The sequence below is a fragment of the Boleophthalmus pectinirostris genome, unplaced genomic scaffold, assembly GCF_026225935.1.
Source record: "Boleophthalmus pectinirostris isolate CB_2022bp ecotype Guang Dong unplaced genomic scaffold, ASM2622593v1 HiC_scaffold_18, whole genome shotgun sequence".
NCBI lineage: Eukaryota > Metazoa > Chordata > Actinopteri > Gobiiformes > Gobiidae > Boleophthalmus > Boleophthalmus pectinirostris.
Window position 1 is genome coordinate 22,997,818 of NW_026571133.1, and position 70,543 is coordinate 23,068,360.

General features: G+C 38.6%; 7 protein-coding genes and 3 non-coding genes across 14 annotated transcripts; 8 read left to right on the forward strand and 2 right to left on the reverse strand.

Moving 5' to 3' along the window:
* The first annotated feature begins 314 nt into the window (after positions 1-314).
* il7r (interleukin 7 receptor) lies at positions 315-3,502 on the forward strand. Of its 2 annotated transcripts, none has more exons than XM_020926536.2 (7): positions 315-436; positions 599-725; positions 994-1,142; positions 1,226-1,371; positions 1,477-1,751; positions 2,035-2,107; positions 2,201-3,502. In XM_020926536.2, the coding sequence occupies exons 1-7, from the start codon at positions 364-366 to the stop codon at positions 2,621-2,623; spliced, it is 1,266 nt and encodes a 421-aa protein (XP_020782195.2). In that variant the 5' UTR covers positions 315-363; the 3' UTR covers positions 2,624-3,502. The 2 variants fall into 2 exon arrangements, with proteins under 2 accessions (XP_020782195.2, XP_020782196.2); XM_020926537.2 differs by having other exon boundaries at positions 340-476.
* Positions 3,489-6,666, reverse strand: capslb (calcyphosine-like b). Of its 4 annotated transcripts, XM_055153664.1 has the most exons (6): positions 6,444-6,568; positions 5,727-5,884; positions 5,102-5,279; positions 4,816-5,025; positions 4,517-4,635; positions 3,489-4,237 (listed from the first exon to the last, which is right to left on the reverse strand). In XM_055153664.1, the coding sequence occupies exons 2-5, from the start codon at positions 5,861-5,863 to the stop codon at positions 4,534-4,536; spliced, it is 627 nt and encodes a 208-aa protein (XP_055009639.1). In that variant the 5' UTR covers positions 5,864-5,884; positions 6,444-6,568; the 3' UTR covers positions 3,489-4,237; positions 4,517-4,533. The 4 variants fall into 4 exon arrangements, with proteins under 4 accessions (XP_055009639.1, XP_020782390.1, XP_055009638.1 ...); XM_020926731.2 differs by lacking the exon at positions 4,517-4,635 and having other exon boundaries at positions 6,444-6,666; XM_055153663.1 differs by having other exon boundaries at positions 3,489-4,635.
* A 19-nt stretch (positions 6,667-6,685) lies between these two features.
* Positions 6,686-11,899, reverse strand: lmbrd2b (LMBR1 domain containing 2b). The gene is made up of 18 exons (XM_020926413.2): positions 11,746-11,899; positions 11,008-11,211; positions 10,821-10,933; positions 10,532-10,627; positions 10,285-10,452; positions 9,997-10,207; positions 9,844-9,918; positions 9,662-9,775; positions 9,406-9,589; positions 9,111-9,292; positions 8,894-9,027; positions 8,686-8,791; positions 8,496-8,593; positions 8,325-8,428; positions 8,208-8,254; positions 8,003-8,117; positions 7,801-7,927; positions 6,686-7,712 (listed from the first exon to the last, which is right to left on the reverse strand). The coding sequence occupies exons 2-18, from the start codon at positions 11,179-11,181 to the stop codon at positions 7,649-7,651; spliced, it is 2,112 nt and encodes a 703-aa protein (XP_020782072.1). The 5' UTR covers positions 11,182-11,211; positions 11,746-11,899; the 3' UTR covers positions 6,686-7,648.
* Positions 11,900-17,566: 5,667 nt separating this feature from the next.
* On the forward strand, positions 17,567-21,384 carry ppp1r3b (protein phosphatase 1, regulatory subunit 3B). Its single transcript, XM_020926750.2, has 2 exons — positions 17,567-17,753; positions 19,281-21,384. Exon 2 carries the CDS (start codon positions 19,291-19,293, stop codon positions 20,161-20,163), a length of 873 nt encoding a protein of 290 aa, XP_020782409.1. The 5' UTR covers positions 17,567-17,753; positions 19,281-19,290; the 3' UTR covers positions 20,164-21,384.
* Positions 21,385-21,865: 481 nt separating this feature from the next.
* On the forward strand, positions 21,866-33,132 carry mfhas1 (multifunctional ROCO family signaling regulator 1). The gene is made up of 2 exons (XM_020926398.2): positions 21,866-25,227; positions 32,234-33,132. The coding sequence occupies exons 1-2, from the start codon at positions 22,293-22,295 to the stop codon at positions 32,359-32,361; spliced, it is 3,063 nt and encodes a 1,020-aa protein (XP_020782057.1). The 5' UTR covers positions 21,866-22,292; the 3' UTR covers positions 32,362-33,132.
* Positions 33,133-34,177: 1,045 nt separating this feature from the next.
* rpl17 (ribosomal protein L17) lies at positions 34,178-36,889 on the forward strand. The gene is made up of 7 exons (XM_020926399.2): positions 34,178-34,203; positions 34,618-34,668; positions 34,843-34,883; positions 35,295-35,429; positions 35,605-35,703; positions 36,446-36,637; positions 36,812-36,889. The coding sequence occupies exons 2-7, from the start codon at positions 34,629-34,631 to the stop codon at positions 36,857-36,859; spliced, it is 555 nt and encodes a 184-aa protein (XP_020782058.1). The 5' UTR covers positions 34,178-34,203; positions 34,618-34,628; the 3' UTR covers positions 36,860-36,889.
* On the forward strand, positions 34,711-34,777 carry LOC129409088 (small nucleolar RNA SNORD58). Its single transcript, XR_008632255.1, has one exon. It is a non-coding gene; the product is annotated as a small nucleolar RNA SNORD58 (small nucleolar RNA).
* On the forward strand, positions 35,468-35,535 carry LOC129409087 (small nucleolar RNA SNORD58). The gene has a single exon (XR_008632254.1). It is a non-coding gene; the product is annotated as a small nucleolar RNA SNORD58 (small nucleolar RNA).
* Positions 36,673-36,739, forward strand: LOC129409086 (small nucleolar RNA SNORD58). Its single transcript, XR_008632253.1, has one exon. It is a non-coding gene; the product is annotated as a small nucleolar RNA SNORD58 (small nucleolar RNA).
* A 1,573-nt stretch (positions 36,890-38,462) lies between the features above and the next one.
* Positions 38,463-39,970, forward strand: nkx6.1 (NK6 homeobox 1). Its single transcript, XM_020926761.1, has 3 exons — positions 38,463-39,012; positions 39,194-39,366; positions 39,725-39,970. Exons 1-3 carry the CDS (start codon positions 38,463-38,465, stop codon positions 39,968-39,970), a joined length of 969 nt encoding a protein of 322 aa, XP_020782420.1.
* The last annotated feature ends 30,573 nt before the right edge of the window (positions 39,971-70,543 follow it).

Consider the following 70,543-nt stretch of genomic DNA (forward strand, 5'->3'; position numbering starts at 1 on the left):
AGCAGAAACTTCAATTTTTTGTTTCAACAATTAGGGACCTGTATAACACCCTGTAGATCAACAAAGGGGGAATACCAATACCTTGCACATGAGCAGCATGAGCCTTATTGCATCTGAACACCTCATGTATTTAGGACAAATTATCAGAAATGCAAAGTCTGTACCCCATGCACCCCTCTTCTTGCCAAAACAAAACAATTCAACACAGCACTACCACATAAACTCAGAACATCCTGTGAGTATCTAGCTTCCTGTGTATGTGAATGTGAATCTTGGCTCCACCCATCTTCCCTGTGAATGGTTCAAAATCTGAGAGCGCTGAGGGGCAGACTGTGCACAGGTGAAGCAGAGACACACAGAAACATGCTGCTGCTGTGGACTGTGATACTGTCAGCCAGGACCACGGCCCAGAGTGGAGAGCCAGACTCAGGCATGGGTGAGAACACATACAGTCTTTTGAATCATCAACAAAATCAGTTAAGTGATTTGTGAGTCTTATCCTTGTCTGGGTAAAACATAATGTAATATATTTAACATATGAACAGCACACACAAGTTTAGAGTTGCTCTAAGCCTGTTGTTTGTGTTAATGCCCACAGTGGATTGCTGGTCCCACATCAGTCTGTTTGAAGGGACTAATATAACCTGTCAGCTTGTCTCTACCGGCTTCAATTTGGAGGATGATGAGGATGAAGACTATGACGAGATTCAGAGTATAACTGCTTGGTAAAAACTATTCTAAACAAAATATCACAACATTGTAATGGTACAAATGCAAAAAGAAAAGATAATAGTATTTTTGTAATTATTAAGATAAGTGTATTTCACTTACCTGGCCAGACAGATCCACACATTTCGAATGTAGAAGGAAATAATTGGTCAGATCAAGTATTTCACAAAATGACTGATCATGTGCACTTTGAAAATTAACATATATTGTCACATCATGGTATCTGTATACTATGAATAATTGTATTATTATATATACCCTTAGTAAATTGGGGGAGAACACAAAAAAGTGTGTGGAGGAATTGGGAGACACTCTGAGCTCCAAAGACCTGAATCCTTATTTACCCATCACTCTGACGGTTCTGTTGAAAAGAGGCCACCGCATTGTGACAGAACTTGACCTCAAAAAAATAAGTGTGTTATTTTCCATTTCAGTACTTTATTGAACACTTTATTTCCTATATTTTGTCACTGATATTTTCTCTAATTTTCTGAAGTCAAACCAAAAAGTCCACATATATATAACGTGACCCTGAACCAGGACGAGGCTCTTGTTCAAGTCCAAATCCCGTATCAGAGCGACTACCTGACAGTGGGCGACCTGCGCTTTCAGATTCAGCTCTGGAGTGAAAAGACCAACCTGGTAAAAGTTTCCTCTTATCGTGTTCACAAGTATTAAACGAGTTACCAAAAAATCCCAAAACATTATAGTATTTAAAAAAAAATCAAATGTTTTGGTATTTCTCAGACACGGAACATGTCATCGGCCTCAATGAGCATCGGTTTGGACAATCTGGACGGTGGCACTCAGTATCATGTAAAAGTGCGGGCTGTACCGTGGGATTACTTCCAGGGCAGCTGGAGTGAATGGAGCCATGCCGTCACCTTCACAACGCCCACCGTGGAGACCAGAAACGGTCTGTTTGCAATAGGTGGTACTTCACAAAACCGCTACGTCCATTTGTGGAGCATTATACCTGCTGCTGTAGTGGTAGTGAGCGTGGTGTTCACATGGAAAAATAAGTAAGTTTTATGATAATTTTCACTCAAAATCAATGTTGTTATTTTAAATGTGCAGTAGTACTTGGTAATATTGTTCCCACAAATGTCAAGTTAAATACTTGTATTTAACAGATTTTTTTCCCCCAGAAATTGATGCATCATGATTTTATTTTATTTTGTCTTATTACTTTAAGTGTTATTGACAGAGGATTAGCTGTAGGCCTCTTCAAAGCCCCAAACTGATCATTGACAATTAAAATGATTAATTGATTAATTATGGACTCCTTTTTATATTTTTCTACAGAATACTGACCTACATATGGCCAAGCATACCACATCCAAAAACAACTCTTATGCAAATATGTGGGCCAAATAACGTGCGTATGTTACACACAACCCACAGATTACATTATGAAGGTGATGCTGTTCAGCAATAACAATAACATGATATGTTGGTTTTTTTTTTACAGGGCCTCTTACTGATCTACAAACCAGAGGAATTCAGCTCCCTAAATGTCCACTCCAACATGAGCTCCTCCACAGGACTGGCCTATGGTGAGACAGAGCCTATGTTGTCTGTAGCGGGGACAGAGGAGAGCCCATCCTGTCCCACCCCGAGCACAGATGCGTCTCTGAGCAGCAGCAGCGTCCGCACAGAGGAGCTGGAGCTGCTGAGCCAGAGCAGCTCAGAGGGGGAGCCCGATGTCCCAAAAGAAGCTCTGCCCATTCAGAACACTGTCCAACATGTAGAGGCGCCAGAGACTCCCCCACTCCAGCACAGTAACATACAACATGAAAGGGACGATTCCTATGTCACCATGTCCAGTTTCTACCAGATCAAAACAGTGGGGACAGATAACAAATCATTCGTCACAAATTGGAGTGCAACTTAATCTTTGTTTGGGATGTTTTTTTTTTCTTTTTTCAAAGGGATATAACAGTTAACCATTTTAAATTAATTACAATTTTAAGATAACATTTTTAAACATAATTAGGCATAGTTAAATAAGGGTGATTTAAATAGCATTTCAAATATTTTTTCTCCCCAAAATAAAATATAATAATAATAATAATAAACCAAATTGGGGTCACAATTGAAATCTTTAAGTTTTTTAGACCAATGGTGCATTGTTACATCCCTGTTTTTCATGTACAGTAGAACACACACTCAGGTTTTCAATGCTGCTTCCTCAATCAATGGAAACCTAATTTTCTGTATGTTTCTGTATAAATAGATTCTCTCATTTTATAGAAGTGTGAAGAATCCCTCAGTCGTCCAGGTAGAATCCATGGCGAGGAGAAAATTCAGTTTGTCGACTGGACAAAAAAATTTAGTTTGTTTGAAGACGTTTCGCAGCTCATCCAAGCTGCTTCGCCATTTTATAAAACATTATCAAAATCATTGCACAAAGGTAATGAGCCTAAACATTCAATCATACTGAGCTGCTCCACATCTGCACTTCTGTTGAGAACTTGCATTTGTTTTGTAAAAACCTGTTCATCTGTTCTTGATCTAACACCACATCACTGTCTGTGGCTGAAGAAGGAAAGGTAATGCTTCACCAAGCTGCTTTAACTCACACAACCACCACCTCGGAACTGCTAATAATGAAAAACATGCAGTATACTTTGTAACCCATGCTTTATTTACTTATATTTTGTATTTATATGTAAAGTTTTGTTTGTTATTATACACAGTGATGACAATGGATTTATTATGATGATTTAAAAATATAATTGTAAGAACTTAAATAAAGTATATTGAAAATTGATATTTTCTTTCTTAAAAAAGTGAAAAACTAAGACATTAAGCAAAGTCAATATTTTTTTCTACCTAAAAGTACCTTGTGGTCAATGTACAGGAAATATTTTCTTGTATGCATAATTATCCCGGTTAAATAAAGGTTAAAAAAAAAAAATAATAATAATAATAAAAAAATCCAAAACACCAACTGCTCCAGGCTTAAAAGCCTGCAGGAAATGTCAACACACTGCATTTCTAATACATTATCATTCCATATTTGTCTCATATAGATTGTACGGATCACTGAGCATAGGACATGATAGTAAATGCTGTCACATTATTTGATGGCTGACTTAAGAGGGGATATACATATCTAAGACACTTTGGTAAACCCTAATTGAAAACGTACACTTGTTTTTGTTTAATTCCACAGACACAATGATCTTGGGCTACATACTAGACACAAATGTAATAAAGTATTCTTTAATCCCATGTACATTTGGTAATTGCTCTGTGTAACCCTTAAACCAGCTTTTTAAAAACGTGGTAAACTACAGATAAACTAAGCTATTACTATCTACTTACAGGTTAATATCTCCTTTGAACAGACATTGGCTGTAGATTAACTTTTGTGCTGACATGTTTCTTGACACTGATGAATTCAAAGTCTCCAGGCATTTTTCATCATGAGAATGAAGTAGACGTCACGGTCAATGGAAGCACTCACCCCAGAGTAGTAATTGATGAACTCATCTTTGGTCACCTGCATCAAAACAAACCAGTTTAAAATAGTTTGATCTATTTTACAAAAAAATAAGAATTCAGTCAAGAGATGAATTTTGATGATCATTTTTGAAGAGGTTGCAATGTTATCAGATCAACACCCATCACCAGAGTTTCAGTTGTAAGAGACAACAATCTATTGCTAAAGGAAATATAGCATTTTGTACCATAAGAAAAAGAAAGAGGTCCAAGTCCCAAGCCACCTGACTGTTCAAATCCACCCCCTCAAGCTACTTCCTACTGAGTCAAGTTTGTTTACCGTACTGTGTTGCTAAGTCAAATTTTCCAGGCATTTTTCATCATCACAATAAAGTAGACATCTGTATCAATGGAGGCACTCACACCAGCATAATAATTCATAAACTCTTCCTGGGTTACCTTCATGACAGATACAAAGTTATAGCAGTGACAGACATTTAACATTGTAACAGTGTTCGAATGACAAAGTGTAAATATTTCAAATTCAACAGAAACCACATATTTGACTACTCTGACTACATATACACTGTCATGATGTGGTTATTGTTGTCTTTAGATGTTAATAATCAAATCTTGCACCTTTCCATCCTTCTCATAAGGGGAGTCAAAGCTGTCCAAAAACGTCCGGAAAACCTGATCCTCAGTCCATTCCCCATTCTGATATTTGGGGTGGTACTTGGCGTTGTAAACACCTCTGAGGTCTTCTACTGTTATCACGCCATCTCCGGTCTTATCAAGCTTCCGAAAAGCTTCCATGACCACTTCCTTTCTGGCCTTTGACATTGGTGGCTGTTGGAAAAATAAAAACAACAAAATATTGCATTTAATTTCTGAGGTCATTAATTTTACTATGTAATCTATTTACCCTGAGAGTAATGAGAAATTCATCAAAGTCTATGGTCCCACTGCCATCTCTGTCAAACTGCTGAAAAAGAGCTGTGGCCTCCTCTTTTTCCATCAAGACCCCGTAGTCATTCAAGCCTTTCACAAACTCTTTGAAGTCCAGACTGCGGTTGTTGTTGTCATCCATTATTTTGAAGGTTCTGGTGCAGACAAGAAGTTTAGTCAACCAAGATGTCCCTATACTGACAATGAATGTTGCAATTTGTATAAATTTATATGTGTGAGTGTGTGAGTGATTGGTGGTGACCAAACATGTCACTTTGAGTTGATAGTGTATTACTCAGCCCCTTCCTAGGCCTGGTTTATCTGGGATTTGTGTCATTGTACATCTGATACAATCCTCAACCAGTTTTAAGCAGACACTTATAGTACAAGTCCCTAGTCATTTTCACAGCTTCATAACTGAGGAAAACAACAACTCACAGTCACTTGGGGGATTTGATCATTTAAAGAAAAAAGATTTCACCATAGCTGAGTCTTTGATTGAATTCATATTCTGTTCAAGATCTATACAACCTACAGGGAGGAATATGTGCACAGCAGCCCAATATACAGTGTTGAAATGTAATCGTTATGTAAATCCTTACCTGCCAAGACCTTTGATGCCAGAGGAGCCTCTTGTGAGACACTGCAGCCTTAGTCGCTCCACAGGGTCAGAGCACACAGCCAGCTGCTTTTTGGCGTTTATAGCCATCTCATGATCATGTCTGGAGGTCCCTGCCATATTCAAGTGAGGTTATAATCTCTGTAAAGAAATTACAGATATGAGAATGATAAGACACAGCACACAATGTCAAACACATTCATAATCTATAGGCTGCTACTACTACTACTGATTTTTTATTTGTATATATATATATATTAAATGGATATCTCATAAAGTTAGTATTAGGCAACAAGTCATGTATTCTGCTAAATAAATTGGATTTGGATATGGGTAAATAGGTTATCATACATAAACATAGCTCCTGTAGCTACTGTAACGTGTCCTTTCCCATCACAAAATAGTTAGCCTATCTCTAGGCCTACTGTATAGACTGTTTTTAGATATGGGGGAATAAAGCAGTTAAACAACTTACCTACATATAAATTGAAGAGCATCTAGTGAGGTAACTATGCTCTTGGTTAAGGGAGATGTTTTTTTTTGTTTTTTTCAATAAATGAAATAGAAAGTAAACCGAGGAAAAGCTGTAGTAGGCTACTTGATAATGTTAGCTCAATCATAGTTGTCTCGCAAAGTTTTTTTTTTTTTTTTCCCCTCAAAGCTAACGTACATATACATTTATAGTTACATCGAAGCGTACCAGTTAGATCGTGAGCAAGATTGGTCCTCTGAATCCAGACATACAGCGTAAGTTTCGGTGATGTTTTACTTGGCCTATCAACCCCACGCGGTTACCATGGAGACGCAGTGTTTACTTTGTCCTCATCGGTCATACCATAAACAGCAGCACTTTATAACGACGAAAGGTCTGATACCTATAAGTCTGAAGTGTACTTCAAGCCTATCTTATATTTTTAGAAAATTATACACAATCATGCAAAATCTGTTTGCATTGTATGCTCTTTTATTATCTATTACACAATAGTGGCAGCAGCAGACATCAAACACTAGACCACATGTTATTTGTCCTTTACAGAATATTTAATATTAACAATAAATAATAATTAATCATATTTCCTTTTTAAACACTTCATTTTCACCATTACATGATCAGACTATAAGAAAGAGGTGACAGTGTATAGTGCAAAGATGTTTTGAAAAAGTTACCTAGTCTACAGAACAGTAATTAAGATTTAAATTAACAATTTCAGAGCCATAACTAAACAAAAATATGTAAAATAACCACTGATTCATGTCATATACAAAAGATAAATTGTACATTAACACAGCTATATACAAACAGGAAAGTCCAGTTACATAGATTTTAGTTCTGCACCTTAAATATATACAAATCAGATTCTGAACCAAAACATGTCCACATTTACATACCCTCTATAACATGGGATTAGTGTACTCTAATGTAAGGTTAAAGTCTGTTTTAATGGCACTTTTTGAGTTACTCTTTCCAACAGTGACAAAAACAGCAGTGCGAAACGAATGTCTAAGTTTATTTTCTATTTCTGTAACATATGCTCAATACAATAAGCCAAGTATAAATAAATAATAATACCTCTTTCACTGTTGCTTACTCCCATATGGCCATGTTGCATGTATCAAATTAGTAAAACGTGCATGCAGTTTAAGGTGTTCAAACTGGTATAGAACATTAGATGATCCTGTTCTTGAAAAGCATAATCATGCATATTTTAATAGATGGATTAGTCAGTTATTCAAAGTATACTTTAGCTGTAACTTTCCAATGACTATTCAGGAGTGTAAAGCAGTCATTTGATACAAGTGAACACCTATATTATGTAACCTGAGGTGGGGCACTGAAATACATTCACTTGAATTTCTCCTCTGTCCAGAAAGGCAGATGTGTACAATAATTTATGATTCACCTCCTTAGACATCATCAAAGATCCTGTTACGAGATGAACACATGGACAGATACCGTCCACCCAAGTGCCTAATTACAATAAAAACACACAGATAATTAAATACATTGAACACGTGTGGCTGTTATTGAGAATCTGAGTACAATAAATAAAGATTACCTTCCAGTGTCGGTATCAAGTGGGTCATCTGTTAAAGAATCTGCATTAAAATCTAAAGGCTCTGCATCCTGAAGCAGTTCAACACAGTCCTTCTCTGCCCGATTAGCACCCCGGGAATACTTGGCTTCTATTAACAAAGGTAGGTTTGGCTGCACTCATATGACTAAGGCAATATATATATAGCATATTTAGTCTGACTTACGCCTGTTTGTGCTGGGGTTGACAGTGTCTGAGTAGTTGGTTTCCTTCATTTCATGGCTGCCCATGTTTTTTGCAGTATACTCTTCTCTTGGATTGCCATAACGCTCCTTCCATTCCTTCAAGAAAAAAAACATAAACATTGTTTTGATTAGTCAATATTGGTTACACAATGAGTAAACATGCATGTATTTTTTACTTGAACTTACTCTTCGTCTGTTCTCCCCATCTTCAATTCTTTGTCGTTTTCTTTTCTCTGTATGAAAAAGTAACAGTTTAAAAGATCACTTTTCTTAAAACACTGTTGTAACTGTTGTATGCCTTACCTCTCCTAATAAGCTCTTTACCCTCGTCAATCAAGTCAGATGTCATTTCACAGTCACCCATGAACTGCTGGAAGCCCAGAAGGTTTAGACAACGAGTTCCAAGACTAAAAAAGAAAGTGAAATTTCAGTCATGTTTATATAAATAGTAATTGCAACTTAAGGGCAGTTTACCTGAAGTATGTTGCAATGCACAGGATCAAAATCAACATGGGATAATAGATATAGAAGCCATTTGCAATAAAATTGAGAACATGCATGGATCCCATAATCTATAAAGACAAAAGCAAACATACATAGCTAAGAGACAAAACTATTAACTGTAGTTTTAGCACATTGTATGGCACATGTTGCGGCGTCTTACTGAGGTGTATGCAGTCTGTTCTTTCTGCTGATGCGATATTGCTGAATCCATGTGAATCAATCCAAGAAAATTAAGACACAGAGGAGGAGTTAAACGGCAAAACAACCTGTAATGATAAAATTGAAGGTAGTTGTGTTTTAGATTAACTAACAATTTATATTATTAACACTTTTATTGTATTAACACTTTATTTAACAATGACACTTACATCCCACTAAACTGAAGACTGTAGGCATCAGTCTGATGATGTGGGGCCAGGTAGTAATAATTGAAAACTCGAATACGGAACACAGTGGAGTAAACACAAATGCAGAGGAAGAAAATTGTGAGGAAACATGCCATCTAGTGGACAAGAAACTACATTTTAGTTTAAGAATTTAAAAGGATGCATGGCAACAGCAAAGCTAGTTTGTAGTAATAAATACCTCAATGTACAGGTAATTGTAGTCTCTTTCAGCCAGCTGGATGAAGACAGCAAAGAGAGAAAGGACAGGGCGGGTGCTGAAGAAAGTGCACTCAGACCAAACCACAGCTACACTGAACATAGTCAAGATGACAGACAACAGCCTATAAAACCAGCGCTTCAGAAAACACTCCCAGTACCATTCTGAAAAAAAAAAAAACAAACAAACAAACAAACAAAAAAAAAAACAAATGCACAAAGTAATTCTTAATAATAATTGATTATGGAAAAATGTGAAGTCCTATGACAAAACTTACCGACAGTCGGTGTGTACATGTATCGGCTAAACCATCCAGTTGGCTCTGAAGATGGAAAACTGTGAACAAACTGGTGGGCAGAACTAGTTTCATTCTTGGCCACATCTTCCAAATGAATGGCTTGCTTCAGGAGGATCTGCCACTGCACACGTGTTCTGTTGTGCCTTTGCACAGCATAAATCACCTAGATAAGCAAACATATAAAAATAAAAACTCTATTCCATCACATTATTTAAATCGATCACTGATCTTTTACCTGTTTATGAAGTTTTACAAGACTCTTCTCACTGGGGTACGTGTTCTGTTTGTCATCAAAATCTTCATAGTCATCCATGTTTCTCCCCATTTTCTCCTGATAGTCAACTGGGCACTGCGTCAGACATTACAGTCATCAGACTACAACTGTTAGCAGGTCAGGGGATTGCTAAGCGTACTTACTTTCCTGAGTATTGTGTCAACACACTTTCTCAGTGGATGGTTGTACTTTATAGATTCACTTACTTTTCTCACCTCCTGAAATCAACACAAAGCTGAAATTTTAAGTTTACATTAACAGCAAATATAACACCCACAGCACCACTTGACATGCACCTCCATAACATCTTCAAGGTTTTCCTCTGCATCAGCTTTTTCTGTCATTAGTTTTGATGCCTTAAAATATGTTTTGATGAGCATGTGTCCATGTCTGGATGCATTCCAGTAAGAGCGAGGAATTTCTACCAATCCATATCCAAGCAACAACACCAGAAGAAACAAGCCCCATGTGTTGGCTGCTGTGATACCAATGGTCTGTAGTTCATACCTAAGGAAATCCCAGCGATGTAAAGGTTTTAAATTGTGTTTTAATCAAAATCTCAAGAACTAACATAAGATATTCACCAGGAGAGATGCCACTCTGGGTGAACAGCCACATATATAAGCAGAGAGCCAAATATCAGCAAATATGTCCCATAATAGATTGCATTTTCTATCAGTGCAGTTTTAATTTTTCCAGTGATGGAAAAGCCTCCAGATCGAGCGTATGACTGCATGAAAGGCAGGAGCAACCTAGATGTACAAGCAAATACAAAGAATATTAGATACAACATTCAAATTAAGTAATAATCAGCAGGTTACATTGACTGACCATGTCAAACACTGTGATGTCCAGTACACCACTCTCCAGAACACTGGCATAATCCCATTAGGAATATAACTCCATGGTTTGTAGCATGGTTTCAGACTATAACAGATGAAGGGCAGCAACATCAAACCATATTTTAATGTCAATTATAAGCAAACAGAACAAGTGGTAGGAACTAAAGATCACTCTAGAACAAACCAAACCAAGCTTTCTGAACTGATGAATTTGTTTTTGTCTGGAGTGGCCTTGAATGAGGAGTCATTGCAGATATTTTATTGTACATGACACACACCTCTTTGTAGATGTGACAGATGTGTTTCTTGTTGTGTTAGTGAATGGGAATTGACCAACAGTGGGACCAGAGGCAATCTGATCATGGTCAATAATGCATTGTTTGTAGATTGTCTGAAAAAAATATAAAAGGATGAATAACACTGTGAATACAAATATACTCAGTTGTATCTCGATTTTACACTAACCGTGCTAACGTCCAAAGGTAAGATGAAGACGATTAGGAAACACAGGTACCAGGCAAGAAGTGTGCCAAATAATACCATAGGCTGTTGCTTACGAAAGTCCCCATACCGATGCAGCAGAAACAATGCCAGAAAAAACACCACCACAATTTCAAAGCCCAGGGCTGCTCCACTCATCTTTTTGATAATTAGAAGACTTGTAGTGACCTAGAATAGAGATTAATTAATGATTGACAATGGCATATGATCAATTTGAGATTTGAGTGGTTCCTGTCACATTTGTTTTCTGCTGTCAAAAAGGATGGACCTGTGCAGTTGTGTTTTAAACGTGGGGGATGGGGCGAGCAGTTTCAAGTAATGGTTGAGACAGATTCCAAAATCGATGTTTTATTGCTAATAAAAACAAAATTAACCAAGAGAAGATTGAAGCTGTATGGACTGCGACATGGAATGAAGACTGTTGAATCAGTAAACCATAAAGTAAACATCTCACCCCACACCCATGTCCCTTTAAAACACAAATTATGAAAGCACATAGTGACACCGTCCTTAAGCCATACAGTTGGTTTATTGAAAAAAAAAAAAAAACAAAAAAAAACAAAAAAAACAAAGCACAGATAGGAGCGCTAGGATAAATCCACGTAGCTGTTACACAGCTACAGCTGCTTTATACAATGACACGAGCTAGCTGTTAGCTTGCATATTATAGGTTGAATTTCTTACATTTTGTTAGCTACTCACCTTGTATCGCTTTGAAGCGAGAGTCTGACAAGTCAATTACTCATATTACGATGGGCCTTATTATTATTTATATTTTTAACTATATGAATTGAAGTCTGCTTCGACTGCGTCGCTAACAGCAACGGCACATCCGGGTTTTCCACTCCGTGACGCAAACGTCACGGCTAAGGGTCTAGCACATGCGCAGTAAGAACACATACCCATAGACTGTAGTGGTTGTGGATGAGAAGTTATAATCACTGTTGGGCAAGTTACTTTGAAACTGTAATGCGTTATTTATTACCTATTACTGTAATTTCAAAGTAATTCGTTACATTACAATATTACTGCATTTAAAATGTAAGGCATTACATTACTATTGCATTACTTTAAGTTACTCTCACCAAAATAACTTTTGCGCTGTATATGGACTGAACCAGGACTAAACCAGGTCTAAACCAGGACTAAACCAGAGCTGAACCAGGACTAAACCAGAACTGAACTAGGACTAAACTAGAACTGAACTTGGACTAAAACAGGACTCACTGTAGGGAAGGGCTCGAAGGAGACCGCAGGAGAAAGGAGCGGCTCTGCTCCGCACCTCATGGAGGTAAGAGCGGCTGTCGCCCGATCGCTCTTTATGGACCCTGCTGCTCGGGCTCGCGGCCCTGATTTCAGCAACTATTTGCAGGTACCCGAGCCGGTGCAAGAGTCTGTTACAGCGCGTAACTTCTACCTTCCTTCAGCGTGTCCAGAAGTCCAACTTTTTGTGTGATGGTTTGCATCTTCCTCTGCCTTTTGGGTGCGAGCGCAGGAGCCTTTGTCGGTGCAGAACGTTTCGTCGATGTTGTGGGTTTCGTCGGGGAGAAAACTTGCAACCGTACAGCACTTCAGAATCACACTGCTAGAGATTAAACATGTATTTAAAATTGGCAGCTGAACACATTCTGTACTGTACAGGAGACAGGAGTCCCTTGGCCAGTCAGGACGCAGCGGGAGGAACGCAATACGCATTCATACAATGTAAAAAAAAAAACAGGGCATGCAAAATTGCACAAAAAAAATAAAATAAATAAAAATCTGCGAGACAGCGAAAAGTGAACTGCGATAGAGGGAGGGACGAGTGTAAACCAGGTCTAAACCAGAACTGACCCAGGTCTAAACCAGGTCTAAACAGCGTGGAGTTCTTTGTCAGTCCTTTCGTCCGCGGTTACCTGAAGGTCTACGAGGGCGCATCTCCGGCGTTTCACCGCTGCTGATATCGAGGTGATTTTAGCGAATTTGTATGAAGAAAAACCCACCACTTCAATCCAGGTTAAAAAAAACACTGTAACGCGCGTTACTCACATTTGTACCGAGTAAAATATTACTATTTTTTCCCCTGTAATGCCTTACATTACTGCGTTACAGCAAAAAGTAATGCATTACTGTAATTCGTTACTTTTATAACGCGTTACTCCCAACACTGGTTATAATAGACTGTCTATGGAAATTATAGCAACTTTGGTATTATGAAATTAAGACACATGATCAGAAACTTCATAGGGAAGATTTTTAGACAGAGGAATACTTTATTGATCTCGAAGGAAATTCAAAGTTCCGCAAGCAGCAACAACAAATATTTAAATTAACAATTCATCCTCTTACACTCAGCTATAGGGATTACACTGATAACAGTAGTGGCGTGATGTGATACCATAGACAGTTTATATAACATACAATATATTATTACATTATATTATAATGTATATACAGTGTTATACATTCTATGTGATACCTTGACCTACAGATCTCTGTAGGGGCTGGGCAAGTGTCACTCATCAAGCGGTGGAACAATCATCTCTTTGTTCTGAGTCAATGAAAGATTAGACTACCATATTAAATGAAATGACACACACAGGCCCTTATTTACGGTGGTGTATTATACGGTGGTGTATAGCAATACACCACCGTAAGCAAGAGACGGGTGTCACATAAGACATAATTATATAAATGTAAATGTACAAGTAAAAATAAAATAGAAAGATAAGTAATAAAAATAAAAAGATAAGTAATAAAATAAAATATAAAATCAAAAATAAAATAGCAAGACAAGTAATAAAATATAAAAATAACAGCTTTATACAAGAGGTCATAGAAAGACAGTGCAACAATGATATGATGATTATCAGGACTTAGATTGTCCATTATATAGGGACAAGTTGTTATACAGTTGTAGGGAGTATTATCTGTTACATAAGGGTGAGTTGTTGTACAGTTCTACGGTGTATAGTATGAATGTAGTCCTGTATCTTTCACTGTTTGAGTAAAGCTCTAGATGCCTGTTTGAATGAGCTCCTCTGTGCCTCTATAGTCTGGTGCAGTGGGTGAGCATGAGTGTCCATGATGGAGAGCAGTTTGTCCAGTGTCCTCCTGTCCCTCACTGTGACAAATGTCTCCAGCTCATAGCGATCACATGACTAGCTTTACGGATCAGTTTGTCAATCTGCCAGTGTCCCTTTTACTGGTGCTGCTCCCCCAGCAGACCACAGCGAAGTACAGGGCGCTGGCCACCACAAACTGGTAAAAGATCTCCAGTAACTTGCTGCATACAATGAAAGACCTGAACTTTCTTAGGAAGTAGAGTCTACTCATGCCCTCCTTGTACACAGCATTACAGGTGTCCCTCCAGTCCAGCCTGTTATTCACCTGGACACCAAGGTACTTGTAGCAGTCCACTATTTCCACATCATGGCCCTGGATGGTGACAGGTTCCACTGGTGTCCTCTTCCTCCTGAAGTCAATCACCATTTCCTTGGTCTTGTCAGCGTTCAGGAGCTGATGGTTTGCCTGGGACCACTCCACAAAATTTACAATCAGTGCCCTATACTCCAGCTCCTGTCCATCTTTGATACACCCAATCACTGCAAAGTCATCAGAAAACCTCTGCAGGAGGCCGGACTCGGAGTTGTACTGGAAATCAGAGGTGTACAGAATAAAAAGGCAACAGAAATAGAACTGTGCTCTGGGGGACTCCTACATTACTGACCACAGTATCAGACAGGGTGCTCCCCAGTTGCCTGACAGGTATTCAGTAATCCAAGAGACAATGGAGAAGCTGACACCCATCCTGAGCAGCTTCTCACTCATCAGAAAGGGCTGGATTGTATTAAAGGCACTGGAGAAATCGAAAAACAATATCCTCATAGAGCCCGCAACACCTTCCAGGTGTGAGTGAGCCTGCTACAGAAGATAGATTATTGCATCTTCCATAGCTAAATGGCACTGGTAGGCAAACTCTAGAAGCTGCAATTGTACCCTCTTCACCTCATCCTTGTCACCAAAGTTGAAGGCCTGCTTTTTCTTATTAAGTAGATCCTTCAGCTGCCTGGTGATCTACGGCTTGTTATTGGGGTAAGAGCGGACAGTGCGTGTGTGGACGACAATTATCTAAATAAAAAAATGTAACATTAAAGCCACACCAAATGGTCAACTGGGCTATGAAAATAAATTGTAATATTATTGTTGATTAATTATTAGTATACGTAACATACTAAGCGTCCTTTTTATAATATTTTTTCCAAAGAGACCTATTGCCTATTTCAAAATGTTCCAAAAGAAGCTGTGCCCCCCAAAACATGACAAAATGTGCATGCCAGATTGATTTTTGTTATTAATGTTTCACTCAGTCTTGCTGTAACATTTAACACGAGCCAGTTTGTTTTGAGCATATATAGTCCCAGGGGCAGATCTTATCAGGAAATGTGTAATTAACCTAGTCCTCTTGGACTTTTTCATTGCGGCTTTAACCCCAAATCAACCAAGCCACAGCCAGTTGGAAAGGTGCTTTAAATTTGAGCTGACGCTAACTTGTTGATAAAATGAGGGCAAAACACTGAATATTCAAACTTTGCAGGCACAACTTATTGGCTGTGCACAACCAGACCAGACCAGGCTGGTCTAAAACAAATGTGATCAGTTATGAGACAATTATGAAGTAAGAGGAGGTGGCTATCTAACTGTAAATAATAAAAAATAAATAAGCCTACTGCAGGCAGTTATAGAATGAAACAACTTCAAATTACAACAAAAATTACAGTGTATGTCCAAAGCACAGACAATAGCCTAACTAATCTGGTTTAAAACATAAACTGAACAATGAACAATGAACATATTTCAGTGATCCCTCATTATAAAATTCAGAGGTTTAAACCATGTTTATAACCAAGCTTGGGTGAAAGATTTATTTATGGGACACCCAACACCTGGGGCAGGAACCAAAGTTTTAGTATTCTCTATAATGTATACTTTTAAAGTCTGCAGGCTTAAGATCTATTTGTACTGCACTTAAAAGTTTCTGATCTACTGATGATTTGCTCTGTTCAAGTCAGAGGTGATCAGGCCTATATATACTTTATTTTGTTGGGTAATTAATACTTTGTCTTCACCGCATTTAAAATACAAATTATAGCCTATTACTTTCTAGCCACATGCCTCAAGCGGCTTCAAAGTATAGGCAACATGTTATTTTTGTGAGGGAGTTTTCAGCGTACGATTTCGTCAGGAGTGCATATGACAGATTTACGTATTTTTTTTATAATTATTATTTAGTTTGGAGGGATATTACCTGAGGTAAATATTAATCATAATTTTACATCAGTCAAGTACCAGTTTGTGAAGAAATTTACTAAACAAAAAGTTGAAAAATGCAAGACATAGCTGTAGCTGTGAGTTCTGAACTGAAATCCCTAACGGTCAATTCCACACAAAAGGCAGACAATGTATGCACAGGGAAGATTTTTTTCTGACAGCTTAACAGTGTTGTCATTAGGGGATTGTTGTTTGGCAAATCATAACTATTTTAGAAAATTTAGAAAAGTTTTGGTGCTCACTATAATTATAGTTGCTAGGTAACTCTGGTTATGTCATATTTGCTTGCCAGTATGATTTCTGATTTAAAATAAAATGTTAAACTTCACCAAATCACAAAACAAGAAAACACTAAACAAGCAATTTGGAAAATCTTAAATGTAACCATGTTAACTATGTTAGTAGTCTAACCTGACATATACTCTTTAAAGTATTTTTTTTTAACTCCAAAGTTCCAACAACTGTTAGAGTAAATAAGGGCTGTGATCATAACTGTGAGACTGATGTCAAAACAAACAGATAATATTCCAATCTATCTAACGGCAAAATAAATGGGACAAGAAATACTGATAGGGATGATGTCATGACTTGTTACCCACATAACTGATTTGACTGTGCAATGCACCAAGAGGCCAGACTGGCCTGTGCACAGAGGTGCATCTTGGGTACAAATCATCTTGGTGGGCCTGCACTACGTGTCTAATGAAAAAATGCCCATTTCAGGATTTGTAAAGGGCCCCTCCCTGCACTGGACAAAGACAGGTTGTCAGTACAGTGGATCATTCCGATGAGTGCATTTTACATCATTTTGACAAAACCGCCATGGCTTGAAATTAATATTAGGTCTGTATCACAATGCAATGTGATGTTATTGAGGTTATAGCGGTAGAATTGCTTACATTTCAATTGCGCCATTTCAACAAAAGGGCCAATAAAATTGGACATAGTTTGGACACCCCTGTAATAGAGTAATCTTTAACCAGGTGTATCTGTAGCTTTTACTCAAGTAATGAAATGCAGTACTTTGACCACCTCCGGTGCCAGTCACCTCTATATCTGTCGATCTCTGCATGCCCTGGTTCAGGAGAGCACATTTGGAGAGCAGCGATCACTCCATCAAACATCGCTCTGATTGGTTGCGCACGAGTGTCCACGTGAACCCGGTGTGGCGCTTCAAGCGGCCAAAGAAAAAAAAAACAAAAAAAAAAAAAACACAGTACAAGTGCTTGCAAAGACTGTTCTCGTTTACAATTGGCAGTGTACAGGTGGCTTAAGGGTGCTTATGAATCCTAAACAAAGAGGAGTTACATGCAACTTTAAGCTAAAATGATTGCAAGCTAACCTGCAAACCCCATTCATCAAAAGGCAAAGCTACCCCTTGTTAACCGGAACCGATCAAGGTAACGTAATCTGCATATAGTTGAACTAACAAATCGAAAATATCTCGCTACCTTGCTATAATGGTGTTCAATTAATTTCCCAAACTTTAGATTATACTTGGAAGCTTGCGCGTTAGATCTTCCGCATTCAATTCGACAAAAGGAGCAACCAAGAGTGTCCAAACTTTTTTTTCACGATGGGCCGCGAAGTGCTAGTGCCACAAATAGATGCTTTTAGTAGAGATTTAACAGAACCGCACACCTTTTATTCAGCCTTGAAACTCACACCTAAAACTTGGATGGTGCACGTTTTTTGAACTTTCTATGTATGGTAAGCCAAACTGTTCGCATTTACGTCTATTTTTAACGCGTTAACACTTTATTTGACACGTATTATAAGCTTATTTGACGCTTTAAATTCTAATTTCGTCAAATGTCCATATGATAATGATCCCCCCCCACACTGATTTTCCCAGTCAATTAATTTAAAGGGCTTTCAGCCAATCACTGACCAAGACATAGAGTCCAGAACAGTCCAACACCGATCTCTCTGTGCACGTTCTGTACTCTTTACACTGAGTAAATTGTCATCTATCAAATTTACGTATTTATCTTGTCAGTATGTCGGTCATTACACAACTGATATAATTATCAAATGAGAACATTAAACGATACACGAACTCAGCGGCGGTTGCTTATTTTTATGCTAAAGCATTTTTTCCCACTAGATGGCACAATGAAACGAGGACTGGATAGTGATTATTTTACATGTTGAGCTTTTAGATTTGAATTAACCTGTTTATGTATAAAGGATGTCACAATTGAGCAAATTACATCAAGGTTGCCTATGTTAGGAGCACATTTTTTCCACGGATTTTCATTGGAAGGCCACATTACTGTATCACATGTTCACCCCTGGAGTTCTCCTTGCTGCTGTAGATAGGTCATCACAGATCAGGCAAATGGTAGTGGGACAATGGGAATTTCAATAGACTCCATTGCAGTGAGACACTCCATTGCAGTGAGACAGTGCAAATATGGTCCTTTCCATGTACCACTAATAACAATCATTACTAAAGGAGCCTTTGTAAAACCAGGAGTGCACATTAATAAGTTGTAGTCAAGGCTTTATTGTAAGAATGGCTCTATGGGAGAGAAACATAAATGTGTACAGGAAGATCGGTGTTGGACTGTTCTGGACTCTATGTCTTGGTCAGTTATTGGCTGAAAGCACTTTAAAGTCATTGACCAGGAAAATCAGTGGGAGTAGATCATTATCATACGGACATACGGATGTCAGATAACAATAATTTGATGTGTATGATAAGCTTATTTGATGCGTTAAATTCTTATTAGACACTTATAATATGCATCAAATAAAGTGTTAACATGTTAAAAATAGGCGTAAATGTGAATGTTTTTGGCTTGCCGTAACTATATGCGTTTCCTTCGGACATGCTATAAAATGTCCTAAAGCCTAAATGAACAACAGGCCCTATAAGTAGGCCAAATTTGTTTTTAAACTTAAGTTTGTATTTTCTCTTTTAGTTTGCTGTGCATGTTTCCCCCGAAGTTGACAATGCCAATTGACATGGCACTGCCCCTTTACCTGTCCCAAGAGGAGTTTGGCTACAGGACAACCTCCAAAAACTACCAGCCAGATCAAAACTCATGCCTGACGTTTGAACACTCGCACTGCATTGACCAGATTGAAGCCAATGACAATTCAATCAATGAAACCACAAGAAAAACCAAAAAACAGGTGACATTTGCAGATCACAAAGGACTCTCCTTAACCAGGGTAAAGATATTCTCTGAGTTTAATGATCAGATTGACATTCCTGCAAGTGTGCAAGAGATGTTGAATGCTGCCATCACACAAGCTACTGAAGAGGACCAGTTGGTGCTGGACTTTCCACAGCCTTCATCAGATTACTTGCACTTTCGCCAGTGCCTGGAGAATAACTATGTGTGTCTGGAGCATTGCGTGTTAAAAGAAAAGGTTCTGGCTGGAACAATTAAAGTGAAAAATGTGTCTTTTGAGAAGTCTGTGAATGTGAGGGTGACCTTTGACACATGGAAAAGCCATGCAGATATTGGATGCAAGTACATAAAAGACACATATCCAAGTTCCTACAGTGACACTTTCTCTTTTGAGGTTTCTATTCCTGACAATTTGAGGCTGCATGAACGCATTGAATTTGCCATAAGCTATGAAGTGGCAGGCTGTAAGTATTGGGACAGTAATGAGGGGAAGAACTATCGTATCCTTTGGTCTTCAATGAAGAAACGAGATGAGGACAGTTGCCATAATGAATCTTTAGGGTTTGGGATCCATTTTGACCGCTATGGGAGCCCTACTTGCTCCCATGGAATTTTTCCTGATTGGCCAAGTTATGCAAATTATGAAAACATTGGCCCATACTACTAAATACTCTTTTACAATGAGATGTGACATTTAATTTTTTTTTCCCTATGAAGCATTACCATGTTTCAATTTTTTGAAAATGGAACAATACCTTGTTAAAATGACTGTCAAAAGATACATTGTTGTTTGCACACAGTACCTTTGTGTTTCTGTGCAATACTTTTTTATTATGTGCTGCTACTATTCAATGCAAGGGAAAGCTTTTGGGATACACTCTTTTTCCATAAAGGCACATGTAATATAGATGCACATTGGATATTGTCACATTCTGTGTCATGATGTAATTTTTATTCTAGTTATTGAATGATTTTAATTGTGGTTTATCGAAAAGTAGCCATGCGCTGTATGTCACATTTGTGAGAACTAAAGAGTTACTAAATATAGTTTCCACCTTTTATTCAAGAAAAAAATAGGTGAATTATCAGTTTAAATAAAGTGTGTTTTAACAGTGTTTCACGGTAGCACTGGATAGCAATATGGGTAAAGTATTACTTATATTTAAGTTAAATGTTGCATTTTGTGTTTATGCATTGCACTGTGTTGGGAAATTGGATTTATTTCACTGGTAAGTTACACTGACCTGTAATTTAAGAATAAATTTAATCAGATGCAAAAAAACTAAATTGTTTGTGAAGCAATAGCTCACTGTCTAAAGAGTCTTACAGACATGAAAACATATCATGTTACTCAGTTCAGACTTGTAAAAGACATTTTAATGCAAACCTTTTGTAAGCAACTAAGCGTGGTTCACTGAGATTTTGACCCTGTCCTTCACCCACCTCCCTGAGTTTTGTTTGCTGTCCAGGCACCTCTTGTTTACTTATGCAATGCAGTATTAATGTTTAAGGTCAAATGCTCAAATATTTTTGTTTCAATAGAAGAGACATGTAACTGGTGAAATGGGCTCATGGTATTTGAAAAGGGTATAGTCTAAATGAGTTATATAGAATATAGAATATGGCTTGTATGGTTGTTAAAAATGACATTAACATTCTTTATAATGATTATTAGGGGCATACAGTTTTTGGTCACCGAGATATCACAGTGTTGCTACTAGATCTGTTTAATCATTGTACCACAATTTTATTCAGTTTTCAATTAACATTCTTTTTTCATATTGTCCAGTCCTACTCCTGTGTATTAATGTATTCGCTCTACGAAAATAAAATGTCCTCGCAAGTTAAACGTAATAAAATTGTTTTAGCTCAATAATGGACAAATAAAATACAAGCCAGCTCAATGGATGTGTATGACTCACAAATTTCCAATCTATTCTCCGTATACAAAAGCGCCCTTAAGATGGCGCAAGAGTCCTCTTTTTGGTTAACATAGAATCCAATAGTGTTGTTTTGGATTATAGCGATTTTTTCCCCACGAATCCTATGTGGTGACCGCAGAGGTGACCCAACGCTCACAACGAGTCATTATATTGGCACAAATGTTATTTCCGAAACCCTAGAGTGAATTTAGGGCTTCTGTGCAATCAAATCTAATCGATTATTAGATTTTAATATACTGTTAACCATAAGACTTAATTTATAGTATTAATATATTATTGTAGTATTAGTATTAATAATACTGACAGTGTTATAGTTAAGTAATTTACTCAACCATGGATCTATGCGGACACTGCGCAGTCTGACCATGTGCGGGCAGTCACTTTCCCTTGCCCCCCTGTGGTGGAACTGGTGACTGAGCAGGAAGGAGAAGGAAATACTGGAAGGTGGGCCCAACTGACGCAGTGTGCAGGGAGGGTGTCACTGCTCCTACTCCAACGCTTCACTTCATTCCTAGATGCCGAAAACAACCGAGACACTGCATAGACAAAAGCCATACAGCCAGTGACCCAGAGAGATGAACTATAGAAGGTTACCGGGGCCATTATGAAACGGACAGCGAGCCCAGTGCTACACTCCAGTCGTCGGGGATTACAGCGTGCGCTATAATCACGGTTGGTTTGTTTTCATTGTGTGGTGAATGGCGCAGGAGCAGAGGATGCACGGAGCAACGCTGTGGCCAAGGCCAGCGTTATTATCATTGAAGATGTTTGACTATCTGGCGGCTAGCACTGTCGTTTTCCCGTGCCGTAAAGATTGTTGCTGTTGGATCATCATGCTACACGCGCAATATCGATGAGGACCGTAAATGAAAACAAGGAGGAAACGCCTGGCTGCAACGCCATGGAGGATAAGGAGAATAACCTAAAGACGGCCAGGATATGGAGGGATGCAGCCCTCAGATCCAGGAAACTGCGGAGTAACCTGCGACAGCTCACCCTGTCCTCCAAAAACAACCAGGAGATTATACTGCCAGATGATATTGCCGAAATAGAGGTGCTCAATATCGGTAATAATTTCCTACAGGAACTGCCCGAGGGCCTGGGATCCAGTCTGAACAATCTCCGTGTTCTTGTTCTCAGGAGAAATAGGTTCACGGTTATTCCCGGCGTCATCTTTGAGCTAGGGCAGTTACTTGAACTGGACATGAGCCACAACTGTCTAAAATGTCTCTCTGAGGATCTGGGGAAGTTAAAGGGACTGAAAAAGCTCTGTGTCAGTCATAACAAAATACAATTTTTACCCTCTCAAATTGGTATGCTTAAGTTTTTGGAAGAGCTCGACATCAGCTTTAATGAGCTACGGGATCTACCCAAATCCTTCTCTAACCTCACTAAGCTGAGAACGCTGGATGCTGATCACAACAAGCTAAATCAATTCCCTACTGAGATCCTTGGTCTCTGGGAGTTAGAGGAGCTAGACTTGTCAGGGAATAAATTTGAGAAATTACCAACAGATCTTGTAAAACTAAAGTCCACAAAAATCTTATGGCTCAGTTGCCTTCGTATCAACACATTACCAGACACTTTCTGTCAACTGCACAAGATTGAGAGCTTAATGCTGGACAGTAACCACCTACAAGTGTTGCCTCCTGCCTTCACCAATTTGCAAAGACTGAAAATGCTTAATCTCTCCTCAAACCACTTTGAAAACTTTCCTGAGGTAATTTTAAGTATCAGAGGATTAGAGGAACTTTACCTGAGCAGAAATAAACTGACTTGCATTCCAGAAGATTTAGGGCGACTTGTGAACTTGGCCAATCTGTGGTTGGACAATAACAGCATAACATATCTGCCAGACTCCATTGTAAAACTGTCAAAATTGGAAGAGCTTGTTATACAGGGTAATCAAATAGCCATACTCCCAGATAATTTTGGAAAGCTATCCCAAGTGAACATTTGGAAAGTCAAGGATAACCCTCTTATTCAGCCTCCTTATGAGGTGTGTATGAAAGGAATACCATACATAGCTGCTTATCAAAAAGAACTTGCACAATCCCAGCTTGCTGTGAAGCCAAGACTTAAACTGGTTTTAATGGGGATGAAGAACTCTGGTAAAACTTTACTCGGGCAGAGTTTAGTTTTCAAGTCACAAAATGTGACACATTTCCATGGAAACAAAGGAATTGAAGTCACAAACTGGGTAGCAGATATAGACAGGTGTCTTACATTTTTAGTGTATGATTTGTCAGGGAAGCAAAATTATGACCTCATAAAGTCCTTTTTTCTGTCCCCTGGTGCTCTGTATGTTCTTGTAGTAAATCTCAAAATGTATATGCCCAAGAACTTTTATGCCCATGTTGGGTATTTTCTTCACCTCCTCTGTGCCAAAGTTCCTCATGCCGTGGTGTGTATAGTGGGCACACACACAGACGTGTGCGGACAAATGGAAGTGGAGGAGAAAAGCCTGGACATTCACAGACAGATCGGCCTCCAGGAGCAGGCTGACATAGAGTCTCTGAGAGGCCTCATTCAGCAAGTGGACCTGGCTTTGGAACAGGGCTTTAATGCCCGCTCTTTTAGCCCTCATATCCCTTTTTATGGTGTGTCAGATAGGAACTTGCAGCGCAGGAAATCCCAGCTACAGTACATGCTAAACCACAGACTGCAGATCCTCTCCCCTGTTCTGACTGTTAGCTGTACCTGTGCACAGACCAACATCCAGAGGCTAAGGGACAAGCTCATGTCTGTTGCTGACCACAGAGATATTTTCCCCAATCTCCACCGCGTGCTGCCCAAGTCCTGGCAGATGCTAGAAGAACTGCACTTTAAACCCAAAGATCTGTGGCTTTCCTGGTGGGACTCTGCACGTCTGGGCCTCCAGGCAGGACTAACAGAGGACCGCCTACAGAGCGCTTTGTCCTACCTACATGAGAGTGGGAAAATGTTGTATTTTGAGGACAGTCCTACTCTCAAAGAATATGTTTTTCACAATCTTCCAAGATTTATAGCAATTTTAAATGTGTTTTTCCAGAGAGAGGAATCCACTCTCTTGGACAGACTTCTGTCTGAGGGTGAGAGGGGGGACAAAGGAAGGGTTAGCCTGGTCATTGAGGATGAGAAAGGAGAAAGTCTCAGGGTTACACATCTGCAGCATTTTGTGGAGGGGTTTCTTCAAAATGGCCTTCTGCCCTCTAACGTAATCCGCCTGCTTCTCAGACCACTCATTCAGACCCAGCAGGACCTTCACCTCATCATGCAGCTCCTGGAGAAGATGGGAATCTGCTACTGCATCAACAAAACTCGGAGCAAGCCTCTGAATGGAGCCACAGTGTGGTACAGGTTTCCCAGCTACGTCAACAGTGAGTCCTCCAGCAGCACAGAGGGCGCAGCCAGTGGAGGCTCCTTCTGCCAGTTCTTCTCAGTGGAGCAGCTGAACATTCAGTACTGCTTCCCTGTTTTCTTTCCTCCAGGACTCTTTGATCGCTTCAGTGTGCAGATAAATAGCCATGTCGTCCAAAGGTCAGATGGAAGACATCAAATCTGTGCTTATCGTGGTAAAGTCCCTGTGTTAATAAGCCACCATCCACCAAAAGGAAAAATGACAGAGACATTGTCCATAGTCAGCCATGCTTCCTTGCCTAACATTTGGACTGCGTGGCAAGCCATCATGCCACTGGTGGAAGAGCTGAACATTCTGCTTCAAGAGTGGCCTGCGCTCCACTACTCTGTGCATATCCTGTGTTCAAAGTGCCTCAAGAGGGGGTCATCCAGCCCACATGCCTTTCCAGGTAATAAGTCCAATTTGAGTATTTAAATTAGGTTCTACATGCTACTGCAATTATTTTTGTTGAATGTATTATGTTTGTAGAAGTAAGCCTACATCTTTACCACAGTTAAAACCATATTAATTCCATGCCCTAAAACATAGAGGATGAATTAGCCAAACATCAGCAGTAGCACTGTACTGACTCCACACTTATGGCCTAAATAGAGCTGCTAAAAGATAATGATGCCATAGCAGCAGTACCTGCTTCTGTCACACTATGCACAATATAAAATACATAGTCACAAAAGCATATCTGATTTGTCTCTTAAGATTCAGCAGTGAACAACTGATTATTTCACTCTCTGAATGCACAATTCTAGCACAATGAGTGGGGCCTTTGACAGCGTTAGTAATCTTTCATAAGGCCATTAAGTGAAGCATGCCCTGATTAGTCTGTTCATTGTTCTTGAATAGAGCTTGTGTTCAACACGTTGCTATGGCCTTTTCATAGTTATATAACTGACCAAAAAACAGTTGTTGAAAAATTAATTGTACTGAAAGGCAGACCAAAACTTTCCTCTTATCTGTGTCACACAACTGAATTGTGTAAGTGTATTTAGAAATGGTTGCTAATATAGAATTGAAATATATACAGGATGAGGGTCTAAAATAGCGGTGGTGGTTTCTACTTTCTGTGGATGTTTGTAGGATGTTTTTTTTCTGGGCTGATTACTGCAAAGAATCCCATGGAAAGTTCATTTTCTGTTTGGCCATTGAACCGAAGCAGGAAGTGCTTTGCAGAATTGTCTTGGGAGCTGTAAAAACTGTGTCAGTGGACCAAATGAAATAGCTCAATGGTCCTTGTGTTTTTGTGTTGGTTAGGTGAAGTATAGAGAAGTGAAAATTAAGTAATTATTTAATAGATGGAGATTTAAACAGGAAATAAGTGTTAACTCAAAAAGAAGGTGTTTAAGGGCCTGACTCATCTGTACCAGTGCTCAACAAATTACACTATTTTGCCCTTTCAGACCATTAAGACATAGGCTACACAACATGATGTATTTCTCTGTACTAAGACCCCTTCCCTTGCTTTTTTATGGTTGTGAACCAGGACGCAGTTTCTCCAGTGCCAGGCCTTTTATGGACATGAAATGTTTAGCTGCTCAGGGCTGATGCAGAGTTTAGGCTCCAGAATAAACACACTGTCGTTGGATGAGGAAAAAGACTTTAAAGGAATGTATTTGTTCTTTTTAAATATCGACTTTACGGAGATGTTTTTGATGTACTTCCAATGTTTATGAAATGAAAATTGAAAAGAGCTACTTCTTTTGGTTGTTGCATGCAAGACAAGCATTTATTGGTGACTATGAACTCATGAACCATTATCAATTGTAATGCATAAAGGTAGGTAGTCAATTTAAATAAATATTTGATTAGATACATATAGTAGCATACACATAAACACATTGTACTGATTCAGCTTAGGAGATCTGATTGGAATAGGGCGGTAGCTATCCAAGTTACTGTGTTGAGTTCTCTGGTGTAAAGCAACAATATTGTTGTGTGTATGTATATGTGTGTATATTATATATATATATATATATACATACACACACACACACACATATATATATATATATATATATATATATATATATATATATATATATATATATATATATATATATATATATATATATACATACACACACACATATATATAACACATATATATACACATATATATACACATATACATACATATACATATACATTTGTGGGACATTAGACGGAAACGAATTGGCCATTGGAGACAATAGAGCATATGTGCACTTACACGCACAGTCCTTTTTGAATAAATAAATTGGATGAATTTTATTCATTTTAATCAGATTTTCAGAAGTCCTGTACAGTCAGTTCATACACAGATTTTATTATATGGGCCTTTATGATCCCTATTATCTAGACTAGAGAAACACTGGGAAAGCGTGATACGGAATACATGATTAGAACACTAATGAAGTGGTATCCTTGGCAAAAAGATCAAAGTTCCCTCATAGACAGTTACAGTTTACAGCAGGGATGACTAGGAAACCAGAGTCTGTGTTAGGCTTTCCACCTGTGTTGTACAGGCAGACAGAACCTTACGTCAGAACCACTGCTTTGGGACCACTGTGCCTGTGGCTGCCACTAAATTACCGTATTGTAGATTTGGCCTTTTCTGTTGTATGTGTACTCAAGTGAAAAGCACTTTCACTACTGGTAGTTGCTGTTGAAGTTGCTGTCTACAATGACTCCTTTAATGCCCTGTTACCAGACTAGTGGGGATTTGGCCAAATAAGTTTGTAGGCAAAGGCAGCAGAACCTATTTGTCAGTTACTTGCACAATAATTTGGCAACCGGTGTACAATCGTACTCTGACTCAAGTGTAAATCTGTGTTAATTCTCTCCATGCTATGCTTATCTCTTATTTAGATGCTGTTTGTCTATATGTTATGTCTATATCTTGACAAACATGGAACCAACAGTTTGTCATGTTTCTTTTAAATGATCCTTTGATGATGTCTCATTCATTGAATGCCTATAGTGTTTTTTTGTTTTTGTTTTTTTTTTTACTCAGTGACTGCAAAACCGAATATTATTATGCAAAATCGATTTTTCAGAACTTTCAACCATGTTATAGTTGTTTCCCCCACCATTTACTCACCCGAAGTTGAATGTCGAGTGATTTGTGCATGTTTGAGCAATCTTTAATCACTTATTTTCAAGATGTCATTTTGCCAATCAACCCCGTTTTTACTGCCACCGGCATATGCCTATTGTTCTGTACTACCTTCATACTACCTCCAGTTATATTTTGTTAATCTGTGATATGCGTAGTATTCAGCAGTGTTAACATGTTGCAGCTGGTAATACATTTAATTTAAAATACCTCACAGTACTAGCAGGACCTTTTTTCCTTTTAATTGGTATCATATTTGAACTAATCTATTTATTTGTAGCTTTATTTTCTCAGGTCAAGTCAACCAACAGAAATACCAGAGCCATTTTACTTTGTAAGATATGTAAAAGGCTGCATAGTTATTTTACTGAAAACTGAAGCATTGTGTGGAGTCGTCAAACAGCTGACTTGTCTGCTGTGGTCCTTGTGTCTTTCTTTGAGACACTGTCGTAATGTCAGCAACATAGCAGAGTCACATGTTTGTAATTAATTTCAGGGCATGCTGGCGGCTGCATTGCATTTTTGAGGTGAGCAACATTAAGTCTGCATTTATTTCAACACAAACCAAAGCTGCCATTAAACTTATTCTCACTCTGTTGAAATGAGATTCGGTATTTTAAACTAAATGAAATAAAATACCATATGTCGCGGAATAGCAATATATTTAAATGGAATGATGGAAAATGCAAGAAAAATATCAATATCACCCATGCCTATTAGCAGTTACAAAACAGTTTTTTGTTTTTTTTAATAAAATGTATTTTAAAATGTAAGTAAAAAGTTCTGACAGGAGAGGATTTTAATGAAATAAACTAGATATTCTTAAAACCCATCTATATGCATGTCTGCGTCACAAGTGAGCAGCTTGTTACAACATGCCCGGATGCCCATGTTAGCCTTGTCAACCTTTGTTTCCTAAATCATGTTTTCTGTCCAGTCACGTTTCAGACTGAGACATCTTCTTTGAGATAAGGATATATTGTGGCTACCACTGGAAAATATCATACGTGCAGTTTCTAGATAGTGTGAACCCTTTCAGACCATCCCTATATTTACTTTAAAATCATTAAAATGTTTATATATTAAATTCACTATTAGAACGTATACTGAAAATTCCTGTGATACCTTGGACCATGTTGATAGTGCAGACTGTAATCCTATAGTACAGAATGGCAATCCTGTTACATCACTGGTGGTAAGCTGCAGAATTACCTTAGACATGTGATGGAGACTGTGCATGTTTACACCTGGTGTGCATGTGACTCTGGTCCATCTCTCGCTGAGCTCTGCAGCAGCTTATATTGTGCTGACCAAGACTTTTGATTGTTAGCACAGTAGCACTATAGCCTCCCTCATGGCTTTGTGATTAATGTTGTATTTCCAAATTTGACCACAGCACAGCTGAATTTCAAGTTGCATATACAAATCAATTGTGCACTGTAATAATTATATATCAACAACAATGCATCCTGCCACAATAGATCGAATGGGACCATGACGTGCATTGTGTATGTGTCTCAATGTGACGGGCAGTGCCCTGTTGGTTTTTAAGTAATAAATGTCATTATAATGACATCTTATAAACATGGCTATTGATCAGAAAAGTACCACACTGATATTCACAGTCTCTTTATAGTGGCATCTCACCATAACCTGGCCAACCAGAAGGACTTTCCCGAAGTAGTCCCCAGAGAAATTCAATCTACTACTGCTTTGTGTAATTTTGAGGTGTGATTGTCAGGCGCAGCCATTTGAGCAATATGATGAGAGTATTCTTTTTGACTGGTGAATCCAGTAGCATGACATAAAATGTGGTCTGCTGTATGACGCTACACCAGACTGTATTTCGCTGTATAGAATATGAGGAAGTATTCTTGACTAGCCCAGGGTAGTCTGACCCCAGAGGGATGTAGTGGTAGTTTCAGCTTTGTTAAATGAAACATTTTGAAGACATTTATTTATCATTTGAATAAATAAATATTATTCAAAATAAAATTGTGATGAATTATTTTGCCATATTGCTGAGCCATAATTATAATGCTTCAGTTTACAGTCTCAACACTACTACTACTACTACTACTACTACTACTACTACTACTACTACTACTACTACTACTACTACTACTACTACTACTACTACTACTACTACTACTACTACTACTACTAATAAGAATCATCATCATTAGTAGTAGTAGTAGTATAAAATATAATGGAGGCAGACTATATAGTATAGACTATATACTATATACAATATATAGTATATTGTGTGTGTGTGGTGTGTGTATATGTATGTATGTATGTATGTATGCTATTAGACATATAAAATATGTCTAGTAGCATTAATAGGGTAAAATGTCAAGATTATGAAGTATTTTAAGTAGCTTTAGTTATATCTTCAATTTGTCATTGCAAATGTTCTCTTTCGTGTTATGGTATACACTTTACTACCTCCACAGATCCTGGAACACTTGCTTGAGTGTGGAGGAAAAAGATCACCGTCCAACACTGTCTGAATGGACTTTCAACAGCTCAGTTTTCCTACATTTCTTAACAAACATCCTCCACCCTGCAGGGAGTTTTCAGAGACAGGAAAAGTGCATTTTTATTGAATAAGAGGATGCACATTCCTTTACAGAAAATCTAAGGATGTTGTTTTTCATAGCTCTGAGGGCAGAAATAGAAAGACTTCCAGGGAAACAGGCCAAACTCAGAGGAATGTAAATGATTCTTGTACCTGCTGCTGAAGTTTAAATATGAACGGCTGACAAGAGAGCTGCACATTCCTGCTCCCACTCCTCCCCCTGTGTCCTCAGATTATGTTTTTGTGACTCTTTCAACATGGGGTTCAGGAGGAGGAATTATTAGCTTTGACCTATTTCAGTGACTGCATGACTACTCATCCTCTTCCAGGAATGAAAATCTTATTTTCCCAATGAAAATGACAAAAACCAAAAGCTGTTTGGGCTGTTGAGTAAGTGGGCTGCTCTGAAAGAGTCTTTGTCTGGACTGTATCCAAACAGCCTTAAAGTGAAAGAGTAGAACAAAATCAATATGCCTAATGGTTTAAGTGCTGCTAACACTGTAATGGCAGAGGTGCCAAGAAAACGGCACACTTGATGAACAATTTTAAGACAATTGTAAAATATGTTTAAAAAACACTCTCACATTTATATTGATATGTGGGTAGTTTTTCTTTACTTATAGTGAATATAGGGGTGACATACCATAAGAGATAAAATACGCCTGTGTTTCTATATTGAACCGTTATCCAATTTTCTACAGAGTTTTTGTCTAGCTTTCCTGTAAAATATGTTGTTGCATTAGAGATAATGCACACACTAAGCTGTGCCTTGGATTGTGGAAAGCATATATAGATGTAAAAAAAACTGTAGCAGATAAAGATCTGGGCAACAGAAAGGGGTCAGTTGATGTCTAAAGCTGATTATAAATCTAGATCAGTGGAGGCTGACATGGGCCATTGTTGTATTGCATAAACAGTCTTAGGAAAGTGGTTTTAACAGTAGTTAATTCAGTTATACAACTAAATACATACTGATCTATTGATGCTCTGTGCTTGTAGTTTCTTAGGGCCGAGGCCATTCAGGTTTTGACTTTGGAAAATTGATGAAAGCCAGGGGCTCAGATTTTAATAAAAGTGGCTGTTAGCTTTGAGCACAGTGGGCTAGCTAGTGTGCTGTTGTGCACAGAGCCTATTATGGTTTTGTTTTGGGTTTTTTTTACACAAGAGAAAAAAAGAGCAATTTTTATATCCTCAATATAATAAAGCCTCCTGCTCTCACTTTGGGTCAGACTGTTTTGTGCTGGAGGAAAAGCCTGTGACAGATTTGTGTGCACTGAACAGGAAGTGTCCTAGAATGTGGAGAAGATATTGTATGTCCAGTATATGTGTACACACCGCTGCACTGATGTCTTTATGCCTTTATATAAAACCAATAAACTCATTTACACACTGTGGGCTTACAAATATCCAAGCAACAGTGAAAATCCCCTCGCTTGTGAACCAAATTAGTTTCAAGGCTACAAAGCAGTTGTTTCCTGCTCCTGCACTTTGTTCACTGAGTTAAAGGCTTAGTGTGACAATCAAATTTGATAAATTTAGTTTAACAATATTTGTCTGATATAAGTTGGAATATTCTAAACCATATTATGATTTTACACATAGTTCTACATACAGGTCTCTACTTTCTAAGTGAAAAGGCCAAAGTAGTTTATAAAGTAAAGCTGCCATCTAGTGACACTTTTTGAGAACTGCACCTCAATTATTTTTCTTGTGTATGTATTTCAGGTGAACTTCTTAGCCAGCCTCGGCCGGAGGGACTCACTGAGATCATCTGTCCAAATGGCACCGAGCGTGTGAATGTAGCACTGATCTACCCTCCGACTCCTGCAGTGATCAGCCCCAGTCCCAAATGACAGCAGTGCTCTACCAGTGGCTCCATGGATTTCCCAATCTCCTGAGTCTACCTGTAATTTCCATTGATGCTGGACATGTAAAAGTGCTCACATCTCTTAAATATTTGAGTATTTATACAATAATAAAATATGTGAACAGCAGACTTTGCATGTTGTCATATTCGCTATAATTTTCAATTTGTCCTTTGTCTTGTATCCATTGTATTGAAGGATTATGGAACAGCACAAACATCATACTGGTTACTTCCACACAATTCAAAGGCAGATTGTATTACCAGGGCTGTTTGACTCACTCATTTGTTACTTCTGTTTCATAAATTCAAACCATTACAAGACACCTACATAGTGTCCACTCTGAACATGTCTGTTTACTCTATCTCTCTGTATGGTGTACCACAAAAGACTATGCAGTAAAGGCTAACTGCCAAGGAGTGGTCAGTGGAATTTGTACTGAAACAGTTTCTGACCAAACCACAGAATAATAATCATGTTTTCTGTACAGTAGTTACTTAAATTAAATGTGTCACTGGAATGAAGAGACAGACAGGTTTGTTTATTCCCTCACTGAAAAATATGAACAGAGGGGGAGGGTTATCTTCCTATTAATATATTTTTATTTTCATATGTTGGCCTAGGGTGTGATCATCCTAGTTTTGACATATTATCAGTGCAATGGTGTGCATGACCTGGGTGTAGGGGTGTTGCGATTGTTTGCTGGTTTTAACAGCTCACAAAATAATACCAAAATAAATAAATGGCTTTAATATGAAACTGTCCGTATTTTTATTTTGATATTTATTATACAGCTTTATATAACCTAATCAAATAAGATACTCTGTTATATTCATGGGTTTCAGCTTCCTGCTTTAGGCACATTTTGACCATTAAAATAATGAGGTGTAAAGAAAAATAGAGAATTCCTCACCATGGTAACCTAAAGCAGACATCCAGTTGCAGCAACAATGTCCTGACAGTAATATTCTACTCAAGAACTCATAGGGAGAGCACTTTAAATTGCAATTTTTTTTCAAAAGACGATCAAAAGGCCTATTTTTTCTTAAATGCCTGACTAAGATGACTCTCAGTTCGAACAGAATCTGTTTCTGATCCCTCTGGAGCACAAACAAATGGCTGGACTCTTTGTGAAGCTGAAGCTCTGTAGTTCTGTCCTCTTCTGTCCTCTCTGTACTCTAATTTGAACTGAGCCCAAGCTCTACATAAAGGAAAGTCAGATTTTAAATTCTGCCTACATTTTTGGGGGTAAATATAGAAATATTTATGGCTGGTGTCCCTGGGGATGGTCTAAGAGACAGCAAATTAAGCTTTAGTTTGGTTTTGACAATTCCCATGTCAAAGTTGAATCATATCTCACTAAACATAAGATTTTGGGACCTGTAAATAGGCCAAAAAAAAAAAAAAGTCCAGGTGGAATCCATTTAAAAATCCTATTATTTTTTATTTTTTGTGGGTTTGGCGTACAAACTGGTCCAGATTCTTCTCATAATTGAGCATTTGACTGAAAATAAGTGGTTTTACATGTCCATGGGACTGATAGTTCCCTTTTATCAAAAGCTGGACAAAAATTTATCAATTAAGAAAAAGTACAAGGGCCCTTATCGGCCTCCTCGGAACATGAGCAGGTTTTTAATACGGAAAGTTTGTGGAGCCAACCCCTAACCAATAACAAACACTCCCACCAAGTGTTCAACGTAACACATTGCACTATACGGTCTCTTTTTAAGCAGTGCGTCCACCTCTCCATCAGGAGGCAGTAGTTCCAACAGGAAGCAGAAGAACAGTGGCGCTGCGGCGGAACTTCCTCTTTCTTCTGCGGCCTCAGAGGTATGGGAGCGAGTCTGTATCACTAGAAACCATTATCAGCTGAATCTTAGTAAAACTGTCGCCATCCTGCGTGAATTAATGTTTGTAAAGCATTAGACAATTTAATATTCTTTAAATGTGTTTAAGTAATGCTGTATGGGAAGGCGCAGCCTGTAACAAAGTGACTCTGGAACCGGTTGGTGCAAACGCCTCAGCTCGGCCTTGTTCCCTGATCTAAAACTCGCATACGCGTACAAATAGTATGTTGTGGCGAGCCTCCTGACTTCGTTAGACTCGATGTGATGCTGAAAACTAGAATCTTTAAAACCACACTGCATCGGCATTTGTTTGGGCTTTTGTGAATGCCGTCTAAATGCTAACCTAGCTAGACCTGGCGTGTAATGTTCAGTGTCATAATTTTGCTCTCTTCAACAGACTATCTGAAAATGGTCCGCTACTCACTTGACCCCGAGAACCCGACAAAGTGTGAGTACAGATGTACATGAATTTATCATGTATCATGTTGTGTATCTGTGATGACTACTTAGGACACCTTTAGAACTCTGATGAAAATACAGTAAATGGACTGAGATGCCCTACTGGCAGTAACAACACATTGTATTAAAAGGCACCTTTTTTAATAGCTTCTTTCAATTTCAGCTTGCAAGGCGAGGGGTTCCAATCTGCGGGTTCATTTTAAGGTATGATTGCGTTGTTTTAATCTCTTGCTGTCCCTCTTGCCTAGAGCTGTAAGATGCATTGGAACTGCAATTTAAATGCTTGCATTTGTCAATACTCAAACATTTCCTGTTCAAACAACAAAATACCATGTCTCATAACATTGGTCACTCTAATTGTTGACCTTGTTAAATATGTTCTGAAATACTTCTACTTGTATGAGTTATGTAGTTCATTGTCTCCGATGTTAATGCTCCTGGTTGTTAAAAGTGAACTTTGAACATAATTACAACTGCAAATTAAGTCTAAATTGGATATTTTCTATATACAAAACTTGTAATTGGGTATAGAATGATAAATCAAAACTGGATCTTTACAACCTGTGCTTTACATTTGCCTTATCAGGTTTTTGTAACTCAGTCTTGTGTCCCCAGAACACTCGCGAGACAGCTCAGGCCATCAAGGGCATGCACATCCGCAAGGCCAACAAATATTTGCGTGATGTGGTTGTTAAGCATCAGTGTGTCCCATTCCGTCGCTACAATGGTGGTGTAGGAAGGTGTGCTCAGGTAGGTCTGTGTAAATTTTACTGTGAATAACTAGAATGCTGCTATGATGACCATCTTAGGACACCTTTGGATTAAAGATGAAACTAATCTTTGTTGGCTGAGCAGCTATTTTGATACAGTTTTGAACATTTGTGCAAAACTTTGAATCTTTTTTTTTTTTTATATAAATAAATAGGCCAAGCAGTTTGGTTGGACCCAGGGACGTTGGCCTAAAAAGAGTGCAGAGTTTCTCCTTCACATGCTTAAAAACGCTGAGAGCAATGCTGAACTCAAGGTATGTGTTTTGTGGTGTTTTTTTTTTTTTTTTTTCCCAATTTTGCCATGCACAAGTGATTCCATTTAGCCACTGACGTACGTTGCCAGCTGAATCACCCTGGCAGCTAGTAACTGAATTTGTTAATGCCACACAGTTATTAGGATTGATAACTCCTCTTACAAAGGCGCACTTGCATTGGTTTGCTTGCAAGTGCGTAAGAATCAGAGGAACAAAAAAATGACAGACTTTTAAAAAATACTGTCTGCATGGGCAGATAGTTCATGGGTCACTCGGACATTTATCAAATCAAGATTCATCTTATTTTGGATTCATTTTTATTATAAAGGTGGCTCATATCAATGATTTTGTAAAGTACAGTCATAACACCCAGAGTGGCAAATGCCTTTTAACTGCTTCTTTAGTGACATTTTATGTCTCAATATACAGGTAAGCATTCTGATGTAAACCTCCAGAATTTCTGTACATAAGTTCAGAGAGTGTTTTAAGTGAAAATAACACTATATTTCATTTGAGCGTTTTTAACCCAGCTTTGTTATTGACTTTCCATACAAGAGGAAATGGGTACTTGGATCTGTCAATGTAGCAATGCTTTTGCTTCCAAATAAAACTAGTAGCACTTTGCACTGTCGGGTGCAGCTGCTTTTACAATATAAAATATAAACTTGACTTCATACTTGACCTTTTTATAGTTCATGAACATGATGAAATTGTATGGCATTTGTGACCCCTTTTCCTGCAGGGTCTGGATGTGGATTCTTTGGTCATTGAACACATTCAAGTGAACAAGGCCCCAAAGATGAGGAGACGCACCTACCGTGCCCATGGCCGCATCAACCCTTACATGAGCTCTCCCTGCCACATTGAGATGATACTCACTGAGAAGGAGCAGATCGTCCCCAAACCAGAGGAGGAGGTGGCCCAAAAGAAAAAGGTAAGTGTATTTGTAAAGAAATTTAATAATTCTAGTTGCTATGATGACTTCTTAGGACACCTTTGGATGAACCATGAAAATAAACACTATAAGCTGAGCAACTAAATGTATCTAAAAGGAGATGTCTCAAGTTTTATTACAAGAAATCATTGTGTTTTCCCTTTTTCTTCCTAGGTCTCACAGAAGAAGCTGAAGAAGCAAAAACTGATGGCACGGGAATAGATTTCAATAATAAAATTGAGAAAATACTGATCACTTCTGTCTGTTTATTTTGGTACAAGCATGACACACACCCTCCATATTTAACTTGAGGTTTTTATATTTTTGCAGCCTAAGGCTTTATTGAATGGCTTATCTAGAGTTGTCAGTAGTAGGGGAAAAGTTTTGGCAAATGGCCAGTGCTACAAGTTGAGCTTACTTTTTCAAGTTTATATTTGCCCCAGTAAGACAAATGTACAGATTATTTGAAAACATTTTTAGAACTGCATTTGATACTGAAATTTTTTTCAGTTGATGTTTGACAGTTGCATTCTTTATTTTAGCACTGTTCTTACAGGGTGAAGCGAAAGGGATGCTTGTTTACACATGTACAAGATGTATAAGCCTATACTGGTGAGGGAAGAACCTGAGATGTGGGTAAATAATCTTAAATATCCTGCAAATGTTGTGTAAGCTTCAATTTAATGAAAGTTAAGTGACTCAAACATTGGAAAGACATCCTTTGTCTTGTTCAGTTATTATTCCAACCATAAGGCACTTTCAACCAGCTGACCACTAGATGTCACTGGTGGTTGGGGTAAAAAGTGCCGTGAGAGGCCTTGGATTTGTGTGAGGAGTTATTAAAAAGTTCGTTATTAAAGTCATAAACACTGTGTCTACAATAGGTCCATGCAATACTCTTGATGGCCAGCTTTAAATCTAACTTAAACAGTCTATTAATGACACGCTTGTGTAGATAATATTTAGATGTGCTGAAAGAGTTCTAATGTCCTCCAGTAGATTTTTAGGCCAATATTTGAATCCTACATCAGAGCTGATGTGTATTAAAAGATACAAAAAGAATAAATATACTATACACACTAGGCAAATCAGGCTATAGTATAATTAATGTAAATGACGATGTTGGCTCGTTAATATTGTTTACTTTAAATGTAGCCAAATGCCAAAACATGGCCTACTTTTCTCCTCAAAGTCAAACAAATAGTAGCCAAATAGTATAGTACACATATAGTAACAAATAGCCAAATAGTTTACCTATCAATTTCATTTTGAGTAAAACGGATTGCAGTCACTGGTGGATCGTTTTATTGTACATCTAGCAAATAAGAGCCCAGCTGTTGAGCCAATGAGGGTGCGGCCCTAAATCCACTCGTTATACGTCACAAGCGGGTCACCCAATCCGGACACAAACATCCGCCAGCTCCCCGCTCTCCCCTCTCAAACTTTTGACTTTTCAGCTAATACACACTAGAAATAGATGATAATGTTTTATTATCTCAAACAACTCCTTGAGCACAACAGAGAAAGTGTCTTTTTATTGTTCGCTATTGGGCAAACCTGTCTGAGGTGAAGAAAACACAAGAACTGCGTGGAATATACGGATACAGCAAAACGGTTTTTGTTATTTTTTTCGGTATCTTCAGAGATGTTACATAAATCTTTGCGCGCTTTTTATTTAATTTTATTTTGTACGAATTCGCGTTGTGATGGACATTTAATGTGAGTCTATATTCGTTTTGATTTTTGCGGTGCGCGGGCCGTCTGAAACAGTGAAAGCGCAGAGTGGATCTTTCTGACAGGTTCGTGTCTACATTCACAGTTGGTAATGTTAGCCGTGGGTCCGATGGACGGGTCCCGACAGAGCGCCTTTCTCCTCAGCACCCCTCCTTTGGCCGCTCTGCACAGTATGACCGAGATGAAGACCCCCTTGTACCCGGCGTACCCACTGTCCTCCAGTGGCCCCAACTCTTCCACTTCACCGGCTACCACTTCTCCTAACCCGGGAGGCATGGCCGTATCCTCTCCCGGAATCAAATCCTCAACCGGACTGTCCTCCGGACTGAGCTCCCCGCAACAGTGTTCGTCGGCGACCCCTCACGGGATAAATGATATCTTAAACCGTCCCTCCACGTCTTCTTCCACGGGCTCATCCACTGTGGGCTCCTCAACAGCGGGCATTCTGTCAGGACTGCCCCGATTCAGCAGCTTAAGCCCGCCACCTCCTCCTGGACTATACTTCAGTCCCAGCGCTGCCGCGGTGGCCGTGGCCCGGTACCCCAAACCTCTGGCGGACCTCCCGGGGAGAACGCCTATCTTTTGGCCAGGAGTCATGCAGAGCCCCCACTGGAGGGACGCCAGATTCGCCTGTTCACCCCGTAAGTGTGTAACCAATATGGCCAACTTTATTTTTTAACGAAATTAATTGACCTTTTAGGCCTAAATAAAGATATAATAATAAAAAAAACTGCCTAGATAATTTAAGATGACGTGAGGCCTATAACAGGTGTTTAATCCTATAGCTTATTGATTAAACATGTATTTTGTTCCACGTTTCAGATCAAAATTCGGTGTTACTGGACAAAGATGGCAAAAGAAAACATACGAGGCCAACATTTTCGGGACAACAGATTTTCGCATTGGAAAAGACTTTTGAACAGACCAAATACCTTGCGGGGCCAGAGCGAGCACGGCTCGCATACTCTTTGGGAATGACCGAGAGCCAAGTCAAGGTAAAGTGACTTCTTTTTAAGATAGTAAGATATGGGCTGGATAATAGATTTGAATTACACATAGACTGTTTTACTATAATAAAATAACAACACACTTACAATAATTGCCCACAGAAATGGCAACAAATAGGCCTTCATTTATTTTAATAAAAATATATTTTGCACACTCTCATGTGACTCCACATTATTTAGCTTTTGCCTGGCACTATTATTTTCCAGTACCCTGTATATTACATAATTGCTGATTTAATAACTAGGATGGCAGTCCAGACAAACTGCATGGGTTGTTGAAAACACACTCGGCGTAGGCCTAGTTTTCTGTGCCGGATTTTTCATTGTTCCTTTTTTTGTGTCGCAGGTTTGGTTTCAGAACAGAAGGACGAAATGGAGGAAAAAACATGCTGCGGAGATGGCCACAGCCAAAAAGAAGCAGGACTCAGAGACAGAGAGGCTGAAGGGGACCTCGGACAACGAAGACGACGATGATGACTACAACAGACCACTGGACCCGAACTCAGACGATGAGAAGATTACGCAGCTGCTGAAAAAACACAAACCCTGCTCGTCGCTGTTAATTCACACGTCTGAAAATGACAGCTCCTAATTGACTATTTTGGGCGAAAGACTTCCGAGCGCACGCGGAACCATGCACAGTTCAAGCTGTAGTTTTGCACTGTGACAGACGCCTGTCCTTTAACTTCATAAGAAGAAACAAGAGCTTTTTATGTTAGGACAGCGTTTAAACGCAGTGATGGAGTTTAGATTTGTAAATATAACCGTGAGTTGTATCCCATAAAAATGATCATAATTTTTGTGTTTTGTACAAAGCGCTCTGAGTTAATCAAGTATTCAGACGCAATTTCATGGTAAACAGAGTGGACTATGGCATTTGTCTAGCTGACAAAACCTTTCTTTTTTGAATAACTTCGTGTGGTTCTCTAAAATATGAACAGTGTGATATTCGCTCCTTGTTTCTCCACCATGGCCACACGCGACTCAGATTTTAACCTAATTTCTTTGTTAACAAGGACTGAACTGCACAGCTCTGACAGATAAATGTAATGCACTTTTATTTAATAATAATTATAATAATTAAAAAAAGTAATAAATTGCTGCTGGCGTTGTTGTCATTGGCTTTGAGCAAAACAATAATTTAAGGCCATTTATGACAGATGCATGATGTATTCATTTTATTCTATTGTTTAGGCCTCCTTCAATAAGATAAAGACAACGCTCCTTACGTCGATCCGTTACTTGCAGGTCTTGACAGGACTTTCTATGAGTGTAAGACATGGACCTGTCCGATCTAAAATAACTAACACTAAGTAGAGTCAAATCTAAAGCATGCTTAGGTTCGGGTTCGATTGGCATATTTTACTTAGCACGTGGATCTCTGGATGTCGCGTGTCCCGGAAAATCAATTCAATTCAGTCATTATTTAAAAAACAAACAAAAAACAAACAAAAAATGCAACAACAAACATGAGTCAATCTGAATCTGGTAAATTATTAATTGGGTTAGAAGAATTAGCATGTCTCAAATCGCCGGATATAGCAAAAAGGCCTATTTATATTTATTTTATGTTCCGAGTACATATATTTGGCATAGAATAGAATAATTATTTACTTAGGATTATTTTTGTTAATAATGTAGAGATATTAACCAAATGTCATTTTATTTATAAAAAAAAAAAAAAAAAAAAAAAAAACGAACTCAATTTACGCTCTCTGTGGTCTGGATGTTTTCCTGCTGCGATCTCTTCGGGCCCTTCTGTAAGGTAAAGTTACACCACGCTTTAGTTTTCTGTAGACAAGTCTTAAATGCTTTTTAAATGCTTTGAAGTTCATTGGCACACCATGTGTCGTTCTGAATCGTTCTGAATATAGTAATAAATGGGTTGTTCGTGGCTCTCCGGTAGGCTGTGTTGTAAATGGTCATGCGCACGTCGGAGCCTGCCGGCTGCTGGGGCACAGTGAAGTTATTAACGGTGAAGTGGCACCTCTCTTTTTGTCTCCGGAGACAGTCTTGTATAGGGCTAGTCATTGAAGCTGCAGCCGCTACATTTGAACTCTTTAAAATGTATTCTGTGACTATAAAATATTAGTCAGAGGAGCAATGGCTACATTAGAACAACTATTCAGACATCGCAATCAAGCGAATGTCAAAGCTAAAAATAGCCATAAACCTCGATAATTAGGCACCTGATAATGCGCTTGTGATTAAATCATTTTGTGTATATTTTATCTCCAGATGAAGTTAACAGGCTGTGTGTTGATTCTAGGTGTGAAGGAACATTGCTTTATGTGTTCCAGGTGTAGAACATGGGCCCCAGCCCACAGGGACAGGCTGCAGCATCTGTTGTCTGACTTGCTCTGCCAAGCAGATCGTGCTCGCTATCTCCGCTCCTATTCCTGCCAACCCGGCGTCACTTTCTCCAGAAAGTGGGACTCTGATCTTCCCTGATATTTGTCTGCAGCTGCAGGGTGAGGAAGTGTCCAGGCGGGAGCACAGGTCACTCTGAACAGGTACGGACAAATTATGTCATTTTCATTTAGCAATGGCAAATGGAAGTCAATAGCAATCGAAGGACAATAACATGAAATGCAAAATTGAAATAGCTGGCTCTTGCAGTGTTCTAACGTATCAATACTGAATATCCACCAAAATCAACAATGCATGTCTTTGGTTATAAGGTAGGTATTATATTATGAAGTCTGATTTTTCCTAAAACATGAATTTAGGCTGTTAAATGATTACATTGTTAAATTGCCAAATGCAGATGTTTTGTAAGAGGACAGATTGAGATGATGCAAGCAGGTGAAAATGGTCAAATGAAAAGTTTATTATTGGTTGATGCCTACTTTAAAGGCACACAGTAGGACAGCTTGTTCCTGCCAAACCTGTTGAATCCCTCTAAATTGTGGCCTGTTTGCTGCTGTGACTAACGTGTTAGCGTTAGGCCATCTTTAAAAAGAGTCCATTCATTGACAGACTCTCGGTCGACCATGTAGTACAAGAGATTACACACAAGGACATGTGTCACGGGGGCTATGGCTCCCACAGCAATGAATTGTGGCTCACATTTGCCTGTGGCCTTATCTCACTCACCCTGCTCTGAGTCTTCTGATAAGGAGCGCCTTGGGATCCCCCATTATGAAAAGCTAACAGGCCACACAGTGGCAGCACTCCCCTCACTTGAGCTAAAGGACTGCTATCTACCCTTTTAGCACATATTCATGGTTGAGTGAAAACAGTCTGAGCTCCACTGCCTTGAATCCATAGTGTTCTACATCTGAGAATTTAATTCATTCCAGTGGCATTATTGCGCTGTCCACTGAATGCTGGCCGATAGGACACTGAAAGAAAGTCAATGCTAATTGCTCCGTCTGCTTGAGCAAGTTAATGACAGCCTATGCCAATAATTAAGTGTATGGGATTTTAGTCCAGGTGCTCTTTCAAAGAAGGCCTCATTTGCTGCCGTGATCTTTGAGTGCATACTTAGGAAAGTGACTCAGATGAGATACCATGAGATATAATCTTGAGCCGTGTTATCTGCAGGTCTATGTGTTGGGCACAGCCTGGGTTGTAACCTCATTCAAGTATTTATTCTGAGATAATCTCTTTTAATGATGTTTCACCTCTGTGTGTCACAGGAGCTTCTCCACTTGCATCTTATGAACAGGTGTCTTGTCAGCCAATAGAGGTAAACATATTATATATGCATTATATATATATATATATATATATATATATATATATATATATATATATATATATATATATATATGTGTGTGGTGTATGACTTTCATGATTCCTTTAACTCCCTACACTTCTCTTTTTATGTTAAAATGAGATGTGAATTAGTTTATGTTGTCTTTTCAATATGGCATAGACAACATAAACTAATAACAAAACAACATCAGTGTAATGCTAAACATTTAGAGAAACATTTTGGACAAAATTGCATCTAACAGTGGTAGTAATGGTAGAGTTCATTTTTATTCACGGAAAGAACATGGCCCACAATTTGGAGATCAAATCTGCGCTGTGTTAACCAATGTGCTGCTGAAAAATGAAAGAGAGCTATTTTAACTGCAGTTCTGTGTTTCTGTGGTTGAGGAGTCATTAGTTGATTAGAACATTATTGTTCTTGTTGTATGAGCTACAGTTTAGTAATGTGAAAATGAGCACCTTTTAGACTCTGGTCAAGCCACCCACATCACCCAATTACCACTATTCCAGTCCGTTAGAATGTATCACATGGCAGCAATAATAAAATTTCCACATTTATTCATTTTGTAATACATTTATTTGGCTATGCAAATACTTAAGTGTCAGCCCAATATTGTGCTGTAGATAGGCATTTTAGTAAAATGCATTCTTCTCTAGGTTTTTATTCAGGACTCCTAAAATGCAAACTCTGCACAAGAGTTATAGCAACTATTAGGGTAACATATGGACATCATGCACTCTGAAAATAAAAACCAACAGATAAAGTGGCAGGGTTACAGTGGGTGCAAACACTTAAGAAATGGCAGTAAAGTAATAGATGGTCTCAAGCTGTCGGCAGAAGACCCACTCTGCCCACAGAAATCAAAGCCTGATTATACATTCATTTGGGCTTGCTGTCTCTTTAGTCAGACATTGCGGCTTTTCCAGGACTGACATTATGGCTATCAAAGAGTGGAGTTTACACATAAATACACATGACACTATGAAGGTAATAAATTGCATATGGTGATAATTAAATTAAAACAATCTGGAGGGGTTTATGCATGGACTGGCACAATAGTCTATATATATATAGGATTGTATGAAACTAGTGTGTTAGTTACTGAAATTTACCACTGTTGCATTATATGGCAGTCTGATGTGTCTTAGTGGTTAGGGTTAGTGGAACTTGCAGTCTGAAATTAGTGCAGTTGGTTGTTACTCTGCTATATAAAAACTATGGGTTCAGGCTGGATCATTTTCATCATACTACCTTAAGTTGGTCCCATATTAAAAAGGGTTTGATGGAAGGAAATATTGTAGTCATGTTTAGTCCAGTTCTGCCACCTTCAGTGCCAGGTGTAATGAGTGAGTTAGTGCAGATATCTTACTTCCTGCTGCCTGGGGTGCAGTAGAAACGCCCTAGAGAGATGATGAGCCCCCTCCCTGCCGGTTATCTCTTATTTAACAGTTTATCAAAGTCACGGGCTCCTGCCATGCTTGTGTGAACGGTAGATTTTTCTATTTTATGAACCTATTAATTTCTTGTGGATCATTAGCCTCCACAGATCCCTCTTCTGACAAATGCTGCTGGTAAATTATACACACAATGTGGTTTCTGTGCACTGCGACTGAAGGCATCACCAGATAAACATGGAGGGCCCATCGCATTATCCAAATGTGTGAGAGGGGCTGCTCTGCTCCGCGACAGCATGACACATGAGACCTGCGCTGGGCTTTCACTGTGACTGTTCACTGTGAACACCATTAAACAGACCACATACTAATGACAAATTAAGTACATCTTACGCCCTTCAGGAAATGTGATATCTGGTGTGTTATGTCTAAAGAAGTGCCATTTAGGAACATTTTATAGGTGAAGCTTAGTGTGCATATAGGTGTTTAATTTAAAGCGTCACTTTGAAAATGCTGATTTCAAATGGAATGTAATCAGTACTGGAATTCAGAATGGACCCTTGTTTGTAAGTGCATCTCCTGTTTAAAAACTGTGGCAAAGCCATTTGTTCATCCATACTTATGGGGAGTGTAGGTAAATAAAAAAAATGCATAACACATAATAATTCAGTTATCTAATTCAAATGATATTAGAAAATACATTTAAGAGAAGAAAAGTTAGATTTCAGTCTCTATACTGCTGAACATTCTGTATTCTTTGTGTTCCATTTACCCCAAAAGTTGCTTATAAATTATCTATAAAACCAGGCAAAAGGACACCGAAAGGGAAGCAGGCAGAACAGTGACACCAAACATACTTTTATATTTCAAAATGGTAAACACAAACCGGACAGAAAGCAAAATGTGGTTACATTAAATTAAAGTGGCTGCAGTTAATGGCAGCCCACCCTACCTGCTGTAGATTTAGTATGTGGTATGTTGTCAGTCTACATACATAGTGTATTGACAGAAGTGTCCAGATAACATGTGGCCCTGTTTTAGTGCAGATTACTTCCAAAAGCAGAAACAGGAGCTTGAACTCCAGTCAGCCTCAATTTACACAGTGTTAATATCTCTACAGCTTCTTATGGCCTACTTATGAAGTCAACCTCAGAGAATCTATTGATCTGAACGCCCACTGATTTGATGTGCCAAATCAAGGTGGCCAGAAACGAGTGGGTCTTAAGTGCATGGGGTCTATGTCTCCCTTATTTCCCTTTTGACCAGACGCTTCTTTGGGGTCAAGGGTGAAAGGTCTCCAGCCTACCTAAGGACAATATGCATTACCAATGCACTACAGTTAATTTCATTTCCCCACAATAAAGTTTATGCACAAACATGAAATTCTTTTGAAATGGCATTTGATTTTAGATGACAAAGGAAGCTAATTTAATAAAAGTCTGAATTAAGGGACAAAGTATTTTCTTTGTGTTTTTAATCAATATATAGGACTCATAAAACCCCGGGTCACTGACGGAGAGATCTCCATAATCGATGAGACGCTCTCAAGTTCAGCAGGTTATTGTGCTCATCCTTCTTCTCATTTTTCATAGTTATTTATGATGAGGTTTTCTGTCAGGCAATAAAATACTAGTGCAGGATAAATGTATCTGTCTATGGGTCTAGTCCATCAGGCCACAACAGGGCACCTGGGTTTGGGAGGGAAGAGAGGGGCCAGCAGACTTTGGGCAAATACACACTTTTGGACATGCTGCTTGAGTACAGTTGGGGTTGTTTTACTTAACTGGTTTAAACTGAATAAAAATGTTCAGCATTGTATTTTGATGAATTGCAGATACATAATCCAGGTAAAGAAAATGATAAGAATATCAAACAATTTGGTACAAAGATCTGTTTAGAACTAAATTTTCCTGCTTTGTTTGCCCTGAAAGATTCACACCCCTAGAAACAGACCAAATTTAGTTTAGTTTAATGGATTTTAATACAGTAATAAAACACATTTTAATACCCTAGATTGTGAAAAGGCTCAACAAAAAGTCTTGCATGTGCCTAGTAAAAAATAAAAACCCCTTAAGCCAATTGAACTAATGTGTCTTGTCGGTCAATAAACTAAACAAAAGATTGGCAAATCTGCTCAAGTTAGGACAACAAGGTCATCCAGGAAATCTATACAAGGCCTGAAATCATAAAGAAGAATCCAATATCACCATTGGTCTGGTTTTGGTCTAAGTTACACTTATACACAAAACAATGCCACTTTTCACAAAGCATGTATAAAAATTTTATAAAAGTGAGTATTTCTCTCAGTTGAAAATTTAATTTTATTGTTCTTGTATTTCTATATTATTTTCAATCATCCAAAGCATGAGCTTTTCTTTGTGTTGTTGCAAACCAATATTTCTCTGTGTGAACAGACAAAGATATTTGTGTAGTTTCTTGACAGCTCCTGGTCACATAACTAAAGAAGCATTAACAGTCAGTTGCAACACAACTAAACAAACGGCTTGGCCTTGGCGAGCATAGGAAAATAGCATTATGGTCTTGTTCACACTTACAGAGAAAAACGTCACAATTTGAGCCTTGTTATTCTATCACTACCTTCACAGTGCTGACCATTTTCTCTTGTGTCTACCAACTTTCCCAGATGGAATTTTGTCCATAAAAGGTGTTTCAGGTGTTCAATATTAAATGTATGTAGAATGGATTGTTTTTAGTTATTGCAATTAAGTACAAAGACATGGATGACGATAGGGGGTGTGTAAAACAGACATTTTCTAAACACTCACAACACAACACAACACAACACAATACAACACAACTCTTAAAAGCTGATTTAACAAAATATGTCTTCTTGAAATAAGTGTGGAAATCAGGCTTATCTTGCATCTTTGTGTTGGAACATTTAACCGTCTGTTCCCAAACAGTCTTCAGTTTGTGATACGGTGAAGTTGATTATCCAGAGTTTGGATGTGCACGGTACTCCGCTACAATCAATTACACCTGAAAGACGCAAGATTGTTACAACAAATTGTAGACTCTAATATTGAAAGACAAAACCAAAGTTTTTTTATCTAGTTCCTGGGAAAACCTTTTAACAATTGGATGTGGTTATTTTAACTGGTTTCATAATTTTAACCACTTTTTTCTTAGTTTTACTTATTATCATGGATGTTGGATAAGATCATAACTAAGATAAAATGTGTATTGCTTTAGAAGTTACTACATTGAGCTATAAAGGCAGTATTCATCACGGTTCAGATTATTGGAACTGTGGGAAGGTCCAAACACATTATAGCCCCTTGTATGCTTTGAAAGAGCGAGGTGTGCTCAGACCATGAGACTGACCCTCGTGGCCCACAGCCTTTTTGTTCCTTCTTGACTCCCCTCTTTCACCTCCACACCATAGGAATGACCTTTAGGGGCCTCTTTGTAATCTTATAAAGTGGAAAAATACCAATTTGTAACAATTTGTCTCACAGCAGGTTTTGGTGTTTAGCAGTGCTCTGTGGACTTGTCTCTGTAATTTTAGAGCCAGTCATTAAATCAAGATCAGGAAAAAAAGTACAGAGGAGATAAGCATACAATGTAGGAAAGTACTTTATCAAACTGAAGCTACAAAGAGTTTGAGCAGTATCTAAATATATAACATGGAAATTGAAGTGTATGTTTAAAATGGACTTAGAATTAAAAGACATGTTATGGAATAGATAGTACAGAAAGCAATTAAATAAAAATAAAGTTATTTTCCTCAAAAATAAAGCTATTTTCCTCAAATAACCAGATGTATGTATAATGTTATAACATAGAAACATACAAAATACACTGCAGTATATACTCACATTATGACTATATTTTAAAAACTTAGCTTCATTCCTTTGCTCTCTAAAGAAGGCATAAAAAACACCCTCACACTTTGGAAAATGACTAATCTTGTGATTTCCATTTTACACCCATGTTGCACTAACACAGCATTAAGTCAAGGCCAGTAAAAGAATGTCCAGATAAGGCTTTTAGATGAGACACTTTTGGAGTTACAGCTGTACAATTAGCACATTTCACTTGTTTCCTGGTTTGAAGAGCAACCGGAATAATTGAGTTTGTCTATGTTATCCCAACACTGTTCTTCACACATTCCCCAAGCATTTCTCTACTTACTTTCTGCAGATTATAATGGCTCTATAAAGTCCACTGACCTCAGTCCCTCTTATTTATAGCCAATGACTTTAAGTGTGTCCATTCTGGATTCAGGTACAGACCTGCTTTCCATGTAAATCAAAATCACTGCTTTCCCCTGGGACTGAAGTCATGGAGGGCCTCAGTCTGTTCCCACTGAGGGTTCTAAGTGATTATTGTGCAGCATTATTCTCAGAGTGACAGAGACAGTACCACTAAGAAGACACAAAGCACAAGGCTGATCTGCTTATGTGTTTATGCTGTTGATGATGTTCTTATTCCACTGTAAATACTAAATGAAGACTTCATATGTGTCCCCTGCCATGCCTTTCTTTACCTTACAGTTACAGAATTTGCAGTAAGGCACTTCTCACTGACTTGTAAGAGTCCTACTGTTGTCACTTATTGCGGTGGATGGGAGCTCATTTCTCGTAGCTTCATGCTCCAACTGTGTAAATGGCTTACATGTGAAATAAAAGCTATGCAGGTCAGTGCAGCCAAGAGCCATGCTAAGCAAATAAATGATGTGAGGTAATAATCACCTCCAATACTACCCTGTGCATAGTTCATTACGAGGGAGACACTTGAACCTGTCTGACAGGTCTAACTGCCCCACAGCCCCTTTCAATGATAACACTCCTGTCAAATAATGATAAGTGGACTGGATTGGTCTTTGTCCCAAATGTGTTCTAATGCAGAAAGATGAATCCTTATGTAAAAATCAATACAGGAGATTCTCTAGTGTTATGGATCTTTTTCACAATGAGGCAGCAGCTCTTTTAAGCTGAAAATGTTATAGTTTTATCAATCGATAATGGGCCTCTTCTATTGCCATCTCCCTTTTTCATCTGATATTCATCGTCTCAGAGAGGATAGGAATGGCCAAGGTCCACTCTTACACTATTGTAATTATATTTTTCAAACCCATTTACCACTTATTGCTAAATGAGGGGTTTTACCCCTTTGAACAGTGAATTAGCGTTTTTGGATTTTGAGCTTAAGTTTAACTTTAAGTTCACATTTTTAAACCCACCCAAAACACACTAGACATGCACTATTTGGAGATGTTGTGGTAATCTTATGCTCTCACTCTTTTGAAGTGTGGTACATTACCCTGCTGCATGGTCTGACATGAGCTGGTTTGGCTTGCGACCTCATGTGTCACATGACTTGAGAGATGAAGACATTTATAATGCAAGGCTTTTCAGGACTCTTATTGTTTTATAAAGGCAGCACACAGACAGACAACGCGATATCAGATTGATTATGCTGTTCCTCTTCATTGATTGTTCAGCTCTCCAATAAAGTGTGGAAAAAGAACATCGTCCAGAGCAAGCAAGATATGACAAAGGTGGTTTCATTACTAGTACTATTTATTCTGCTCTCCACAAAGAAAGCACTGGTTGAAGAATTGTTTTTTATTCATTTCATGGATTATTTGCTCATTATGCATTAATCATGGTGCCCCATCTGGAAGGTGCAGGCGTGACTATGTGAGAAACAGCCATTCTGATCTCAATTAGATTATGCCTCTCCCCTCCGTCTACCCATAAATCACTTCTCCAAAGTGAAATTAACAGTTACTGGAGCGCATTAATATCCCAAGTCAGGCGTATGCTAAAGGCAATGACTGGAACCAGCCATCTCTCACAATGTTGAAAACATCATTCTGTTTCTCAAATATCAGTATTACATCTCCCCCTGATAGTCAGAGCCACATTTTTCAACCATGTTCATCAAAAACATACCTGGAGTTAGCTTTGTTTCATTTGCGCATATTTAAGTTATTCTTCATGTCCCATTATGCATTATTCTAAGGGACCATTTGACCTTTTTTCTAAAAGTCAGATACTGATTCTTCCAGGAAAGTGTGATCCAATTGCAGTGGTAATTGCAGGAATAAAAGTATATGTGCCAGTTTACAAATCTCTTACAACTCTATGACATTTAATGTGTGGTGCTGGACCAATACATGTGTTCTGATATCTTGCCAAAAGAAGCAACAGTAGTGAGTAGAAATGAAAGGGTGACATATCATTTTGCCAATCACTTGAATGACAGAGCCCAGGGGAAGAAGACCTACAGCCTATGTGATGTCCCTCACTGTGTGATAGATTAGAAGTGTGACATTAAAATGGAAATTACTTGAGGGAGATTTGACAGGAAACTGCAACTGACCTCTGACCTTTAGCTAAGACCAGGGACTGACGGTGCAATCCCTTCGAGAGGTGGACTGACAGTCAGGATGGATAGAGACTTTAGGGCCTGTTGCATTAACAGCAAGACAGGCACGTGGGATTACATTACATTTTAGTAGTGGCCTTTTATGCTCTGATATTGTTGTATTGCATCTATTGCCTTAAATAATATTCCATTTCATAATTGTTAGGTTTTGTTTTAGAAACATATTTTTTCTATTTAGATAATAATGACCTGCCCTTTTTCAGGTATCTTATGCTTATTTAACAAATTTGAATGTACCCTGCCTTTTTTGTAGTAGGGTGACATCTTGAAGCTTTCATACGTAATTAATTACATAATTTCAACAATACTATTGACTAAACAAACACATAAATCACACAGACCTCAGTCAATAGACAAACATGGAAACATTTAATCATGCTCTCAATAATGACTACTGTTCCCATAATGCCATAATTATTTTCTGCAGCTGATTTGAATTAATCGCCTGTCAAAATACGATCAGAGTGAGAGGCAACGTGGAGTGGTGATCCAGAGTTTGCCTGGCTTAGTGAAAAGTCCCAGAAGCACACCGTGTCTGTTATCTGGAGTGGCAGGTGAAAAGTGGCTGTCAAAATGCACTGGATATTTGCTGTTTTGTTTATTAGAAAGCCAGTGCCAAATAAAAGAGGGAGAACATGTATAGGCTGTCTGTCCACCTTTTCATCTGCTCCTCTAAACGGGTCTGGGGATTGGAGAGTGCAGTTTATCCCCTCCATTCTTCCTGACAGAGAAACCATTTAAAACTCGCCGCGGAGGAGACAGCAGTCTGTCACTAGAGACAGCGCTCAAATCAACTGGCCATGCTCTGCTCCGACTTCTCTGTGCCCATGTCTGCTCTGTCTGCAGTAATGAACACAAATACTGTTATAAATAACATGTTACTTTGGTAATGTACTGGTGAAACTGAAAAACCGATGGATAATGGATAAAGATGGCAGGAGGCGATATCAGGTAAAGTGGATTTATTAGTGAAGGCAGGCAACAATCAATGTATTATGCTTATACTCTGTAACACTGGAACCATGCATGATCAGGATGTGAGGAGGGCAAACACGAGTGAGACTTATATAGTCTAATTGCCCAGGTGATGCAACTCTGACAGGGTGGTGCTAGGAATTCAGTGTGCTACATTTGTAACCAAGTAATTGTCTTTTAATAGGACGCAGACCCACATAGCCACATAAGTCCATATGCAGAACAAGACAGAAGCAGGTAAACACAGTAACTCACTTAAGTCCACACAAACTTTTTGGAATTTATTATTACCATTTCTCTTTTGTTATTATAATATATTATGATGTGTGAGCTACTGTGTCCAAGTAATTTCCCTTGTGGATCAGTAAAGTTTGTCTAAGTCAAAGTGAAACATTAAAAAGATTTGTGGAAAAAATACACCTTTTCAAATTATAGAAAAAAAAAAAAGATTCTATTATCATCCAAATTAACACAGCAATTGCAAACAATGCATGAGAACACACACATGTTCTACAGGCATCGGATATCATTTCATTATGTTTCATAAAACACAATCTGATATTAAACATTTTACCCTATAGCTACAACTGAAAAGCAAATTACAAAACACAACATTAACGTTTAAAATGTATCACCTGTTGGTTGGGTGATCACTGATGCCTGTGACATAACTTTACAGATTACCACTGTGTAGAGACCAAACTAGGGCAAAAAGCAGAAACATTCCCAAGCCACCTCCCACTTGGTTAATAAGTTGTTTACCATGAAACAGGTCTGGTTTATTTCCTACGTTTATTTATACGTTTTTATTTCCTATGGTGTAATGATGAAAGACCGACAGTGAATGTGATGTAGCAGAAGAACAGACGGTTACAGACAGAGAACCTCTAATATTTATTCATGATGGAGAGAAAGTACTGGTTTGTTGGCATAGACTACTTCATTTACATTCTCTTATGGACTGTTTGCCCCACTGTGGGAACTGTGTCCGTCTCCAAATAGATGAACCTGTCTTATTCACTCTATGTTGTCTGGTCATTTTACTTAGTAGAAAAATTACAATGATTTACCCCACACTTTTGATATTCATATTTTATGTATTCACATTATTATTATTATTTTTTAACAGAATTTACCATGCATTACCAAAACATTTATTAACGATTTCATATAAAAGTATTTTATTTGAAGCAGTGTGTGTTAACAACATGAATGTAAACACACCGGATTATAGCCAAAGGCAAATTTCTATACTAAAACTGAACAAAGAATGAACTGTTAATATGACATTTTAATGACATTTTTGAATTCACACTTCAAACTAAAACACACACACACAAAAACACAAAAACTTTTTTTGATTGTTTTTGAAAATGTGCTTTTGAGAGACGTTTGTTGTGCATGGGAATGTGTAGTTACCAATTGCTCAGTGTGATAAGAGTGCCCCCAGAGTTTAATGAGTCAGACACTTAATCACTATTGTGTGAGAGGAGCCAGAAGATAATGCAGCTGGAAACACAACAGCTTGGACAAGTGAACCTTGAGTCTTGACCAAGTGCAAATGTTCTCACCGCACTTTGCCTTGATAAATGGGTGATACAAAGATTACCCATAATATGACAGTGGTGGTGAAGATATACAGCCACAAATGCCAGATACGTCCATGTAGTATGAGCCTGGCAGTGATCCAGTCAGTTATAATAGTGCTTTTAATGCTCGCTGATGAATGTGCCCAATGAAAAGCAATCAGGGATCAATGGCCTGCCATGTCAAGTCCAACTTTACAGGACATCAGCAGCACCTGTGTATCATAATCATGGCACACTTTTATTTACGCCTCAAACAGATAGTCCTCTGCTGTTAAATGTAGTCCTGTTCCAGACAAAATGTATTGCCATTTAAACATGACAAAGAGGCCATTGAGATGGCCATTACAGTAATCCATCATGTCTAGCAGTAGTGGGATCCAGCCTTGCGGTAAATCCAATCTAAGCAGGGTCAACAGTGTTTTTCTCCCCAATATGCCAGACTGCTGTGTCTCCTTGACTGTCATCAGTTAGCTTTTGTCAACATGCAGGCCAACAGTGGCACATTAATGCAGACCTGACAGAGGGTTCATTGCACACACACCATTGTATTTCAGAGAGGACACCAAAATACCTGTATTAAACACAGAGTACATGTAGAAGTCAGATGAATGTTAAAAAAAACCTCTTAGCCATAATAATGTTGGGTTGCATATTCTGTACATGCAACCAAACAGATTTTTTTGTTAATTTTTCTCTTATTCTATTGTTTTTGGGCTGTGCCCTTCAATAACCCTGCAAGTATATATTTGAAATACACAAAGTAACTGTGTAATCTTACTAGCTCCTTTTATGCCCCTGTCCCAGCTGTCTGGTAAGAACCCCCATAAGGAGTTAATCATTACATCCCAACCCTTACCCTCATTGATTACCTCACATACTAAAGCTGGTGCAACAGTCAATGCTGCCTTCGATGCAGATTGCTGTTGTAGAACTATAGCTTCAGCCTTTAAAAGTGCTTTCATTTTGTGTGTTTGTGCTAAAGAAATATTGATCGCAGCAATGGCTTGACTAGAGAGGTTTGTGTGAGTCGACCTTCAGCATAACCGTGCTACATCAAGACACTGTTTAAACAGCCACACTGCTGTCTCCACAGCACACACACGTCCTTAGTTTCACACTGAGATTCCATCAAAGTTGAATTGACTTTTTGTTTTCTTCTTGCTAGCACGAGATGAACTGAGATGAGACCTTTAAGTGATTCTAAATGACAGCGATACAGGAGCAGCAGGCCATGTAAGAAGGGGCCCACACCCCAACTAGAATCATACAGCTTTGTGGTAATAAATCACCCATACTTGTTCATATGATAATTTCACTTTTACCTCCATTCTCTCTTTTTTTCCCCTCTATTTTGTGTTGAAAGGCAGCAGGAAATCCTGTTCTGGCTCATCTTTGCATTTTTGAATAGATTTTAACATTACATTTCCTTAAATTATTTGAAACGGGTTGCCATTAAAGCAAATAACAATTATTTCAGAGATTATTAGACTGTTTAATTTCTATGGTCATCTGTTACGTAAGGGTCTAAATCTAGTGACTGTTTCAAGCCTTTCAATGAAGCAGAAACATTAGCACTTGTGGTAGGTGTGGGTTACTGTACTATGAGGCCATCTGCACATGTAATGTAAATAATAACAATATTGACTGTACCTACAGCACTCAGTTCCCTGGTGTGAGTGTGTGTTTGACCCTCAGCTGTTTGCAGAGGAGCATATTAATTGCAGCAGCTATAATGACTCTTTGCTTAGCCAGAAAGCAATTAGTGTGATGTCCCCTCTCTGTCAGAATCACAGCTCAATATCTCTGACCGCTGCCATGGACAGACTGGAAGGAGATTTTATTTGACTTGAAACACGATTGGTGAAAAATGCTTTCAGTGTTTTACCTGAGTAGGATTAAGTACACTTCACTGCTGAATTTAGATTTCACTGAGTCTAATCTCTCTTCAGATCCTTACCCTAGTACAACTCTAGCCCACTAGTTTGAGGAAAGATCCGAAGTAAGCCTTATTTATTTATGGCACCTGTTCTTAAGATTCAGTTTGGTGATCAGATGTGAGAGCTTTGTGAAGTGCCTGATGAAAATATGCTCATTCTTCATTCCCAGGAGACAAATGTGAATAGCTTTAATCTGTTCTGATTAACATTTTCTCAGAGGGAATAAGTTAAAAGGCTTAAAAGTCTCTCTAATGTTAACAAGAAATTATTTAAATCACTTCAATTTATACATACAAATCGTATTGATGCAGATTGAACACAAGCTGTTATTTTATATTCATTTTAGTTTTATCTTTTAATCAGCAAAGAAACTAATAACCCACACTTTCAAAAGCAGTGTTGTTGATCTCCAAATTACATATTGGTCTAATCAGGGAAAAATTTTAAGACCTTGGACCTTGTTTTGGCAGAGTCAAAGCAACGCTTAAAAATACACAATTTGCATAGAGGAGGTATAATTTGTGTTTATGTTTGTCAACTAGCCAAACATGCATAATGAATAATTGTTATAAAACATTTTTCTCTTTCCACATGACAGGACCATGTACCAAATAACAATAGCAATACCCACTCAGTTGTGGTTAGTATGCACATTTGGCACAACATGAATTACAACATGATTTATTTATGCTATAGATACATAGTGAGGTCCAGAAATCTCAGCTATTAAATTTTGTTAGGGCCTTAATATAAGCGCATCTAGTAATGGGTTTTTCACATTGTCCCCTGTGTATTCCCTGTTTACTGCATAAAGGTAAAAGTCCCTGAGTAAACTCAATTTAATGTGTCCTATGGTATCTGAAATACATAAATATGTCAAGTGAAGGAGCCTTAATAGACCTGCTTAGGCTGGTAATTGCAGCAGTATTGTTTCCTTCTGATTAGGACAAAAGCGTTCCCTGAGGAGCCACCATCCTTCAACTGTTTCATCTGCATTAGCTTGCTCTTCCCCTGTTTAATCTGCCCGCTCCTCAGGTATTTAGAATAAATCAATGAGAATACATGATTGTTTAATGATTTTTGGAGGGCCCGCTCTTCGACCACAGCTGCATGATTAAGAATGACTAATTCCACTTTTCCTATTGATCCTTTGGGGGCATGTGTTCACACAAGAACATGTGCATTTTAAAGATGGCTTTCCCACTCAGTAAGGACGATAAACGGTAACACATCAGTAAAGCACGAAATCTAAATGTATGTATGAGAACTGTATTTCTTAAGTAAATTATCAATGTATGTCTTATTTATAATATTTAAGAAGATTATTGGCTTATGTATTTTATTCTGTTATGTTATGGAAATATCAAATCCTCTGCTCTTATGCCACCCTATTTCTGTTGGGTCTTATAAAACACATTTTGTTTTATAAGTTATAAGGCTCAGAGCATGACAGTGATCCATCAGATGTGTTGTGCATTCAGCCAGTGATGTGGTGTTTATCTGTTACCACGGCAGCTAAAGGTGAACTCATTATTTGTGCAGGTTGATTTCCCGAGGCCTCTCCCCGGTGCTGGGACCCACACTGTTGCCTGGTTTGTTGATGGACACCTTAATTACAGAGGAAGCTGATTAATTATGGGGCTGCCAGTGACCACTTTGCCATGACCTGCTTCCTGTGACCGCCCCTCTGGTTCTACAGGAAATAGGACACGGAGAGATGGTACCGTGTGTGAATATCTCTACAATGATTGATAATAGTGTGCTCATGAGGGGAAAGTTCACCTGAGTTTTCTAATAAGGTTCAAAATAGCATGGTCACAGATTCATTATTTTAGCCATATAGCATATTGTAATAATTAAAAATGGGTTCCAATATAAAAAATATATCACATAATGTCTAGTAGTGCTATCTGAATAAAAACAACTATATGGGACATTTCTAATAGTGGCTAAATAGATTATACATACCTCATCTATTATAAGCACAATTTAGACTGCATGTGTCTTCTTTCTTTTTGATAGAATCCTTTTGATATGATAGCTACTTGTAGTATGACCATGTAGTGGTCAGTGTATTATATTGAATTATATAAATAGTATTCACTCACTCGACTACATGGTGCCCTCACACCATGAGATCATTGAACAGCACCTCACCAATGCCTTCATCATCACACACAGGATGTTTTCGTACGCTTGTCAGTAACTATTTTTTGCTCACACATAAAGAAAAAAAATCACACAGAATTTGAATAATTTAAGCCTTGTTAAAGTAATTAAGATTTATTCAAAATGACAATAATTGGTGTTCTTGATAAGATTAGTTGGAATAAAATCAAACACTAGCTTTTCTTAATAGCATTAAATGTAAAAAAAAAAAAAAAGGCTTTCTCAAAACATGTTCATTCTGAGCACCACTGCTGCAAAAGTAATCTTGTAGAGAAAAATGCATCTAGTGAAGGAAAAAATAGACTTGTTGTTAATGCAAATTTGCCCAACCCCATTTTATGCTAATAATGGCAAAACATTTCAATGTATTCTTGTCTTGTTACTGCCGAGCTAAAAGCTTCTAAATCCTTACCATTTACCAAATTAAACTAATTTCAAGTGCTTCCAAAAGGCACATCTGTAAGCTGACGTTTGTCCCGGGCCTTTGAGAAGTGAGCTTCGCTAAAGCATTCAACATCCCATTGATCCTTGAATAGTCATGCCTGTCAGGGAGCCATATCAACCATTATCATTCTAATTTTACTGCCTTTCTTGGTCCCTAATCTAATTTGCAATGATGCAGGAGCATTTCGCGGGGCCAGTGCACTTTCTTCAGAATTTCAACAAGGGCATTAAACCTCCCAATTTACATTAATGAAGTGCACATTTAATTAAGGGCCAAGGCAGCACCATAACTGTGGAGGAGATGCAGGACATCAGGTGCAGGAAAATCTGTGACTGATGTGTAGAAGAAGCTATTATCAAGAATCAACAAGTTAAATGAATAAAGTTTCCAAAATGTCAGAATCACAAACATCACAGGATGTGTCCTGGCCTGTCTCCATAGTGTCCAGTGGGCAAAGCTGGACCTGATTTCCTGGTCATTGAGAGAGGCTGTGACTTGTGTGCTGAATTAGTAGCAGCAGACAGGAATGATAAAAAGGCGTCTCTTTTGGCAGGGTGGCCTGTCAGAGCACTTTGTGTCCTAGTGAAGGAGAGAAAGAGGGAGGAGGACCATATTAGTGAAACAGTCCGGTCTCCGAGGAACTGCACATTCAGTTTGGGTGGCATGGTGGGAGAAACCCTGTGTCCTCACAATGAGCGCTGCTCTGTGGGGTGGAACAGTGCCGACGGGGAGGGCGAAAGAGGGACAATATCAGCGCTCTGTTTGTGAAAAGCCATAGTTATAAATTCATCTATTTGCTCTCTGCTGACCTCGCCGTTCAGGCCAATGTGCACGGGGAGTGGAGGCCCACACAATGCATTAGCCTGTCACAGTATTGAGGAAGAGCCCAGAGAAAGCATGACTACCAGATGCTTTATTGTTTTTGTAATTTCCACATAATTAGCTGAGAAGAAAAGTCCCCTCTCTGGTTTAATCATGCTGAATGAACTTGAAGATTACCATTCTGCCAAGAGCAAAGCTACCACCGGGAGCCCCTCCCGTTTTTATCACAGGGCCATCACAGCAGGCTCAGTCTTAAACAGAGTTTAACTGTGCTGGGTATGAACTGTGAAATTGGTTAACACACACACACAGCAGGCCACCGACCCCATGCTGACTGCTTATGTAGTTGAACAGATTAGGCAAATCAATCTGTTAACACCTCCTAACATTTAGCTGGGCAGGCTTCTTTAATGGAGCTACTCAAGCCCAAAGCAGAGCGTGTCATTAGTTAAGACTCATGGGCAGCACAATCAAAGCCACATTAGGCTGTTGATGATGTTTAATTTGCTTTTGATAAGCCACCTGAAAGTTGTCCTCAGCTGATGAGTTAATAGTTACTAATTACAAAGATATTACTAATGAATTAAAAGACATCCGTGACTAAAGTCCTAATTAAAGAGGTGAAAGCATCTGCGTGGATTGAATGCCGTGGTCAAACATAAGGCCAAAGTTCAGTCATCAAGAAGGTCGACTGAATATTTTTAATTTGTGATTTAATGATGCAATTTTCCTCAATAACACTGAAAAGCTGAATTTATTGTTGACCCCAGTATACATACAACATCAGTTTAGAAAGATAAAAGTAGAAAAAGAGTTTGTTATTTAAGGGTACTTATGAGGTCTTAGTGTCTATTGTGTGCTGTTTATGTCTGCCAATGGTGGGGAAAATCCAGCCCCCTTAAGCATCAGTGGGTGCAGATCATTTCAGGATGTTTGAGTGCACTCCTGTGGCACTCTTGTGTCTGATAGTCTCACAGTCAGTGCACTTGTAACAAAGAGGAGGAAGAGACTGAGGCACGTTTTGACGCTCTGATATGAAGATCCTTTAAAGCCCCTTTGGTTGATCCCCCACCGCACACACAGGCCCAGCCAGTGAAGTGAGGCCCACTTTACAACAGGAGACCTGTCTAACAGCATCTTTGGCCTTTTCTGTGTTCTTTTCTATGATTATTAAACACTTCAGGGGGACTTATAAGAAGTGACTGAATAACAAAAATCAGCTTCAAATTAAATCCCGGGTGGTCCCTCATTCTCACCAATGTGTGTTGGATGCAACGCTCTTTGTCACCACTGCATGCCACTTATATCCTTTATTAAACATAATACTGTATTTCCTTATGTGAACTCTGTATCCATATTTTTGCAGGTTACAGGTTGTCTAACACCCACTGTTAGCCCAGAGAAACAAGTGCATTCAACTCAGGGGTGAATATGGGATGAAATCAGACACAAAGATGGTGGCAAGAGTGCTTACCCAGCAAACCTCGACCATCCACAGTGAGATGGGAAAGACAGATGTCTGCAATAAAGACCTAATCAGGAGGTTAACCTGATCAATGTGCAGACAAGTGGACAGTGGAGAGGAGGCAGAGGAGGGTTATCTGAGAGCGGGCTGAGGTGACAGCTGGATACTGGGAGGTCCGAGGGTAGGAGGAGTTTGTGGAGCATGTAAAAGGACAGCCATGATGTAAGACACAAGGCACACGAGGGGGGAGAGGTCGGAGCACAGGGTCTGCATGTGGGTGTGTTTATGTCTGTGCACTGTGTAAAACCAATGAATAAATCAGTGGCTAGTAACAGTTTTTGAATAACAGAAGGAGGAGGGACAGGCCTGAATATGCTTAAGTGTTTTCTGCTCTGTAATGAAAGAGGGGCTGGTCTCTGCAGCTGCATTACTCAACAGACAATAGTGGCTCAACAGATGGGAGAGTTGAGTTAAAGAAAAGGTTGTGTTGGTCACACTGACAGGTGGTCCTTCGCGCTCAGGCTTGGGCCTTTCTTCCTTAAAGTCTAGTATTTTGTGTTTCAATTTCACAGGGGTGTGTCCGAGTGCTTTTATGTTTGGTCGGTGATGCCTTGATGTCTTGCGACAACAAAAGCTTGTTTCCTTTTGGTTGTAATCCTGTCATGATCTTATTGGTATCTGCAAAGCACATTTGACTTTAATTTGTTCAAACACATTTATTTGTTAGTAGTTATTAAAGCTTTATTGTCATATTATATATTTGGATAAAAGTATGGTCAAGATTTGTTTTATCTACTGTTGGTATATAGTACATGGTCAGATTGCATTAAAATAACATACATTTATTGCTAAAATTATCAGCATTCTTTAATTTAAAGATGGAAGTACCAAATTGTACAATGTAAATGGCAGTCACTTGTTCTTGACGGTTTTCTCCAGCTATTCCATAACAGTAAAGATATTGTTACTTAAAAATACCATCAAAACAGACATTTAAATTATTCACCTAACTGAAGTATTCTGAAGAGTTGCTGTTACATTGCTTTATGTTCCTGGCTGCAGAAACAGGCATACTGAGAAGGGAGTCTGAGTGACCCTTCTACCATGGAGGCAGATAGAAATCACATTTTTCTCTATATAAACTGCTTAATTGAATATCATATTTATATAGCTATTTATAAAGGTCTGTGAGTGCAGCATTAGCCTTGCATTATGTACTTTTATTAGCTTAACATCATAAGATGACTTATACTTCAAGGTCTGTGGTGCAGCCTGCCAAATCTGCATTTGTTAGTCTGAGGACATTGAGGACATTTGAGTTAATCACTCCGTACATTTGGCTGCTGTTGGCCCTTCCCTGCTCCTGTCTAATATGCCTGGTATGAATAATGATATTTCCTTGTTGGGATAGGGGGCAACTCGTGCCTGTGAAGGTTGAAATTGAAGCTTGGTTGTTGTGGAGGACAATCTTCTGGACACTCCTTGTTCCTCAATAAGATATTGTCTTTGTGGATGAATTATTTTTAAGTGAATTATCCAGTATGCATGGTTCAATGGCTTGATTTGGAGCTTTGTGGAATCTCATTAAAAGCAGCTTTGTTAAAGCACAACCCTCAATAATGACATGCAAAACGTGGCACATGGCCATAGGTCTACTCATAATGGCCCCAATTCATGAAACTTTGATTGCTGTGTGGAATTGGATTAAAGGATCATCTTGGCTTCTTAAGAGTGTGCAGAATAAACGGCTTATGCATATGTTGAGCTTTGTAGACAGTTGCAGTGTGGCTCTATGCTTTGCATACATCAGTGAAGTGGACAAGGAGAGGTGAAAGTCAATTAAACATTAACGCTCCTTCTCCAAACATCCTTTAAATGATGATGAGAGCCATCTTGCACTCAGCCCAAGACGTTCCCTAAAATGCTGCACTGCATAAAAGCACTTTTCAGAAGTTTCACTGGGCACTTGAAGTGCATAAGAACATAATTTGTCATTGTGAAAGTGTGTTGTAGAGTTCTATTAGACCTGAAAAACCCATTTTATTTTTCTTTGTTTAAACATACAGTTTTGGTTCTTATATTGAATCAATGTGTGATTGATAAAGGTCTATCCTATAATATCCTTTCCTTGATCATTCATTCTTTTCAGGCATGAAAGGTAAAGCATCTCCATAAAAAATAAACAAACAGTACATCAAATCTAATTATATAAAACAGCATTCAGATATAGTATATTTTACAGTGTCCTAACCTACAGTTTATGACACACATCTCACTGTCTGACAATAGACGTCTGCTGCAGATGATGAGTATAAGCCAGTGAATGAAGGACACATTACATCTCCTTAAGGGGGTGGTCTGTGGAGGACCTGTCCCTAGGGATCTCTGCAGATGGGTTGTCACTTCATGTCCTCGCAGGCTGCTCTGTGATGTGTGTGGTACAACAGCCTGAGGCCCTATCATTAGCACGTGTGTCTCTGATTAAAGATCAGGGTGCTGTCTATGGCCCATGGGTGACACGTCCCTGTGGCCTGGTGTCTGCTCTGACGTGAGACATCACGTGACGCAGGTTATTAATGGCCACAGTCTCTCAGCTCTTGACACGCTGCTCCAGCTGTCAGTGCATTGCTCGCCCATATGAGTGTGTGTCTGGGACAGTGCCAGTGGTGGGCTGACCCATCCGTCACTGTCAGCAGTGGGCTGTGATGAATGGTGCTTCGGCGACCAGAGAAGAGGTGTGTGCAGGGTTGTGCGAGCCGCCCGCTGTGTGTTCAAGTAGAGCGCTAATGATGAATTGACCAGGAATCCAAATCCTGGACAAGCAGTTAGAGGAACATCAGGGGTTAATGGGTGCAACTGACATTCAGATTTCTCAGGACAAATGTGCTGTCGTGCCATTTAGTGTTTTATTTTTTTACCCCTAATTGACCATATCCATAACTCTCACCTGTTGGGCACAACAGAAATGCATTGTGCACTGTTCTACATGGGTGTCTTGTGATGCTCCCTTATCCCCTTACAAATACAAAAGACCCTCCACTAATATAATTATTTCACTAATTATGCATTTAATTCAGTTACAAGGAGCTAACAGTTCCCTCAGTGGCAGCTTTTGTTGCTAAAAGGCAATTCATTCCTGAGATTGAGCAATCTAATTAAAAGTCAAATGCTTAGCAGGGAAATCCTTTCTGAAGATAATCCTGTTTGCTAGCATTAACATCCCAGCTGTGGCTGCTATTTGTCCATTATGACTGTGTGTGTTTATGAATGTGCATGATCAGTGTGCACAGCAATTTGTCCTGGCTCTTTGGGGGCACCTGAATGCCTAAAATTCTCTCAGCATTTTAAAATCACTCACTGTACGCGATCAGTTCAGTCAATTTTAGTGATCAATTAAAAACCTGTTTTGATTGTCTTTAAAGACTTTGTAGAATAAAATGTCATTAATGTTTTCTGGAATAGATTTATGCCACAATGTTTTCATATCTTCTGCATGTTTGTAGATAGGTGGGATATTTAAAATATATATATGTTCAGTTATATCTTTGTGGCTGAAAACTTGAACATTTTGTGGTTTAAAAAACACAGTTCTCTATCTTTATGGCCTCAATCTAAATTACATAATTGTTCCCCTTACAAAAACAAAAATGCATTAATACATTGAGACTTATCTTACTCTCTTGTGTTGTAGACAACCAGATATAGTTAGTCAGTTGTGTGGTTTTAGCTTAACACATGGAAGTACATGATGAGTGCATGAGCATCTGTGGATGAGCTCCGGTGCGTAGATGCCAGCTCCTCCCCCAGCTGAGTTTCTGGGACCCCCATGATCCATCCTCTCCATCTCTGTCAGTGAGCAACACGCAGGGGCTCTTACTTCTTTTAATTTACTATGTGAATGATTACATAGCTCATTGGCTGGCCATTGTCTCGCTGATGGATTTAATTAAGTTGGGATTAATCACGGCAGGTGATATTTAATGTTTGGGATGAGGGAGCAGGGGAGTGGCCATTCATGGAATCACAGAAAAGCCAGTCAAATGGCCTGTGCCTCCTGTTAGATTAATGTACCTCACTGACAGAGGTTGAAAATAAATTTCACCCATTTTACCTCTTGCCCTCTCTTTTGCTCCTTTAATTTTTCCCAACATGGACAGCAGCTGTCCTGCCTCTGTCTTTACCGTCAGCTGGTGATGACTTATTTCATGTTTAAACACACACCGGATGCCGCTGTCTAACTCCATGGTTTAATAATACATTATTATTATTATTATTATTATTATTATTATTATTATTATTAGTTATTATTAGTATTATTAGTATTATTAGTATTATTAGTATTATTATTAAATGAGGCCTGCATTCACATAATGAGTCTATGTGGCACGTGCTCCTACAGCTATGGCCAGACCAGTCAATGCTATCAGGTTTAGATCAGTATAATGGACGCTTAAAGCCCATGAGTTTAAACAGCGCTGGGGCTGTTGGGTTTTGCAATTCCCTCAGCTTGTGCCACATGTGCTGCAGTGCAGCATCAGGGAAGCCATCATTGGCATCTTGTGATTGTTGTCTGGTAGAAAAGCTTTGAATATGATTATCTGACCTGGTCCCCAGAATCATTAACATTGTAATAGGGCATCTGTTTGTGTTGTGACCTGCTGCTAAGGGTTTGGGGTAAAGCCTGATGTCTTCCTCCCTGAACCCCCACCACTTCATTAATTAACCTGCACCTCAGGTCGGCACAACACGCCACACTCAGTCCGCCTACACAAGTCATTAGTGTCCCATTTGCAGCAGTGCCACACTCACGTGCCTGTTGTGTTTACACAAGGTAAGGGGGCAGCTGACCTCTTTTATATCAGCCTCTCTCCCAAATTAGTCAACCATGTAAATCACTGTCTCATAATTCTACTGACAAAAACACCTGTCAGAGGAGGCATTTGTTATCACCCATTAAATGGGATGAGGTGTGTCATAGAGACTGCCCTGAATTCTCATAGTAATCATACTGCAATTCATGAATAAGGGGCTGTAATTTTTAACAGTGGCAAAAAGGCATGAGAATAACAAACATTACTCCGCCTCACCAGCCCAAATGAGAATAATGCCACTGACTTGGCCTTCTGTAAACACAAGAGCCTTTCCACAAATGAAATATTGTGTGTCAGTTGATTACATGTCCATATAAATAATGGCTAAATGAGAAATGATCATTAAATCATTGGTGGCTCTTTGTTGGTGTCCAAATGAGCTGTATTGCCGGGCCCATCTGTTGGAGCAGAGCTTGAGAGACCGCTCTTTGACTTTCATAGACAAGGCTATTGTGACTGCGCAGTTTGGCACCTCCCCAAATCCTCCGTCTTCATGTGGAGAACATCAATGTATGGCTGAATGTTCTGAATGCTCTAATGAAAAAGTACACAGGGATGACTTCTCCACGCTTTTACTTTTTATTTTTGGCAAGCATATAAATATTCAATTATATATAATATATTTAATTTACAGATTTTTACTAATGAGTACAATCTGATGTACAGTATAAGAATTCTTTAAATTTTAAACCATGGCTCGTCAAAATGTAATAAAAGTATATGTTTGTTAAATATAGTACATGAAGCGCTCTGTATTTCCTGCAAAGATCCTCACTGACACATTCTTTCACAGTAAATAATATTGCATATGCCAAGAAGACGCTGGTAAAACAAAAGCTTATGTCCACCCATCAAGATGTGACCACCTTTTTCAAATAGTTCTGTAATGTAATTTCTCATCCATAGTGCTATTGTTACTTCTATTATTAGAATTGCACTGTGTTACTTTTCTGGTGGAGGGTCCGTCACCTGCTTTTCTCAATGGAAATCTTATTACACTGCTTAGAAAGTCCTGCAGTATGGCATTTAATTAATAATGTCACCATGGAAGCAGGTGACACCATCAGGCCAAGTTACATGACAGATCAGTGTAATGGCAACCCCGCTTATAGTAAGAATGCATGTTCTTCAATGTAATTTTAAGCAATAAAACATGTTTTTGAAATAAATGTTAGAGACATTCTTCTCTATGAAGAGAAGCCGATAGCGTACCCTCCACCAGGAAAGTTACACAGTGCACCTTTAACTGATGGTTCTTGTGGTATTGTAGTCTTTTTCTACATTTCTGTCTAGTCTAAGTTTGTATAGCAGAGGGGTAATGGCTATGTTGAGGACAAACCTAGGGCAAGTGTTCCCAGAGTGATTTTGGACAGGGACACAGGGGCAGTAGTGGGACAGACCTCTCATGTGTCACCACCTATCTGGACCACACCTGGGAAAAGACACAGCTAAAGGTCAGGACAAAAAAAGTTTCTTTGCCCACACAAACAGACAGCACATCTTGGCTTTTGTGGGGATTAATCTTGGAATCATTATCATGCATAGGGATGTGAATATTTCTGAATGTAGAAAAAGGCGATGATACATTCACGTTTTAATTCAAGTTTGCGGGCATCTGCCGCTTTTCCACATGAGAGCAGCAAAGGCAACGGAAAACAGAACATTTACGGGCTGCCGCCTAAAAGATGAGAATATATGTGTGCATTTATATTACCTTCTTTACTGTCAGCTAAATTATTCATGTCATCCAGATCAATTCAGTCCCAATGTGTTTCTTGGCGGTGGGTCATATATCTAACAGTTTTTCCCCTCTGCATTCATTTCATTTTAATATAGATCTCTTTCCCATCAGCACAAGCGCATAAGAGCAAGAGGTGCTTAAAGTACAAGGCGGACAGTATTATGGGGCTATACACTGTTTGTCATTGTTTTGTGGATTCAGATGCTGATGTGTTGTTCAGTACATATAGGGTAAAGGGTTTTCAATTATGCAGACAAAACATGATAATGTCAGGTGTCATAGGAGCAAGTGCCACAATCTGGGGCTCATTTGTAAACAGGCTGTCGCTACTAAATTCTATTATATAGTGCTGCTGTCACTGGGATTAGACTGTAATAATATGGCAATATGGATATATATTTAAACTCACACTTAATTATAACAGTGGAAAACTGACCAAATTAGTTGACATAAAATCTGTCTTAAAATCAACTACAATAAAATTACAATATTTTGTTGTGTTGCTTTTGGTAAAATAATAAAATAATATACAGGCTGATTTATACAATTATAACAGTGGACAAATAACAAGAGGAAAATATCCAAGCGACGTTTGTTACTACTTTTTTACAGTTTTTGACAATGCTGTGTGTTAATGATAATTTATTTTTTATTATGTTAATATTATTCCTACTAAAATAAATATACTTAATTTTTCATTTTTTTGCTCATTTTTTTTTGCTATTTCTGGTGCGTCTGTTATAATGTGAGAAACTGACAAAAAATTTGAATCTTCATAGCTGTACAATATTTTGTTGACAAAACTATCAACATGATTTTAATGTGATAGCTCATCCTTCTTGGCATAAATTTGAGACTCTTTGATGCAGGCTATCACAGCAGTAGTCAAATACACAGTTCAAAACATCTTCAGTGTGCTATAACCCTGATGTGTGAGTGTTTGTGCATCTATATGTGTGTGTGTCCTCCAGGACGTGTCAGCTGACTGCTCTCTTCATTATTCCTGACCCCGCGTCTGTGATCAGTCAGTTACTAAACCCAAACAGGGATTGGACCTGACCTAGGCCCGGCACCTCAGAGCTTCAGCCTTCAGCTCTAATGGACAGCGCCTCATGTGAGTGACACCTGAGTGGAAACACACCACACGTCCCCCTGTCCACGGGGAGGTCTCACAGGACACACTAATACTTATGAAACAGCCCTGTACACTGCTTTTGACTTAACATAGATACTACATTACACAGCAACAGGATCTAGCTACATTCAAGTACGTCATTACTTAAAAATTACCATTAAATAATTTTAAAGAATGAATCTTCATTACAACACACAGATACATCATTATTTAACTTAAAGTGCTGCACAAAAGTTTGACACTAATTGCATATTATTATGCCTGTATTCAGCCTCACATTTTACTATGTGTCGTTTTATGTATTTTAGCAGGTTAATGTGTGTGTGTGTGTGTGGGGGGGGGTTTGGCTGTTTGGGTGTCTGTGATGTTTGGTTGTGTCGAGTCGGGCAGCTGAGGAGGTTGGGTGGGTGGTTGGAAATGTGGGATTGTTTTTAATCTGTGTAAAGCACTTTGTGTTACATTTTTGTATGAAAAGTGCTTTATAAATAAAGTTTGATTGATTGATTGATTGATTATTAGGCCCGAGCGCCAGAGGCTGGCGAAGGGCCTATTAGTTATTATTATTATAATATTATAATATTATTATTAATTATAATATTATTAAAATCTAAAAGTTGCAAGAATCAAAACAGTGTTATTACACATTTTGCTCATATGCAGTGAAAATAGATCTTGTAATTTTGACCTAAATTGTTAGAAAAAGATTTTTGTAATTTCCTTAAAATGTCTACAAATTTGTCTTGCTCAGTTTTTAACGCGGTTAAGCCAACCTGGACATTTGCCCTTTTACATGGGATCTCTCTTCACAGACGGTCTCACCCTCCCCCCTCTCATGCAGATGTTCAGCCATGGTAGTGATGAATTTGCAATTATTGATGGCTTCATATAAGCAGTGAACTTCTCCAATCGGCCGCCATGGTAATTGTAAAGGAAGTCATATGCATAAAATTAATTATACCGTGCAATAAGGCCCATAAATCAGGTCACTATCAATCTGGCTGAAAATGTTTCAAGCTCAAGTTGTTCAGGCAGGGTTCAAGGTAAAAAAGGAAAGGATTCACCCTTTTTTTTCTCTTTTTACCAATTCAAGAAAGTAATCTGCCTCAGAGGACAATGGGAAGTCGTATAAAAGATCTTTACTGTGCCCACTATTTGAAGTAAGGACACATGGATTCTGCTTATCTGATATAAAACATACTTATTAAATACATTTTTTTTCTCAAACAGTACTTTTCAAATTTTAATTTTAATACTTTTTTTGGGCCAATAATGTCAAGTGATAGCCTTCTGATGAATAACATACAAAACTAACTAACTAAGAACAATTACAGATGCTTAGTCCATTTATTTTCCATTGGATAATTATTTGATGTATTTATTTTAATGACATTGTGTAATCCAGTTCATCTAGGGCTCTAGCTTGAGTGCTAGCTTCAATTACTGGCCAGTCATTTATAACTCCCCCTGGCTCAAAAGAGGGTAATTGCCCAGATAGAATGCTTAATGAGGGTTGCACTATTATTTCCCAAGCTATTGAGATTTGTATTTGTTAGCTACTTAATTAAATAGCTACTTTTTCAACAAGTCTTTTCCCTCTCAATCACTGGTCACAGTGTCATTGAGAGCTACAGTTAATACACAATTCTATATTTACACAAAGTTATGTTTTGTTTGTAGAATGCAGACAAGCAGGCTGAATTAGTTTGCAGAGCCACAAACTCAAACTCTAATTTATTTCCGTTTTGTAATTGGATCCATAGCCATTTGAATCCACAAGCTTTCAAAAAGAAAAACTTGTTCAGTGACATGAGCAGCCTGTCACATCAGTGTATGATGTGTAACAATAATATTAGTCAGATGAGATAAGGAAGTGCTTTAAAGTCGATTGGGGTTTATCAGCTAACACAAACTGTGAGCTTTATGTGTGGAGCCGCAGTGGTATTTTAACGAGGTGTGGTGGTACAAACCAGCCCTGAGCATCAGCCGTGCACCACTGGCCCTCTGTGTCCCTGTGTGGAACGTGTCCGTGATGAAAACATCATGAACACCCCTCTGTCCTCCAAAAATATTTACTATACAACTATTTATGTAACAGTTGTTTACATATTTATCTCCAGGCTTTCGTTGAAAATTGTAGAAAAGGTGACCTGGCAAACAACACATGCATGACGATAATATCAGATGAGATTCATGTTTTTGTTTGCATATTTATGCAGCTTTATTTTAAACTTTTTTTTTATTTGCTTGAGGAGTTGAAGATAAACACAAATGTACAGACAAAAGCTTTTGAAATGTTTCATGTTTTGACAATAGCTGAGGTTCAGATCTAATCCCCATACATGGTCCTAATGCCAAAACATTTTTGCAAAATTTCTTATCTTATCTATTTTCCACTAGAAAGCTTTAGTTTTGAGCTCCCCATACTGTTTCATTTATTTATTTTCCCCTTATTTATGTAAATATTGGTAGAATTATAACATTAGC

Bases quoted from the DNA above. Each gene is read 5' to 3' on its own strand.
- il7r (XM_020926536.2), top strand. From the start codon at position 364: ATGCTGCTGCTGTGGACTGTGATACTGTCAGCCAGGACCACGGCCCAG. The intron at 1,143-1,225 runs GTGTGTTATTTT...AATTTTCTGAAG, and splicing joins ACTTGACCTCAAAAAAATAA to TCAAACCAAAAAGTCCACAT. The intron at 1,372-1,476 runs GTAAAAGTTTCC...GGTATTTCTCAG, and splicing joins GGAGTGAAAAGACCAACCTG to ACACGGAACATGTCATCGGC.
- capslb (XM_020926731.2), bottom strand. From the start codon at position 5,863: ATGGCAGGGACCTCCAGACATGATCATGAGATGGCTATAAACGCCAAA. The intron at 5,280-5,726 runs GTAAGGATTTAC...TGTCTGCACCAG, and splicing joins GGCATCAAAGGTCTTGGCAG to AACCTTCAAAATAATGGATG. The intron at 5,026-5,101 runs GTAAATAGATTA...TTTTTCCAACAG, and splicing joins AATTTCTCATTACTCTCAGG to CCACCAATGTCAAAGGCCAG.
- lmbrd2b (XM_020926413.2), bottom strand. From the start codon at position 11,181: ATGAGTGGAGCAGCCCTGGGCTTTGAAATTGTGGTGGTGTTTTTTCTG. The intron at 8,429-8,495 runs GTAAACTGCCCT...TTTCTTTTTTAG, and splicing joins TGCATTGCAACATACTTCAG to TCTTGGAACTCGTTGTCTAA. The intron at 8,118-8,207 runs GTAAGTTCAAGT...TTTTTCTTGAAG, and splicing joins ATGGGGAGAACAGACGAAGA to GAATGGAAGGAGCGTTATGG.
- ppp1r3b (XM_020926750.2), top strand. From the start codon at position 19,291: ATGTTTCCCCCGAAGTTGACAATGCCAATTGACATGGCACTGCCCCTT.
- mfhas1 (XM_020926398.2), top strand. From the start codon at position 22,293: ATGAGGACCGTAAATGAAAACAAGGAGGAAACGCCTGGCTGCAACGCC. The intron at 25,228-32,233 runs GTAATAAGTCCA...TATGTATTTCAG, and splicing joins CAGCCCACATGCCTTTCCAG to GTGAACTTCTTAGCCAGCCT.
- rpl17 (XM_020926399.2), top strand. From the start codon at position 34,629: ATGGTCCGCTACTCACTTGACCCCGAGAACCCGACAAAGT. The intron at 34,884-35,294 runs GTATGATTGCGT...TTGTGTCCCCAG, and splicing joins ATCTGCGGGTTCATTTTAAG to AACACTCGCGAGACAGCTCA. The intron at 35,430-35,604 runs GTAGGTCTGTGT...ATAAATAAATAG, and splicing joins GTGTAGGAAGGTGTGCTCAG to GCCAAGCAGTTTGGTTGGAC.
- nkx6.1 (XM_020926761.1), top strand. From the start codon at position 38,463: ATGTTAGCCGTGGGTCCGATGGACGGGTCCCGACAGAGCGCCTTTCTC. The intron at 39,013-39,193 runs GTAAGTGTGTAA...TCCACGTTTCAG, and splicing joins CAGATTCGCCTGTTCACCCC to ATCAAAATTCGGTGTTACTG. The intron at 39,367-39,724 runs GTAAAGTGACTT...TTTGTGTCGCAG, and splicing joins TGACCGAGAGCCAAGTCAAG to GTTTGGTTTCAGAACAGAAG.